Source organism: Pan troglodytes, chromosome 5 (assembly GCF_028858775.2).
Source record: "Pan troglodytes isolate AG18354 chromosome 5, NHGRI_mPanTro3-v2.0_pri, whole genome shotgun sequence".
NCBI lineage: Eukaryota > Metazoa > Chordata > Mammalia > Primates > Hominidae > Pan > Pan troglodytes.
The window spans coordinates 79322201-79394289 of NC_072403.2; positions in this window are offsets into that span (position 1 = coordinate 79322201).

The following is a 72089-nucleotide window of genomic DNA, read 5'->3' on the forward strand; positions in this document are numbered from 1 at the left end:
TTGTAGAAGCTAATAAAAAAAGGAGGGCTGGTCTGGGTGCCGTGGCTCACGCCTATAATTCCAGCACTATGGGAAGCTGAGGTGGGCGGATCACAAGGTCAGGAGATCGAGACCATCTTGGCTAACACGGTGAAACACTGTCTCTACTAAAAATACAAAAAATTAGCCAGGCGTGGTGGCGGGCGCCTGTAGTCCCAGCTACTTGGGAGGCTGAGGCAGGGGAATGGCGTGAACCCGGGAGGCGGAGCTTGCAGCGAGACAAGATCTCGCCACTGCACTCCAGCCTGGGCGAAAGAGCGAGACTCCATCTCAAAAAAAAAAAAAAAAAAAAAAAAAGACATTTCTTTATCTCTTTTATCAGGACATGTTTTCCCAAAGTTTGAAATTTCTCCTGTTCAGATTTCACTAACAATAAACCTATCCTCTGTCACTGCAGAATAGGCAATCGCTAGGCTGTTTGAGTTAGAACATATTTGAGATCCAATATGTCTTCCATGTCTTCAATAATTCTTCTACCAATTCTCCTCTATTTAGTCCCTTTCAATTACACACTTTTAAAGACACTGTTACCTAACATTGTTGAATTTTGTAGCACGAGGGTGTGTGCATATTTGTTGTACTTCTCTACTGCAGGCTACTGCAAGAAAAAAAGAAGCTTTAATTGTAAGTCAACTATCATTCATTCATCCATGGACCATCTTAAAGAATAACTTGGCATTCATCGTTTGCTGTGGTCACTTTTAAATTCTTTTTGCTCAATCTATTTGTAAGGAAAATGGATGTACTGTGGTAAAGAATAGGTCAAGGCAGACATCCGGTCTAGCAGGACTCTGCAAGTTTGGAGCACAGACGCACAACTCCACTCATTGTGTAACCATGCCACGTGAGGCACATTAGGTGATCACACACATGAGCTTGTGCTTGGCTCAGAGCCACTATTTTCTGTAAAGGTATAATTACCCTGCTAACACTGTACATACAGGTCGTGCCCAGGCTTGCACCCGGGCTTGCTTGCACTCAGAGAGAGAATAAAGCCATGTCTAAACTGTTTTCGATTCCTCGAGTGTTTTTCCACCTACCTGCCACTCACCCACCAACTCCCTTCGGGCCTCAGTTAGAACCTGACAATTGGTGTAACGAACAGGATCCCAGAGTGAGTGAGCCTTTGGTCCCCACTGATTCCAGGTTGGCCATGTGGCCGCAACAGGAGTTGTGGTACCTGCTGGCAGCTTTGCTGCTCCGATGGGCTCTGGTGGAAACCTGGGCGGTGGTGGATGGGTCACCCACAAGCATAGAGAAAGTATTGAGGCAGCTGGAAGTACAGAGCAGTGAAAAGGAATGAACCTTTGCTGGTAGAGTTGGATGGGCACTTTTGAGTGCGCTAAGAGAAGTACACACCCAGTCCCTGAGGGATGCAGTCCAGGTAAGGGCCCTCCAGGCACATGTGGGGTGCCTGGAGGTCCGATTACAGGTTACACAGCTCAGAAAAGAAGTTAGAAGCTTCCGTGAATGGGGATCTCCAGACGCAGGCGGGCCACCTAGAAGCTCAGCTACAGAGCTTGAAAAAGGAATTAGAGGATGCTGTGTATGCAGGCCTGGAAGCTCTGGGTGGGAATGAGGGGGTCTGTGCCATAAAGAAGGGGGTCTCCCACAAGAGAAAAGGGGGTCCCAATGAGTAACATGCTCACATATGTGATTTGATTTTGGCTGAGACTCACTGAGAGAAAATCGATAAACAGCCCGATGAAGTACTCCTAACTTTGTGGAGACAGTTGTCTACTGAGCAGCAATTCCAGAAAATGCCCAAGGGGAGAAAGACATTGCTGTGTGATCTGGTCCCGCCCAGGTGCTCTGGCTCAAAGACTATGTGCTGCAGCCAGGCGGGGGAGTAAAACCTTTTTCTGTTTGATGAGGGAACTGGCCGAGGTGCCTGGCTTTGGGGGGACACCAGACAAGTGGAGGCCGCATGTGAAATTAGCAACCTACTCGTCTCCCACCAACGTACAACAAGTTCTGGTGCTGGTAGACACCAGAACAGATGTATTCTGGGGGTGGACATTTTACACGACTTGGCAGCTGTGCCATCTATCTTGGAATTGATGGACTTCTTGATGACAGAATTGGGACAGTACCACTATGTGATGAACAGGGCTAATGCAATTTTTTTTTTTTTATTAGCGAGGCAGGAACTATTTGCCTTCATGAGAGAGCAACAATGGACTTTCAGAATGTTGCCACATGGCTATATGAGTAGCCCCACCGTATGTCATGGTCTTGTTTATAATCTTATGTTAACCTCTGATTTGCTTTCAGATTTAGAAGCAGCGATGCTAGTTTGCCTGACATTGGGATAGTGCAGCTGAGACCACCTTCCTGGCAGTCAAGTGGGCTATTCAGCAGGCACAAGCCCTATGGTTAGTTGACCAGGGCACTCATTTGAGCTGGATGTGCATGTGACCGCAGATGGTTTTGGTTGGGGCCTGTGGCAGCACACAGAGTGCTTGAGAATGCCAGTAGGCTTTTGGTGCCAACTGTGGAAGGGAGCTGAGCTCCAGTATTCTTTGACAGAGAAACAGCTAGCAGCTGTATATGCTGCTGTTCGGGCTTGTGAGAGTGTGACAGGATGGGCTGTAGTTGTCATGTGGACAACTTACCTGATAGCTGGATGCGTGCATTTTTGGGTAATGATCCTCCAGACTGGGATGGTGCACATTCACTTTAGCAATGTGGGGCACCTACTTGGAGCAGTGGTGTACACTCAACACAAGCCCCTTAGCAGCAGAGTTGCAGGAAGTCTTGGGACCTGTAGTCCTAATGCAAGATAAGGCCTTGGGGCATAAGGCCATGGTGTCTGAGGCACTCCCCTGCCCCCCATTCCTGATGGGCATGGTATGCAGATTGGTCTAGCCAGCGTACTGCTGTTGCTTGGACTGCTGTCGCAGTCCAGACTATTACTGACAACATATGGTTTGATACTGGTTGTGGACAAAGTAGTCAATGGGCTGAACTCAGAACAATATGAATAGTGATCATCAAGGAGGTGACACCTATGATAATCTGCACTGATAGCTGTGTTTATTGAGGCTAAACCTTGTGGTTAATCACTTAGAAATTACAAAAGTGACTAGTTGGTCACCGGCCCATGTGGGGCCAGGGCATGTGGCAAGAACTGTAAGGGGAAGGATGACCTCCTCTGACCAGGTATGGGGCTGAACAGTAACTGGTTGCTGCCTGCCCCAATGATCCTCAAGGTAGTGAAATAAAAACCTGGCTTAATGTACAAGGCCTATATGTCTGACCTTTGTGTCTGGGGTCTGTGTGCCCAGAACGTATGTATAAGGCCTATGTGTTATACCTGTGTGTCCAAGTCCTATGTCTCCCTTGGCCTAAGGGGTGAGGTGTTAAGGAAATGGATGTGCTGTGGTCAAGAATAGGTCGAGGCAGACATTCAGTCCAGCATGACTTAGCGAGTTTGGAACGCAGGTGCACAACTCCCCTCATTTTGTAAACCATGCCACGTGAGGCACATTAGGTGATCACCCACATGAGCTCATGCTTGACTCAGAGCCATTATTGTGTATAAATGGTGTGTAAAAAGGATGTGTATAAAAGCAACGTTACCCTGCTAATGCTGGACATATGGCTTGTGCCTGGGCTTGCTCAACTCCAAGCTCACTCACACCCAGAAAAAAAATAAGGCCGTGTAGAAACTGTCTACAATTCCTCTAGTGTTTTTCCAGCTACCCACCACTCACCCACCGACTCCCTTCGGACCTCAGTTTGAGCCTGACATTATTATACTGCTTTTATTCTGTTATAATCATAATAGTAAGATGTAGGTATGGAGTAGAAATAAACACATGCTGTTGTTGAGATGTGTTCAATGTGTCTTTAATTGGTATTGCTTAATGTCATGTGTTATAAGGCATATCTTTCCATAAGGCAGCTCTAGAAATCCTTATCAAAACAAACTTAGGATTAGAAGGATCATATGTATAACCCAATATGGCATTTCCTGTACTCTCATAGAGATATCATTAGGTAAAAAGATTTATGTTGCATCTAAGAACACAAGGCAGATGTCAGGTGCTGCCAATAACTGATATGAGCATATTCAGTTAGCAAGCCAGGACTCAGAAACAGCTTTTCCAGTTATCCAGTCTCTGTTCTACAGATAAATAGAATAATAGATTAATTCTATCAATTTTTTCCCACACCCCAGTGATTTGTGGAGAAAATTAAAGCATTTCAAAGTATTTTATTAAATTCAAATATTATCAGGAAAGTTAAAAGTTTGTTGTATCGATACTAATATGTAAGATAATTTTATTATACTATAAAAAAGATACATATTGGAAAGGTATTTTGGTGTGTATAAGTTTTAAAATAATAATTATCTAGACGGATTAATAAGATAATAGTGCAAATATAAGGATATAACTTGCCTTATAAGTACATAGAAATTTCCTAAAAGATTCTATGTCAGAAGCTTAAACCATAAGGTAAATGATCCATTTTTATTTAAGTGTATTTCCTATCTATTTTACTTTTTCATCTATTTTATCTATTTCTTCTGAATATATGTATGGAAAGATATATAAATTATATCAAAAATATATGTGAAAAATTATACATCTATTGTCAGAATTCTTTTGTTGGATCTTAAAACATGCATATAATTTCAACAAACGCAGAATAAAACACTTTTGGACAAAATTTCCCTGCTCGAATTACTCATATCTTCTCCAACTGAATTTACAAACTTGTAATATCAGTTTATCTTATACAACTCTCAAATCATACCCATGCATACTGCATTATACATCTCCATATTTGTTGGTTCTTTGACCCACTTTTCATTTTCTTTCCTTAGCTGCCCCCCTAATTGAAGGTAATTCCTAGCTATAGTTGAAAATTTTCAAATGTGATTAATATGGAACAATTGTTTAATTATGTATTAATCCTTGTTTTTTAAAAATTATTTGAACATTAGTCAATTAAGTTGACTTTTATGAGGACACATTAAAATTACTTAAATGATTTATTAATGAAAACACATTTTATATCTGTTTTTGTTCTTACATTCTAAAATACTTGTTCTCCACATAAAGCTTCACTGTACTCTAATTTTCTTGTACAGACACATAGTGGCCAAGGATAGTCAAATAATGAAGGCTGTACCTGAAGACAAGAGAATACTGCCATTCTTGGTGCACATTCAAGTTATCTGCTGGATGGAAAAATGTATTCTTGTTTTGCTTGACTTTGCCTCACCGTGGTCATACTGCCTTTCTTTTTTGCAAAAGGCTGTTTCTCCAATATTTCAACTACTTAATGTATGAATTCATTAAGTAGTTGATTTAGGAAAGCCTGCTAAATTTCAAACTTCCAGCTCACCCCATACATATATTAATACATCCATTGCCACACTAACATAATAAATTCCATTCTTATCACTTTCTTTGCTGAAAATAAATGTGTGTAAGACTTCTGTATCTGATCTACAGACTTCTTCATAAAGAATAAAAAACAATCAGTAAATATATTGTCACAACAGTCCATCAAATGTATTGTCGTTACTTTTTCTATTTAGCTATTTCTCTTTAAACTCTAAGTTCATGAAGACAGAGAGCATGTCAGACTTTCCCAGGATCTTGTACTCAGCATGAGGCACAGTGCGTACCACAGAGTAGTCTATGGATAAATATTTATTGAGTGACTGATTGGATGAGTACATACTTTGTCTCATAAAAATTCTATACCCTCAACTTTCTTATTCACTTTGCCCTTTATGAGTATGCATTTCTCACTGTGTACTACACAGTCCATTTTCTGATCAGATTATTTAGCTGAGAATAAAGCTAAAATATAAGATATTATTTGCCTTATTTTTCATTACAATTGAATTTCTGCTATGCTCACATTAAAAGATATAACCAACAATAGATAATTAGGTTATGCACTAAATCTAAGAGGCAGTACACAATATTGTGAAAATACAAAGATTTATAATCCTTGGTGAAGTTTCCATGAAAAGCTTAATTTAGCTAATGTGATACAATTTAAACAACAGAAGAATTATATGAAAAGTAAAATATTTAAACAACAGTTCAGTACAAACAGAAAAAGGATAAAAATATGAAATATAAGAAGTTGTGCAGAAATTTGGAAAAAACTATATTTTATTATTTGATAAATTAGAAAAGTCTATAGAGAAGAAGAACTATGATCTGTCTTAAAGAATGGCTGAGAATTGTTTAGGATCATGGGACAAATAACAACATCAACACACTGCATATTTGGAACTTGAATCCCTCATTTATTTACCTTAATGAAAGTTTTATCAGATAGAATAAATTGCAGATACAATTTGGATTTAGAAACTTTTATACTTGGAAAAGGCTTTCTACCTATGACTTTCTTCTATCTAGCACATATTACTATTTTTATAAGTTTCATTTTGAAAGTCATGTCTATATGGAAACTCCACAAAAAGCTTCATTTAACCTTTCTCTAAGTAACCATCACATTATTATTCTTTGTTTATGTTACATTGGTATTTGATTGAGCATCGAATATGCCTTTTTTGTTTTCTCTGCCTAAGTCCTGAACCAACTGAGAAAGAGATGTAAGGAATGAGACACATTCAGATCTACATATTAATTTTTTTGTTTAGGTGGTTGATGAATAACAGTGAAACTAAGGCCAGTTGTGACACTGAACACCGAAATTGAGAGACTTCTGACCTAGTCACATGTCCCGCTAAGCAACACAGTTTTCCTAATCTGAGAGTGAGCACTCACACAATTTATGACCTGGAGAAGCAGCCTCCAGTGGACCTTCTGTCTAGGAAGTCAAATCTTGAAAAAAAAAAAAGAAGAAAGAAAAAATTGAGTTACGTACACTTATTTTCTTTTTGAAATTTACCAATAACATAAATCAAATTTCTACTCAGAGTAAAAATAAGTAGGAGGACAAATGGGGCTGAGAGCGTTATGCCAATAGATAACTCTCCAAATAGAAGAGAACATTGTAAGTCGGGAGTAAAGAGTTTGGTAGTTTTTGTTTGTTTACTTGTTTGCTTGCTTTTGTTTCAAACTGAAACAGTATAAAGAGAGGGACATTTATTTTGATGTAAGAAAAATATGGATTCAGGTCTTCGCTCAACAGTTTTTTACTCAATATTTTATATTGGTATTCCCTAATAAATATTTTAAAATTGACCAACATTTCAGCTTTATTTTCTTCTATATAGTTTATTTGTATACTCTCTGTTGATTTCTTTTAAGCGTTCAGTTAATTTAAATATAAGTCAATGTTTTATTTTCAATCTTACGTGAAAATAAACCATAGTATGTCCCCCCCATTATGAACTAGGTTGAAATTGTTATTAGTGCTTGAATATATACCCTTCCTATTCTTTTTGTTCCAATTTCTCTTGCCCACATATGTCCTTTATATTTGATAAAAGACCCTTACATATGCTGTTTTGAAACAAATATTTCAGACACATAGTTAATAGTACTTTTTTGCTTCCCATTTGAAGCTAGATGTGTCTTGTTTTAGCTAATAAAATGCGATCGGAGGTGACGTGATCATTTATTTACCAAAACCGACAGCCAGTGAAAGACTCCCCATTAACCTTCCTCATGATGCAATAGTGGCGGAAACAGATGGTGGTAAGCCGCCATCAACATGGGCTTCTGTCCGATTAAGACAGTATACAGAGCTCTAAGCATCAATTTTGCATAGAGAGTATGAGCATAAATAAACTTTTACTGCTTTAAGTTATTGAGTATTTGCATCATTTTTTGTTGTGACACAACCGAGCTTATACTCATAGAGTATACAGGGTCCTTCATGATATGCCGCTGCTTATATTTTAGCTCTATCTCTTGAGCTCACTGTATTTCTCCATGTATTATACTACTTTATAACTCCATCATTTATTGATTCACTCAGCAAAATCATTGTGTATGTGTCCTAGATGCTGCAGTATACAAGGGTTTAAAAAGGCAATTACCATCCTCTTAGTGAGATAACTAATACACAGAGCAGTAAAATAGAAAGTCAACAAGAAGAATAGAGTGGATGTCTGCTAATTTTCTGTATCCTGCTCCATTCCTTCTCCTATTCACTATTCGCAGTCAGGTTGCCAAGTCTCCCTCCATCTCATTAAGGGTTTCTTGCTCTCTTAAAGCTTTTAACCTTCCCCACCTCCAAGCTCTGGGGGGTGAACACTATTGTATCAAGCCCTGCACCCTCCTTCATTCCCTTGAAAACAGTGATTGGTTTAAGGTGAGGCACAACAGCAAGTTCTTTGAAGGTTTCCTAGGAAAGTTGCTTCCATATATTTTCAAAAAAGAAAGTTTCTTCCATATAGTTTCAAAAAAGCTAATGGCACTGTATTACTCTTTCAAATTGGATAAATACATTGAAGCATAAAGACCTTGGGGTTACTAAAAACTCTCAGGTGGGGTGCATGGATATTGACATAAGATGAATTGGGCAAACAAAAAAACTGAGGGGGAAAGGAAAAAGAAACCATCATTTTGGTGTTGTGAATGGACAATTGGATCAAATGCTACTCTTCCTTGTGAAGATTTAGTTATGAAAAAAACTAATACTGTATGTGTGTATGTGCCTGTGTAAGCTTAATTGGATTTCCTTTTGTGTTTAAAAAATGAAAGGCCTCTCTAGAGATGTGACCTGTGTGGTGAGAGATTAGAATAAGTCAAGTATGTGAAGAACTGTGTGAAGTGAGAAGTGATATAAAAAGTCCCGAAAGCTACAAAAGGTTTGTCTTTAATAAGGGAGTAAAAAAGAATGTCAGAGGGACTGAACGACACTGAGTTAGAGTGGCAATAATAAGGGGCGAATTTAGAGAATTAGGCAGAATGATGTTAGCCTTATTGATCATGGAAAAAAGTGCGGATTTTATTTTAATAGCAATGAAACCCACTGAAGGGTTTCAGCAGGGAAATGAAAGGATCTGATTTACATTTTTAAAAGAGTACTACTCTGCACAAGGCTAAAAGGGTAAGAAAAAGGCAAAGCAGAAGGAAGAATTTTGTGTTAGTCTAGGGGAAGTAGATTTTAGACTAGTTGAGAATTTGCAGTAAGGAAGTTCAGCATCCCTGGAATGCCTTTACAGAAACTTCCCTATCAGGATAATTCCTATTTATCTTTTGAGTCTCAGCATTAAAGCACTGCTTAGAGCAGAGATTAAATTACAAAAAAAAAAAAAAAAGGAATAGATTTCAGGACAGTGTCAATCCTCACTGAGATCTTAGTCTCTAAATAGCCAATTTTTTTTTTTTTTGGTTAATACAAGAATATATTGTAATGAGAATTACAGAAGAAATCAGTAAATCTACATTTAGGATCATTATTTTTCACTAATAAAACCTTAGCTTTTAATAAAAGTAATATACATTCCTTCGTGATACACATGAGTTTTACAATTATTGTAGGAGTGACATACTTGAGTTAAGCTGGCTTAGGAGAAATAAGTGAAATTTTTAAAGGGGACACAACTTTGTATTAAAGCATCCATACTTTATTCATTTCCATGAGTCCACTCTGCGCCTAATGTGAGTCAATCTGAGAAAGAAAAAAAACGACACTATCACCTAGGTGATACCTGAGATAACAACTGATAAATCATAAGTAGGGACTAGATAGCATGGACTGATAGAAGGATAGATAACACAAGGTTAAAGAAAAATTATTTATGAAATCAAAGTATAAGAATAAATTAGGGAAGCTGAAATGCTCTCTGCCATTATGCAGTTGGATTAGTTTTTACCCAATGTGACCAAAATAATATTTAGCAAGGTTAAAAATATAAATAAGTAAAAAATGAAAACAACCTAATTATCTGATTCTATGTTTCTTGGGGAGATATTTATCCATATTTTTTTACAAAGGTCTAATTATATCTTAACAAATTTGAAGAAGTATATGACAGAAGGCAGGGCAGGTGAGGGGAGTGGGTTGGTGAGGAACAGGGTAATAATGTAATAAGTAAAGTGGGCAATCCCTAATCAGGCATGACAGTTGGGGTGGGGACTAGCCTTTTTCATAACAGACACACTGAGTTTAAAAAGAATTTTGTTCCCAGCAGCCTCCTTTATTTTTGCCCCTTACACACAAACAATAAATGGTTGAATTAAGTTCTATGTAAGATAATGAAGGACCATCCCTAATCTGAAAATCTGACATTTGAAATGCTGCAAAATTCAAATCATTTTCAGTGCTGGCATGATGTCACAAGTGGATGATGAGGATGATGTTAACACTGCAGAAAAAGTGCCTATAGCTTACATGGTGAAAATATGTGATGGGTTTATTAAAGAAGTAGATCAGTAGGCATTAATAACAGAGTAACAAATCATGTCACTTTATAAAAACAAAGAGAGACTTCTCAGACAAAACATTGTTCATAAGGCAGATAACTTGGCTGCAGTGCAAGTGTCTGTAAAAGAGTAGAGAAAAGATATGAAAAGAATATTGGTAAGCTAGAAATGTTCTTAAATGTAAGGCTAATAAATTGTGAGATGCATTTTGAGTGCAGAATTCAGAAAGATTGTTTTGTTATAGGGAGAGGTGGAAATGGAGCCTAAATGAGGAAAATATGGGGCATGACCCAAGTCAATGGTCAAGAAATCAAATGAAAGACATAGCTAAGATATGTTTTAAGAACTATTTTTTTCTTATTATTATTTAGGGGATGAATGACAGAGATGACTAAAATTTTTTGTTTGGATTGATATAGAGTGCAAATAATGAGTCTATTCTTCTACATGTTTCTTTACAGTTTTGTACTCCATAGATAAAGATATGGACTTTCATTTCTATCAGTTACTTAGACGGAGTCATCTAGATTTAGAAAAAGGGACAAAGAAATTCATTATAATGTTGCAACAAGTCAAGGCCATGGAGGGAATCATAGAGTTACGGAGGATCAGCTGACCAAAAAATAATTTTTGGATGATATTGAAGTAAAAAAGGAGTTCCAATATGGGAAGCTAGAAACTGAAAAGTAGGTAAATGAACATATGAAGGAAGAAGAACATTTTAAGAATGAGAGAACAAAGTGGACTAGAGTATGAGGAGAAGCCTATAGAAGTCAAAACATCTAAAAGAAAAGAAAGTTTGTAGAATTTGTCAAGAAGGAGATAAAGAGCATTAGGATAATAATTTAATAAAATGTTGAAGTATAATTGGGGCAAAGATTAAGGATGGAGAAAATAATGGGAAACACAGGAGTTTTACTAGAAGTGCATTTGAGTCTATCTATCTGTGTGATGCAGCAAAGTTAAGAACTTTCATATGTGTACCTGACATGGTATCCAAGCATTGGCTGAGCAATGAATATCTGACAAATTCAAAGGAAACATACTTAATATTGTTTTTAATTTTTCATCCAGATTCAAAGGTAATTTTTCATTTTCAGTTGGAGTTGTAAAAATTGCAGACACATGTTCTTCAAAGCATTGATGAAAAACTAAATTTTTTAAAAAAGTACCTTTCATTACAAATAGCCACAAAATAAAAACTCAAGGTAAGTAAAAAAAATACAAATACATCATTGTCAAAGAGGATCTTAATTTAGCAAGGAAACTCTATCTTCTAGAGTGTATTTCAATGAAACATGTCCCTAATTTCCATATTATAAAATTGCTCCCAGCTTTATCGAAGTATAATTAATAAATACAAATTATATACATTATAGATGTACAACTTGATAATCTGATATACATATACATCCTGAAGTGATTACCACAATGGAGCTGATTAATACATCCATCACTTCACATAGTTTTTATGTGTGTGTGTGTGTGTGTGTGTGTGTGTGTGTGTATGGAGAATACTTAAGATCTACAATGTTAGCAAATTTTAAATATACAATAAAGCATTTTTTACTATAATCACCATGCTGTGTATCTTAGATCCCTAGAACTTATTCATCTTATAACAGAAAGTTTGTGCCTTTTGACTAATATTTCCCCATTCTCTCCAAATCCTAGTTTCAACCACCGTTCTACTCTCTGCTTCTGTCAATTGCACTTTTTCTATACTTCAAGTATAAGGGAAATCATGATGTGTTTGTCCTTCTCTGTTTGGCTTATTTCAATTAGCATAATGTCCTGTTGATCGCCATTCATAGGTGAATACAATAATGTTAATTATCACCTGTCTCAAATTTAGCTATGGCAAGGAGACTCCCATAAGCCTTAATACTTCTACTTTTACTAAGATATTTTACAATTAATATTTTTAAAAAGAAAAAAAAAACAAGCAAAAACAGATTTCACCACATTATGTTTGTTAAATGGAATAATCTTGCTTCAATAAATATAGCTTGTTTTTAAATAGGGAACCCATTATGTAAATATCATATTTACTGAGGTTCAGAGGGCAAAATGTATTTTAAAACTGAAAGTTAATAGTTTTATGAGCAGGAAAAAATTTTTAATTTAACATTCACTTCATATGCTGACATTTATACATGTTTACTAATGATTTGAATGAACAAAGTAGTCATTATTTTACATTTTAAATATATTATAAAAATGTTACACTTAAATGATTACTGATTACATATTTAAAGGTAATTATATTTTACAAATTACATGAAATATAAGTATATTTTATTACTCTGAAGGGATAATAAAGTAAAACATATGTATAAAGAAACTAACAAAGATTTTAACTAATACTTGAAAAAATGAATATTCATATTGAGAGACAATATCTGTAATTACAGTTTATTTTTCTTATAATTTATTTTCTTTAACTGATCTTTTCAACATTACCCATTATTAAATGAAAAAATATAGTCTCGGAAGAATACAAATTAATTGCAGTGTCTTTTATTGTATTTTTATTGGTTTAGCATTTTACAGTGTATTTCATATGAATTTATGTTTAAAAATTGATATAGCAGGACAATTGTAGAATCAAATAAAACTTTTTGAGATAAATTATATTAACTTTTAAAAGAATAGAAAACAGACCACAAAGGCAAATGTTTTTATGAGTCTGCATAAGGACATTTGTTATATTTATTAGACTGATAAACTCACACATGTTTTCCTTCTCTGCTCACTCAAGCCATTTTTGAATCTGCTGGGAGTCTGCTCCGCTTTTCACAAAAGCCCAATAAAGACAGCAATAAAACTTTTTATACCCTCTTGCTGCATGTGTGGCAATATCAGCCTGAACATCCAAACCAAATTTTGGTTTGAGGCATCCATCTCATAGTCATCACTATGAGATTCTTTATGGCAGTTTTATGTGCAGTTTTATGTGTCTTTTGACCCCGTTGGCTGCTACGTAAGAATGGGCCTTGAGCCTGGAACACCATCTTACCAAAGATAAAGTATCCACATGGCAGGTACCAGGCTTATCGCCTGTATGGAAATATCTTTCTGTTTCTGATTCTGTGAGTGTTCCCTTTTTCTGCTTAAGCATATTCATCAATGGCTCTCAGGTACTCCCTCAGTCCTGGTCATAGTCCTTTCCCCACCCCAAAAGATGGGTGCACATTGGCACACTGCTCTGAGTTAGCTGCCAAGGAATACCCACTAGCCATCGGGAACCAACTCACACCGCTGCAGTTGATCTTGCTCCGTGTCTTCTCTATGTAAGGAAAGCATTGTTCCACCTGGTGCTGAACCGTGTCGTGTTTCCCCTGGTGACTCCAACACCAAGATGCAAAAGGCAAACGTGTTTGGAGTTTTCATCTGGGATTGAAAACAATGCCTGGTGTTCTGCTGGACAATACTTGGTTATAAAAGTATAACTTTATAATAATATTTACTTATTCACTCAGTTTTACAAGATTCTCATCATTAAAAAAAGCTCAAAAGAGAAATGTAGCCACCTAGCACAGAAATCTGAATGCAACTCAATTTAGTTTATTCTTATGGCCGCATGAATATGGTGACTGGATCAGGTTATTTTTTTAAGTTGATAAAACTTTCTGCTGAAACTATGTCAGGGAACATTTTATAGTAAATGCAATGCTTAATAAAAATCTACAGATTCTAACACTGGGAGCATTTAAACTTAGCATATTTGTCAACGTCATTTAATGCTTAATGTATTTCAAAACACATCAGAAATAAAATTCTGTTAGGACCTTCTCTGAGGAGAAATGCTTAGTTCATGTGAGGAGCTGCCCTTACAGCTTAGCTTTCACTCTGTAAACTGAATGCGCTTTTGTTTCTACCTCCATCTAAATGCCAGTCCTTTTTTAGGTCCAAAGCAGAATTTCAGAACAAGACCTAAAGAGGAGCAATAAGAGGCTAGTGAAGCTAAGGAGAACCAACGGCAATTATCCTTGGAGTTTTTTTTATTGTTTATATGAGAATAATTATTTGACCATTTAGAGTAATTAGATAGTCATCAGGGAGTCTCTCTACTCAGGACAAGTTAGTTAAGGTATAATTACAAGCATTATATTGTCTGGAGCTGTGTGACTCTGGGTAGGAGGTACTGCAATTCACATCTGTCACTCTGACACATCTGAATCCAGCCCATGCCAGGGAGCCAAGTCCCAGAACTCAACTCAGTTTGTTTGAATTCTCTCATAAAATTATAAATTTGGATCATATACAATTGCCATTTTGCAGATAAAAAAGTTAAAAATTAGCCTTTTAAGAAAATAGATCATTAATATCTTCCATTTTGATGGAATAAAAGTAATTAACATCTTTTAGGTGCCATCTGCTTCAATGGCATTATTATATTTTTAACTCTGCAGAGCAGGTCTGTGTTACTAGAATAATTTTTGTGTATTAATAAAGTATGTGTATAGCAAATAGTCCTATAAACAATAACTTTATTTTTATAAATCAAAATTCTCTCAATTTATTAAAATTTTTAATGTTCACAGGGAAATTTAGGGAGAGCGGATGTTTTTATAGATATTTATTTGTTTGAATTCTAAATACTCATAAGCAGCCAATTAATGCTAAATATAATTTCCTCAATGATGTTATTGAATATTTTTCTTGTTGGAACTATATATCAGAAAATTACTACTGGATTACATGTCTGTAAAATCACTTTTAGAGCAGCTATAAATATAGCATGGTGTCATAAGAAATAAGTGAATTCATATTTAGAAAATCTCAATATTTTGTGGCAGGTTAAAAAAAAATGAGATTTAAAATGCTGTCAAACTAACTTTAAAATTGCAGAATAATCATGCAATTTTGGGCTTGGAACCAGGCAGATATACATTTGAAGTAAAGTTTATCTTATGAATATCTTATCGTAGTCACAAAAATATTAGAAGGCACAACAAATAATAATTTACAACTATTGCAAACCTTTTAAAAGTGTTTCCTATTAGGTTATGTTCTTTAGGGAATGCTTTTAATGATTATAGGACTACATATAAAATATTAAAATTTTCTACATGTTGATATGTAGATAATAATTTCAATCAAATTACAATGACATTATGTTTGTATGTCTTCTTTTGAGAAGTATCTATTCATGTTATTTGCCCATTTTAATGGATTTATTTGATTTTTCTTGTTAAAGTCATACAATCAACAAATATTTTTAAATGCTCATTACTAATCATCAAAGAAATGCAAATTAAAACCATGATGAGATTCCATCTCACTAAAATCAGAATGGCTGTTACTAAAAAGTCAAAAAACAACAGATGCTGGTGAGGCTTTGCAGAAAAGGGAACACATACACTGTTGGAAGAAATGTAGATTAGTTCAGTCACTGTGGAAAGCAGGTTGGGGATTTCTCAAATAACTTAAAACAGAGCTAACATCTGACCCAGCAATCCCATTACTGGTATATACATAAAGGAAAATAAATCATTCTGCCAAAAAGACACAGGCATTTGTAGGTTTATTGTTGCAGTATTAGCAATAGTAAATACATGGAATCAGTCTTAGGTGCCTATCAATGGAAGGTTGGATCAAGAAAATGTGGTCATATGTACCATGTAATACTAAACAGCCATAAAATTGGAAATTATGTCTATTGCAGCAACATGGATGGAGCTGAAGGCCACAATCCTAAATTAACACAGGAACAGAAAACAAAATACTGCATGTTCTCACTTATAAGTGGGAGCTTAACATTGAGCACACATGTACCTAAACATGGGAACAATAGACACTGTGGACTACTAGAGGAGGGAAAGAGTCAGGCCTGGGTTGAAAAAATACCTGTTGGGTATTATGCTCCTTACTTTGGTGCAATATACCCATGTAGCAAACCTGCACATGTACCTTCTATATCTAAAATGAAAGTGAAAGTAAAAATCATAATAATAATACTAAAATGACATTACATGATAAATATGGGAAAAAACCAAGACTGGTCTTGAATTTACCCTTCCACGCTATTTGAAGGCAAGAGGGAGCCAGTAGTAAAACAGCTTCTCTATTTCACTCTCCACTTTTTTGTTTCTTTCTTTAAACTTTTATATATTTAAGGGGCACAAGTGCAGGTTTCTCACTCTTCACTCATCTTTACGGACATGTCTTTTTATATTTGACCTTGCCAATAAATAACCTACTTATTGTTAATGGAAAAATAAAAATCAGTTTAAGAAAATATCACCTGCACCCTTGATATATTTCTGTTTGGTGGCATATTGGTTTTAATACTTGCATCAAGCATTATCCCTTTTATAATTGTTTGGGCAAGTAAGGTTTATTTTTATGCTGTTTCTATGTATATGTGAACCACTCTAGTTAGTCAGACTCTGAGGTAGAAATACAGTGAGCATCAAGTAGAATTTACTTGATACTCCAAGATATTAACTGCAAAGAAATGAAATCAAATGTTCTTGCATTTGTATTCATGTAAATGTTCATTGCGGCTTTATTCTTAATAATTAAAAAGTAAAAACCATGCAAATATCTAATAACTGTTGAATTAATAAATAGATTGTGGTATATCCATACAATAAAATAGCATTAACATTTAAAGAACTGTTGCTATACACACAACATGGAGGAATTTCAATGTAAGTATGCTGAGAGAAAAATTTCAAAAAAAGTGTGCATAGCATGTATTTCTATTTAATAAAATTCAATCTGATTACCTTAATGAGTTTGGTAGAAGAAAAATTCTACAACCTGAAAACTCCTATGTATAGTGATAGTATACCAATGGTTGCCTGTAGAGAGGGTATGAGAATAGGGGCAAGAGGGGCGGGAGAAAGGGATTACAAAAGAGCTTGAGAAAACTTTTTGAGGTAATGGTTATAATCATTATCTTGATTGTGGTGACAGTTTGAGTACATAGATAATGTATAGATATGATGATAAATTAAAATATATAAATATATTTAATGTGTGTGAAGCATGAATTTATATGCAGCTTATTGAATGTCAGTCATGCCTCAATAAAGTCATTATGTAAACATTAAATCTATAATAAGATCATTTTCCCTATCTCATTAGCAAAGTTGTATAGCATGCTAACCAATTGATGAGGTCTTGGGAAAATAAAGCCATAATATTTTTGTAACTGTGTGTATTCTTACAAAACCTATAGAGTTCAAATTTGCTATATATTTCACATATATAAATTTCCACTTACAGTATTTGTCTAACAGTAAATTACAGTAACAGGATATTAAAATGAGACTCTTTCTCAGGCTTGACTGAGTTTTCAAAGAACAAGAACACTACATTTCTCACCAGGTAACCCCATATTCTCAAACTAAATCTACCAGTATAGGGAAATCCATGGGATGATAAAAATCTGTTGAGCCAACATTAACCTCACTCACCTTGTGAACACAAGAGTTGAGGTAGAAAGGTTCAGACAGGACTGTCAAGTTGGTGTTTGTGCGTGGTGAAAAGAGCTGATGGTTTTCTTTTCGTCTTAAGTAAGTTGAGTGGGAAGTCAAGGGAACCACATAAACCATACTGACATGTGTCCACTTCCATTGTGGGCGTGAAGGATGTGATGTATATATCTGTGAGACAAAAGTTCTGAGGTATGAGTTAATGTCTGGCTAGATGTTTTGCAATAGAAAGGTAACTAGCTCTTAAAGGGACAAGATGCACTTTATCTTAGAGCAGAGCTAGGACTTACAGGAATTTCTGTGACCCTAGGAAAGACTAGCGTAAAAAGGAACCTGAAAAGCAATAGAGGAAGAAAGAAAACCAGCATTGGAAAGTCTTCCCATTAAGGAAAATTTCCATTAATATTTTCATATACATGACCCATGTTATAGATTTATAGGAACTCACTATGAAGTAAATATTTAGCATTTCTGTAGGCTTGTAATTAGAGAAACATGGTGCGGTTTTGAGTCACAAAAAGGAACATAATGACTTTCATTTATCTGAGGCAACGTACTTAAATAGGAATACACCTACTCAAAACCACGCAAATATAACCATAGACACACGGAATACACGCAGGGCAATCCAAGAAAAACCACCTAAAATCAGAGAGCTGACTCTCTTTTTTATTTCCTCAAACTCATTTTTTTTTTTTTTTCTAAAATGGAGTCTCCCACTATCGCCCAGGCTACAATGCAGTGGCAAGATCTCGGCTCACAGCAACCTCCACCTCCCTGGTTCAAGCGATTCTCCTTCCTCAGCCTCCCGAGTAGCTGAAATTACAGGCGTGCGCTGCCACTCCTGGCTAATTTTTGTATTTTTAATAGAGACAGGGTTTCACTATGGTGGCCAGGATGGTCTCAAATTCCTGACCTCAAGTGATCTGTCGCCTCGGCCTCTCAAAGTGCTGAAATTACAGGCATGAGCCACTGCACCCGACCTCCTCAAACTCATTTTTAAAGAAATCCTTTTATTTTTACTTCCTTCCAGTTTCTTTCAGTTTGTTCTCTATCAAAGGATATATGCTGATGCTATAATCTTCGTAAATAGGCAAATAAGCAAACCTGATTTTTCACCTCAAGAATGAAGTAATGCTTTCATTTGTTATTTGGCAAAAATCTTTAGAAAAAGCAACTTTCTTTCTTGTCAAGTTTTAACTGTTTTTTTAAATTTTTCCAAATTACTCATTGGGGCCAATGGCTGGTGCTATTCTCTACATCATAGGTGGCTTTGATTTCCTCTTTCTCTTGTTCTGTTTATTTGTGATGCTAACATGAAAGATATCACAATCACAGTTTTAGTTGTCTACAGGATATAAGAGGGACACTCAATGAGTCGATGTAGTTTAGAGTTTAGGGATATATAAAATTGTAGCAAATTCATGTTTCTTATTATTTGGGTAGCAAGAAGTTAGAGGATAACTGCATTCTCTCTTTATGTATTCTAACAATTCACTAAGAATCATTCTTGACATACCTTGTGATTTAATTAACACCATGTTCAAAGCATGTGAAGGCTGAACATGACAGCTATTTACAATGTACTTGTGGGATACCCAAAACTATTTTTTTGTTCCCTAATAACATCTTCAACATCCTCCTTGTTTATTGTCCTTATTGCAATTCATGTAGATGATTTCCATTGATTTCTCAGGAAAATGCAAGCGTTAGTCGAACTGATATTCTTGTATATTTGTTGGAATAAGGAAAATTTTCTTAACTTGAACCTATCTGCTTCATATATACCAGTAAGTACTTAAACTGTCCACCTTGATGATGCTATCTTCTGGCTTTTCAATCCTGGTACAAATTTCATTTTATTTCCACTTAATTTTAGCCATCTCAATGGGATTAAAGTAGTGAGATGTCAAGGCAGGGTCTCAAATTTTCATTTTGTAAGTCTTCTAGCTGTCTCCTCTGAACATTTTTCAAACACTAAAATATCTATAAAAGGAAAACTCAAAAAATTGATAAAACCATGTAAGACTAAAGAACATCACTAATATTTACTCTCTGGGTAGAACACAGGCAAAAATCTGGAGTACTGGTTTTAAATTAAACATTTTAAAGTTAGTTGACACAATTTAGCCTCTGAAAAACAAATCATATTTAAATGAATGTGTTTATATATAATATATGATATATGTATTATAAATATGTGTGTATATATGTATATATGAGAGACAGAGTGAGAGAGCCTCTATCTTATTTGATAATAATCTATTTCCCGATTTAAAAAGCATATTTAAATATAAGCCTAGTTTATATATTTAATTATGTTAAGTAAAGCTCTAGGAAAATGCTACTAATATAGAGTAGCAATAATATTTTAATTACTAATAAAATAATTGATATCAAGATATCTTTAATAAAATTAATGAAGGTTTATAGACTATGAAGCAAAAGCCAAAACAAATGAAGAACTCCATAAAGATAAGAACTAATAAGATTTGTTCATTGAACAGTCATCAAAATTAATTGAGTGCTTACTAGATTTCATAATGGTGTTTTATTGACCCAATATTGGATAACATACTACTCTAAAATCAGACATACTTTCTGTGTGAGAGCATGTATGATAAATAAATAGAAATACAACTTAGGGGAATAAAGAAATATGGTAAAACAAAACACAAAAGTATTGAAAGATATACTTGAAATATTGAGGTGATAATTCATAAAACATCTATATTCATCCAAAAATATATTTAAGAACTTTTGGAGAGCAATATTTATACTACTTAAATTTTACACGTATAAAAGATTGGAAAAACAAACTCTCAATACTAAATGCTTACAACATTTAATTTCATGGGATATTGTTACAAAAGTGTTAAGTGAAAATATCAGAAAACCAAATACCTTACAACACATATGTCAATTTTGTTAAATTAAGGAAGTATAACAATAAGTTAATTCTTGTTACCTATGATTGGCGATTTGATAGATTAGTGTCTGCAAATATTTTTATTTTACAATTAGTGTCTGCAAATATTTTTATTTTGAAATTTCTAAAATAAATACATTTTAAAAATTTAACTAAATAGACAGGTAATATGTGAATGCTTTATTTATCATATGAGAATCTATGTGAATAAAGCACTGAAACTAAGATTATATTGTAATCTCCTTAGGTCTCATTATTTGTTTTAAATCATCAGTTCCAGAAAATGATATAATAGTGTGGGTGGGTCGGGGAAGATGTGCTAGTCCTTTCTCACGCTGCTATAAAGATACTATCTGACACTGGGAAATTTATAAAAGAAAGGGGTTTAATTGACTCATAATTCCACGTAGTTGGGGAGGCCTCAGGAAACTTTCAGTCATAGTGGAAGTGGGAGAAGCATACACCTTCTTTACAAGGCAGCAGGAGAGAGGGTTGCGGGGAAGTGCCACACTTTTAAACCATTGGTTCTCTTGAGAATTCACTCACTATCATGAAAACAGCATGGCAAAAACTGTTCCTATCATCCAATCACCTCCCACCAGGTCCCTCCCTTGACTTGTGGGGATTACAATTTGAGACGAGATTTAGGTGGGGACACAGCCAAACCAACCATAACAGGAGGGTATACAGAACATGTTCATGCATAAGTTTTTTGGGGTATATAAGTCTATTTTATTTATGAATTAATATGCTCTATATTTTAATGGTCCATTAAAGTGTTTTTTTTAGCTACTTGATGTTTATATTTAAAGGGGGCTGAGTAATGAATTGCTGTATAATTGGAAGGAGGTTTGAAATTGTTCTCAAAAGTAGCTCCTGATTCTCACAGAAGCCAAAGCACATATGTTTTATAGTTAACCAGGTAACTCTCTAAACCTAGACCTAAGAGATGCATAGCAGAAAGCAAAATTAAATGTTTTATATACACAAAACATACATTATCTATTCATCATTTATTTACTATCTGTGTATATATTGAGTACTGTCTGTGTATCAATCTACTGTGTATCTGTCTCTGGTTTAGAAGATTTAATATCGTATTTGTGCTTTAAGATTTTTGCAAGAAAAAGGTAAAAGAATGAGAACCTGGTATTAGGGTGTATACTCTGATATTGGCTAAGCTTTATATTGCTCTGTTCATCCATCTATAAAATAGGAACCATGATATGTTCTATTTGCAGCACTAGAATGTTAATGAAGTTTAGTGAATCAATATATCGGTCAAGTGCTCTGGGGAAACAATTTGGTTGTAAAGAATCACTGCAGAATACAACTTAGAGATATATGATGTAGAACAGGCCTTATCGAGAATAGAGTATGTTTCAATGAGCTTGTAAATTGCCCCATTAGGTACTAGATTTTTACTTTTTCCAGTTTATTGACACTAAATAATCTTCAAAAGTGGACAGGGGACATTTGTCAATGTCTATTTGTATCTTGCAGTTGCAACTAAATAAGCATAGTGAATGCATCAACTGGGCATTTCGTATGTGTTAGCCCATGTGATGGTATATAGGATACTGGGAAGAGTTGGGCCATTTGTGATGAATTCAATTTAATTTATTCCACACAAATGGACTATGAATAGCTGAAGGTACCCTACCTCCCATACCCCAACCCACAGAGTAAGCCTGAATCAACTGTTTTCAAAATATGATGTAACAATTACTCTTCATATGTTTTATGTGAATGTGACAATTTGTAATAGATGAAAGCAACTATGCCTTATAAACACCATTGTTTTCTCCTTTAATGGGCAAGGATTTTTTTAAGCATTTTGATATCTTTATTCTCCTCCTGCAAGCTGTAATTAGTCTCTACAAAACTTTATTGGAATTGTTTCAAGGTTTTGGTAACTTTTTTAAAATTTTATGAACCATTTGCTGATCATAGAACAACAATTTGTAAATGACTTTCTTAAAATGAGCAAGTCAAATGAGTAAATAAGAAAATCTCTAATATTTCTGGCCAGGTGCAGTGGGTCACATCTGTAATCCCAGCAAATTGTGAGGCTGAGGCAGGACAATTACTTGAGCCCAGGAGTTCGAGACCAGCCTGGACAACATAGTGAGACCCCCATCTCTCCAAAAAAAATAAAATAGCCAGGCGAGGTGATGTTTGCTCCCATAGTCCTAGCTCTTCTAGAAGTTAACGTAGGAGGATCACTTAAGCCCAGGAACTCCAAAATTCTGGACTGTAGTGAGCTGTGATTGCACCACTGCTCTCGAGCCTGGGCAAGAGAGCAAGACCCTGTCTCAAAAAAAAAAAAAAAAGAATGAAAAAATAAAATGAAATACCAATATTTATTTTTGAAAAAATCATTTAAGTTCAGGGTACAAGTATACCTTTGTTACATATTTAAACTTGTGTCATGGGGGATTGTTGTACAGATTATTTCATCAGCCAGGTATAAAACCTAGTACCAATTAGTTGTTTTTTTCTGATCCTCTCCTTTCTTCTACCATCCAGCCTCCAATAGGCCCCAGTGCGTGTTGTTCCCCTCTATGTGTTCTCATCATTTAGATCCCACTTATAAGTGAGAAGATGTGATATTTGGTTTTCTGTTCCTTTCTTATTTTTCTAAGGATAATGACTTCTATTAGTGTGGTTAGAGCAATCAATTTTTTATAAAAAGGCAACTTAGGCTTCTCTCCTGTGCTACTTTAGTATTTTTTTTATTAATGAGTAGTCCATAAGCAGATTTATCAGAATATGCTTTTTGCAGGTTCATTACTGTCACGTACTTAATGACTAGATATCTAGACATATAAGATATTTCATCTTACCTTGAAAGACCTTCCTTAAGAAAAGTCAACCTTATTCCCCAGTTTGCGCTGAAGATTATGCCTTAGTAGGCATATAACTGAAAGAGTCCAATCTGACTTCTCCTGCCAGAATTCTTTTCTGGAGCTGGACTCTTGTTTTATAACAGGAGTTGGTGGTTGATAGTCCCTTTGCTGACAGGAGATAAAATATGAGACCAAAAGCTTTGCCACTTCTGAGTACACTCAGATAACATATATCCATCTTTCCCCAAGGAAACAAGCACTGGCAGCTGATATGATCTGATCTTCTGCTTTATTCCTGTAAAGAGATAAAACAATCCTAACATTTCTGCATGAACTAACAAGCTTTCTCTCTGCCTTTCACATCCCATTGCCTGACTTAATGGTCATAAACTGGAATACTGTCAGTTAGTTTGTGTAATTCTACACTATTTATCTTTAGAACTTGACATTTTACATAAATATATCTATTTATGTTACAAATAAATATTTCAGTAAAATATTTTCTGATTTTAAGAATGTGTATCATATCACTTAAATTGCACATACCATTACTCGTAGTTCAAATCCATATAATTAAATGCAAAGTCCTGATGGCTGTCATGATGCATACCTGCTAAATTCCAGGAATTTGGCATATCAAAACTATTTTTAAGATCCAGGCTGATAGAGACATAATGCTTATATGCTGATGCATTTGTTACTTGAAAATGTGTTAATTAGATGGCAGAACCACGAGTAAATCAAAACTCTGGATTGCAATCATTTAAGTAAGGGTCAGCAATGGGTCTAAATATTTCATTTTTGCATTTTTTTCTGTTAATAATTCAGCTGGAATTAATATTATGCAAGAATTCTTTTACAAGTAGCAATGTAGTTTAGTTTATATTATCCTCTTGAGCATTTTACTCCCAAGTAACCTACTGATCATAGTCACCTTGTGGAACTGATTTCCAGATAATATATTGTATAGAAATAACTGTCTTCGCCAGTAGAAAACTGAAAATATCTTATTATAATTTATTAATCTCCATTTATGAAATAAGTGGCATCACATAAACCATAGCAGAAAAAAAATTTTAACCCTTCAATGGTAATTTCTAGATGCTATACTTAGGCTTTTTAATCACTCTTGCTTGATTTGGCTATGTTAAACATACAATTTTTTTAAAAGTCTTGCTTGTTATAATGTATATACAGTTAAGTTTACCTCTTTCAGATATGATATTCTATGAATTTTGGAAAACAGTTAAAGTCATACAATTGCCATCACAATCAAAATACAAATTAGTTCCAACACTCCAAAGTTTGCTAGTGACCCTTCATAGTAAATCCGATGACTTGAACTCTGACCTGGTGATCACTGATCTACTTTCTCTCCCTGCAGTTTCACTGTTCTAGAAGACCATACAAATAAAATTAAAAACATACAGCCTTTGTAGTTTGTCTGTCTTAAAAGAGCATAATGCATTTGTGATGCATCCAAATATCAGTAGTTTTTTCCTTTGAATTGCTGAGTGGTATCTCAATGTATGTATGCATACCCATTGGTTTATCCATTTACTTGTTCAAGAGAATTTGAAATGTCACAAGTCTTTGGTATTTATTAATAAAACCACTATAAATGTCCAAATATAAGATTGTGCATGGACATACACATCATACATATTTGGTTAATACTTACAAGAGTCATATTGCTAAAGTGTAAAGACATATTTAATTTTTTATTCAAAACAAAGCCCAATCTTTACTTCATACCTTAAACATGAGATACAAGACAAATAGAACATATAAATGAAAGAAAATATACAAAAATATTTTATGATCTTTGAATTGGAAGAATTCCTAAATATAACTGTCACTGGAGAAACCACAAATAATGGATTTACAGGTATGATATTTAACTTTTTAATAAATTGACAAACTACTTTCCAAAGTGGTTATACCATGTCAGTTTTTACCAGCAATGATAAGAGCTACAATTGTTTCTCATTCTAAACAGCAGTTGGCATTTTAGGTTTTCTGGATTTTTTTTGGAGTTGTTGTTTAATTTAATGACTCTAATAAGTATGTAAAAGTAAATTAACGAGGATTTAATGAACATTTTTATAGGGATCAATAATGGTGAGCATTAGTTCCTGTGCTTATATGCCATCTATATATCTTCTTTGGTGAAATGTCTATTCAAATGGTTTGCAACCTTTAAATTTTTTTTAATTCTCATAACTGAGTTGTAAACATATCTGTATGTATGTGTACAGTTATTCTTATCATATACAAATTACAATATAAAGAACTGTTTTGTGTGCATTTTCTTCTTGTCTCTGGTTTCTTTTTTCATATGCTTCACCATAGTTTAAAGAGCAGAACTTTTAAATGTTGAAATCTAAACTATCATTTTTTGTTTGTTTTATGATTCATGCTTATTTCATTTTATCTAAGAAATATTTATCTATCCCAAGATCACATATATTCTCTCTCATATTTTTTCTAAACATTTTGTGGGTTTAAGTTTTACATTCAGATCTATCATCTACTTTGAATGAATTTTGGTGCGCGTATATTAAGAAGTTACGTATTCAGGCTATTATTTTGGGGGAGGAGGACATATGGATATACAAATATTTTACTACTACTGCTGAAAAGCCAACTTTTCTCCTTTTAATACATTTTATCCTTGTTCTAGCTCCTTTGTTGAAAGTGAATTGAACTTATATATGTAAGTCTGTTTCTGGACTCTGTTCTGTACTATTAAACTACATGCTTATACTTTCTGAAATACAATTTTGTTCACTGTAGCTATGAAGTGTGTCATAAAATCATGTGGTCTGTAAGGGTAGACTAGGGCTATCTATTCCTACAACAAAAAATCCTGCTAGAATTTCGAATGGGATTATATATCTGTAAATCAATTTGGAGAAAATTGTTATCTAACAATATTAAATTTTGTGATACATGAAACCGGTGTATCTCTAGCATTTACTTAGTTCATTTTTGATGTTTTTTTCTCATCAATGTTTTAGAATTTCTAGCATGAAAATTCTGTACATATTTTGTTATAATTATACGTAAGTATTCCATATAGTTAGTACTATTATAAATGGTAATTATACTTTTAATTGAAAAATATTTGAAAAAATAAAACATATTTTGTATATGAATGTTGTATCTTGAAACTCTATAAATACAATTTTTATTAATAGATTTTTTATAGATGTTTCCAGGGATTTCTATACAGACAACCATATCTTCTGAGAATAAAGGTGGGTTTACGTCCTATTGTACCATCTGTATGCTTTCTATTTCTTTTATTCTTTTTTTGCTTTGGCACTGTGTAAAAACTCTATACAATGTTAAACAGATGTGATAAAGTGGATATACCTGACTTTTTCTGGCTTGATTTTTCAAGCAATATATTGTATCGAAATAACTGCTCTCCCCAGTAGAAAAACCGGAAATATCTTATAATTTGAAAATCTATGTGTATGTAACACATGGTATCACATAAACCTTAACAGAACCCCTCAATGCTAATTTCTAGATACTATAATTTACCTTTTTAATCATTCTTGCTTGATTTGGCTATGTTGTACATACTATTTTTTTTAAGTCAGGCTTGTTTTAATGTATATACTTCTTGCTGTTAGTTGAATAGCGTTTATCATTTTATCATTAAGCATGATAGAATAACATAAGATGCAGGATTATCTTAGATATCCTTTACCAGATTGTGACACTTCACTTTGATTCTTAATTTGCCTAGAGAATCTTTTTATATGTACGTTAAATTTTGTCAAATGCTTCCTTTGCATCTGTTAAGATAATTATATGTGTTTCTTTAGTCGGTTGATATGGTTAAATAGTTTCCTTTTTGAATGTTTAACCATACATTTCCAGAATGAAGCCCACTTAATCTTAATTATCATGTATCATATTTTTAGTATATTAGTGAATTTAACTTTCTAATATTTCATTGTGTATGGCTGAACATACATTCATAAAAAAATGGTATTACATATAGTTCTCTCTTTCTCTCTCTCTCTGTCTCGCTGTCTCTTTCTCTCTGATTTTTGTACCAGAGTGATGCTGGCCTCAAAAAATGAGTGTTCTCTCCTCTTCTGCTTTCTGCAACAGTTTGTGTGTAATTGTTTCAATTTATTCCTTGAGTATTTGACTGAATTCACCACTGAAGCCAATTGGCCATAAAGTTTTCTTTGTGGGAATATTGTAAACTAACAATTCAGTTTTTAAAATAAATATATTACTATTAAGATTATTTATTTTTCAGTGAGATTTGCTCATTTTGTCTTTCAAGGGATCTGTTCACTTTTTTGAAGTTGTCTAATTTATTGGTGTAAAGTTAGGCATAAATATTTCTCCTTCTTTTAATATTCATAATGTTTATAGTGATGTCCTCTCTTTACCACCGATGCTGGTAATTTGTCTTCTTTTTTCTTCCTTATCAATCTAGTTATACGTTTATCAGTATTAATGTTTTTATGTATAAGTTTTTGGTTGCATTGCTTTTCTCTATTGTTTTTCTGTTTTCAAATTCATTGATTTCACTCTTAGATTTATTTCTTTCCTTTTGTTTTTTTGGGTTTAATTTGCTCTATTTTTCTAGTTTCTTAAAATTTTAGCTATTGATTCACAACCTTCTTTCTATTCTAATATAAGCTTTTAATGTTATAAATTTCATTTTAAGTGTTGTTTTACTTGTGGAGCCGCAACTTTGGGTATGTTGAGCTTTCATTTTAATGCAAGCTATTTTCTAATTTTCACAGTGAGTCCATTCTTGACTCAAAGGCTATTTAGAGATTTCTTTTGAGAGACATAGTGCATTCTCTTTCATTCTGGGCCTACCTACCTAATTATTCCTCAGCTTCAGTAGTGCAGTTTTCTCAGCATTACTGTCCCCCTTTGTCATGAAAGATAAATTCTGCCTTGTAACAATGGTGAGTCTTGTGCAAGTGAAATTTCCTGCCACTCTCCAAGAGGGAGGAGACCTCTAATGGTAATAGATAGGCTCTCAAGGGGTCAGTACTGTTTCCTACTCCATCCTAGGTTTAGAGGATTATTCCTTCCTATTCTCGCAACAAAATGCGTCTTTACCTGAGCCGTGGGTGTGACATGTGCCCTTTATTCGGTTGATTAAGGGCTTAGAGCCATTAGAGAAGATTCTGAACATGGAATTAGGGATTCATGCCTTTTCATCATTAATTTCTGCCTTGTCTCAATTGCCGACGTATCATCTTTCTAATGTGTCTCCTCGGCACTCTGCAGAGGTCATGGAAAAGAACCTCGTAGTGACTGGACTCTTGTGTCTGTTCCCTGCCATACCCCTAGAGGACTTTCATACTAGCCCACAATCTGCTTATACCAGTTTGTTAAAATGTTAACTAATTTTTATTTACCTGCTTGTATGGCAGTGGAATATCCTCCTATATTCATCAAAAGTATGACAGTGTGCATGTGTCATCTCTCTTTGAGAAGAGAGAGCTCTCTCTTTTTATTTTTTTAAAAGCTTAATTAGAATGAAACCACAGCTCTTTGATGGTTTGAAGAAAACTTATGCTTTTGTCATTTATTCAAGCTATACTGATTGTTAAGGAGAGAGTGATGCTCTGTCTAAAATTTTACATGCTAGGCAGAAGATACTATTATCATTATTATCATCAACTTTCAAATTTACATGGCACATAATCGAAATTAACAATTTGTGATATGGCTATCTTTTCTTTATTTTTCCAAATGCTAAGAATTATTGTGAACTCAATATGAAATTTAAATAAAGAACAACTAGATTATTATTTCAACTTCAAATAATATTCTAACTCTGGTTAATATTTCTTACTTATTCATCAAAATTGTGAAGATTTATTGAACCAGAAAATATTATTTAATACATTAAAATTATTAAATTAGTTAAAATTTTATATTTTAAATATTGTCCATTTGATTTTCTTTCTTTTCATTTATGCAATAAATCTTAATGTATTAACAAAAATATTACTTCTAAATACAGAAAGAATAATTAAAGGATTTTTTTATTATTATTATACTTTCAGTTTTAGGGTACATGTGCACGATATGCAGGTTGGTTACATATGTATACATGTGCCATGTTGGTTTGCTGCACCCATTAACTCGTCATTTTGCATTAGGTATATCTCCTAATGTTATCCCTCCCCACTCCCCCCACCCCACAACAGTCCCCAGAGTGTGATGTTCCCCTTCCTGTGTCCATGTGTTCTCATTGTTCAATTCCCACCTATGAGTGAGAACATGCGGTGTTTGGTTTTTTGTCCTTGCGATAGTTTGCTGAGAATGATGGTTTCCAATTTCATCCATGTCCCTACAAAGGACATGAACTCATCATTTTTGATGGCTGCATAGTATTCCATGGTGTATATGTGCCACATTTTCTTAATCCAGTCTATCATTGTTGGATGTTTGGGTTGGTTCCAAGTCTTTGCTATTGTGAATAGTGCCGCAATAAACATACGTGTTCATGTGTCTTTATAGCAGCATGATTTATAATCCTTTGGTTATATACCCAGTAATGGGATGGCTGGGTCAAGTGGTATTTCTAGTTCTAGATCCCTGAGGGATCGCCACACCGACCTCCACAATGGTTGAACTAGTTTACAGTCCCACCAACAGTGTAAAAGTGTTCCTATTTCTCCACATCCTCTCCAGCACCTGTTGTTTCCTGACTTTTTAATGATCGCCATTCTAACTGGTGTGAGATGATGGTATCTCATAGTGGTTTTGATTTGCATTTCTCTGATGGCCAGTGCCCTTGGAAATAATGCCGTATATCTACAACTATCTGATCTTTGACAAACCTGACAAAAAGAAGAAATGGGGAAAGGATTCCCTATTTAATAAATGGTGCTGGGAAAACAGGCTAGCCATATGTAGAAAGCTGAAATTAAAGGATTATTTATAACATATTGCATAATAAATTGTTTCACATTGAGAGGGTATTGAAAAAACAACAGATACTTCTAACTAAAAAATAGGACCTGTTTTTATTACTAGTAATTATGGTCTGTGAACCACAATCCATAGATTAAACCCCTGACTTTATTTTGCACAGCTTTCAGCTGGAAATGATTTTTGCATTTACAATATTATAAGACTAAAAAACAAAACAAAGAAGAACATGAAGCAAAGACTGTACGTAGCCCTTTACAAAACAATTGCCGACCCCTTATATAAAAAGAAATACTTCTCTGAGCTATATAGTTGTTAATGTTATTACTCAAAATTTATAACATGTATGAACATTAACAAGCATTTTCAGGATATCTAGCATAAAGGTTAGGAGGGCAAGAACTGGATTAAAATTGTCTGAATAAAAATCTTTCTACCATTTATTTGTTGATTGGTTTTCTAAAATGGTTTAGCTGTCATTTGCTATAATTTTCTCATCTGCGCAATGAGGTGAACAATATTTAATTGTAAAAATTAATGAATTATTGTAGATAAAGCATTTGGCATTAATTCTTAGCAATATTAAGTGTTAAATATGTATTTAATAAATTAAGGGAGAAAACAAATTTTAAATTTTAGCAATGACATAAATGTGCAGCATAGAAAAATTAATCACAAAAATAGAGATAAAAAGAACCATATATTAATAGTATATATTTAAGAAAACATATCAATTACTTATATACTGCTTTACCACTTTTGCAATAATGAAAATTACATGATGCCAGAGATTCTTATCACATATTTTTACTTCCAAGTGTAGTGCCCAACAAACAGAAGATGTTTAATATACTTGTGTTTTTAAATAAAATTATAGAAATTTGATAGTCATATATAAATAGTAATAGAAATATACACATATATGAATATTAATATATATATATACATACATAAATATACATGTATATGTAAAATGAAACTTTGATAAATAGATTAAATAAAAGACATTCAGTATTAGGAGTGTTTTAAACCTGAAAAGGTGAGTTAAATAGAAAAAGAAATAGTATAACTATGCCTGGCAGGAAAAAAAAGTCCATAGATCACCACATCATGCATTATGGCTTAGGTACTGACTTTTAGTAGTTCTGGCATAGGAAACAATAAGGATGCAAGTGTGAAATAAGACTGATAATGTCAGTAGTGTAGACTATGTAGTTTTATGAGACATATTAAATATGTTTGGTCTTGATCAATACTTAGTGATAAGTCGATGGGGAAATTTCGTTGGTCAAAAAGATGTGTCACTTCGGGAGGAGATACCTGAAAATTGTATACATCACTATATATATATATATATATATATATATATATATATATATATACTTTGAAATTTGTCAGATTAATTTTTATGGAACTAATATCAATTTTGAAATCACTTCCAAATTGTATTGTGTTTGGGTCATAAAAATAGATGACTTCATATATCTGAGAAAATTCATTATCTAAAACTCATGTTCTCTGATAACAATAATAAAGTTTAGAAAACTGATTAGCAAGTAAGATATTGAAATCTAATTTTCTAGCATGCATTTTGTTCTGGAGACAATTTAGATGATTGAGTTATATGTTTCATAGAACTAGTTCCTTACCTTTGCTGGAAATAAAGTCTTTTACCCTTTGGAGATTAGAGGTCTATGATTTTAAATTTTTTATTATGGTCAAGATAGATCTGGTTTATAGGAATAAAGGATAAACATTTAATTCTTTGCGGGGGAAAAATCAGTGAGCTTCCGTCAATAAACCTTTGTGAGGGACCTAGATGAGAACTTAAATGAGAGAAGTATGTGGTAATTGCTTTTAATGTGTGCCAAATTGAGGAGTAGGCACATTAACTAAAACTATGTTTTTGGAAAAAGGCCACTGAGTAGAAAGGAGGCTATGGTTAATAGTCAACGGCAACAGTAACTGAACAGGTTCCCCGGAAGACTCTGCATATTAGCCTATTCCCTTTGCTAGTCCCTGAGACTGCCTGTGACATTCTCATGTTTCATTTCTGGGGTTTGTAAAATAAAAAGAAATCATTCTGGAACTAAAATTCAGGAGAACATTTTCTATACAACATTGCAGTCAGTCTGAACTAAAAAGTCAATTTGCTTTTGCAATTTCATTTACTAAATGTTAAAAGAAAATTGTCTGCAATTAGAAGCGTTTTTATTCCTCAAGAGAAAACACTATTGAATACATGTGATAAAAGCATTAATGTAACCTGTCTCTTGAATTTGATTAGGGTTTGATATTTTTGTCCACTTTGGGAGATTATTTTAGCCTGCTATGATTTTGGCATGTAAAGGTAAATAATTTCAGAACATTTTCTTCCCTTTTCCTTCTGTTTCCCCTTTTCTTCACATCCTCCTTCCCTGTTCCCTTTCTTCCTTTTCTCTCTTCTTTTCTTTTTTTTGTTTTGCATGCTCATGCAAACATCTAATATCTTGTTAGTTTCAAATGTCTTATGTGACAGCAGGATTAATACAGATAGGTGGAATAAGAATGAGCCTCAGACATTTTTTTTTTTACTGTGTCTGGCCTAGTTTTTCAATGTCATGTCAAATAGTATTTTGTGGTCGTTCAATAGAATGATGAAAATTTGATGAAACTTTAAAGTGGTAATGTTTATCAAACATAAAAGATGAGATAAAGACATGTACAAATACATTTACCAAAAAGGTAATTTAAAAATAGAAAGTCAGAAAATACAGCCACTGTGGAAAAAAGTATGGAGGTTCCTAAACAAATAAAAAATGGAAGTGCCATTTGATCCAATAATTCCACTATGGGGTATATATCTAAAAGAAAGGAAATCACCAGATTCCTTTCAGGTCAGTTCTGCTGGTGCTGGCCTTGAGCTCATGGTGATAGTGGTGCAACCTTGAAACTGACCAAATCCATTTCATTTTAAGGACGATCAAAATACTAGGAAGCTTTTGTACAAACCCCAAAATGTAAATAAAATATACTGTGGAGGCAGATAATACCTAACTTGTTTATTATATATTGCAATTAAATCCTGTTTATAGAATGCAAATATTATAGCAGAAAATGCCCAAAATTATTTAAGAATTTTACGATAAGTTACTATCACCTGTTGTCTTCGTCTGTTCTCACGCTGCTATGAAGAAATAACCAAGTCTGGGTAATTTATAAAGGAAAGAAGTTTAATTGACTCACAGTTCAGTATGGCCCGGGAGGCCTCAGGAAGCTTCCAATCATGGCAGAAGGCAAAGGGGAAGCAAGGCACCTTCTTCATAGGGCAGCAGGATGTAGTGAGTGCAGGCAAGGGAAATGCCAGATGTTTATAAAACCATCAGATCTCCTGAGACTCGCTCACTCTCAGGAGAACAGCATGGGGGAAACCACCCCCGTGATCTGATGACACGCCCTTGTCATATGGGGATTATGGTGATTACAATTCAATATGAGATTTTGGGTGGGGACACAGCCAAACCATAATATCTGACATGTATCTTTTAATTTTCCACAGGTAATTTTATACACAAAGAGTAGTTATTGTTTAAGATAAGTCTCTTCCTTTAATTCAATATTAAGAAATCTGTTGTGATTCCTGTCTGTGTTTATTTCCCTTTGAGAGAGAGGGAGGAAGAAGGAAGATTGGAAGGGATGGGGCTGGGGACAGAAGCAATGATTTGCTGATAAACTGACTAAAATAAAAGCAATCTAATTTGTAAAAAAGAAAAAAATAAAATCAGTATATCAAAGAGAGAGTATCTGAGCTCTCATGTTTATTGAAGAACTATTAACAATAGCCAAGATATGAAATCAACTTAGGTACCCATCAACAAATGAATGGAAAAGTTTCGTATACACACACACACACACACACACACACACACACAATATTATTCTACCACTTAAAAGAATGAAATCTTGTTATTTGCAACAACATAGTTGAAATTGGAGGACATTAATTTAAATGAAATAAGCCAGGTACAGAAAGAGAAATATTACATGTTCTCACTCATTTGTGGTAGCTAAAAAAAAATTTTATTTCATGAAGGTAGTGAATAGAATGGCGGTTACTAGAGGCTGGGAAGGATAATGGGGAGGGAATAATGGGATAAAGGATAATTAGAAGGAATAAGATCTAGTGTCTGGTAGCACAGTAGGGTCAATTTAATTAAAAACAATTTATCACATATTTCAAAATATCTTGAAAAATCAACACAAAGTAATGATACATGCTTGAAAGATGGATATCCCAATTACCCAGATTTGATCATTACATAGTGGATGCTTGTATCAAAATACACATGTACCCCACAAATATTTACGATTATTATGTGTTCATACAAGTTAAAAATAATAAAATAAAAAAAATAAAGATAGAAGAAAAGAAAAATAAAGGAAAGAAGGAAGGAGGGAAAAGAAAGAAAAAACACAATCCATGCAATAGCTGGGAGAATGAGGTGTTTATTAGCAGTCAAACATTTTGGTTTGTTTATTTGGTGAAGTGATTCACAATGTTAATAATCTTAAAATTAAAAATACTAACAAAATTTAAAATATTAGTTTATTTGGAAAATGTGAATCTAATAATGAGTGAAAGTAATTTATAATTTTCATTAATAAATTATTTTCCACTTTCTGTTAATTAATGTTGTATGGATCAGAGTCTAGATTTTTACTATCTAATGCCAATCAAATTTTCTACTGACAAGCTCTAGTAATTCCTCCTATAAGTAATAGAAATATTATTGCTGTATATTGAGTAAGTAGTAAGTAAGTAGTCTCATGGACAATGCTGTCTTTGAAGTGCTTTAGCTGATGATTCTCATTCAGTTCATCTAATTGAAAATTACAGCTTTTTATTTCATATATTGCTATATAGTTTGGGCAGAGATTTTTCAGCCATATCCTTGTAACTTTTTTTCATCGTTTCTATTTTAGGGAAAAATTCTCTGAATTACTTAGTTAATAGTTCACAGATATGAAACTAGCCCATACTGCTTGTAAACCAGATGCTATTCCCACTTTATTGTCTTATAGGTCACAACAGTTGAGCACCATTTCGTGAGAACATTCTCAGAAGATAATACAATTCATTTTTCTCTATGTATTTGAAATCCCTACTTGTAGTTAGATAATACATATTTTGAAAATTGTTTAGCAATGACAAGCTCGGATGGAGTGGCTTAGGTTGAAGGTAGGTACTGAAACTTCTCTTGTCATATAGTATTAAGAGTAATAATTATTGCTCACAATATCAGTATATGTAGAACAAGCTACACTCATAACTGCTTGTTTAATATCTTTTTTCTGTTACTCAATTAACAAATTTTTTTAAAATTTTTTAACATGAAAGAAAGTTTATTAAGATGGTAAAGAAATAAAAGAATGGCTACCCCATAGACGGAGCAGCCAATAAATAATATTTCTTAAATAAACAGAGAAAATATTTTTTAAAAAGGAATTAATAAACAAAATGTCTAAATAAAGAATAAAAATATAAATAATAAAAACAATATCCCAGATATTTAAGCAAAGTCCATTATTAATAAGACATGATTTAAACTACACTTAAAATAGTCTATCATAATAAGACTGAAGTTTATTATATAGGAAATACTTTAAGTTCTATTTATGATTCCTGCACTTTGGGAGTTTTGGTCTAAAAATTTCAGCTAGAGAGTGATTTGTCTCTCAATTATCAATTTGTACATATGACAGAGCATGAGGATGTTAATGATTGCACAACATGAATTAATTGGTTTCTATGATTTCTAAGATTTGAGACTTCCCAAGTATTCTGACCCAGAACTCAAAAGATGAAGCCCTGTGTTTAGTAATTCTAACTTTGAAGAGTCTCCTAACGTTGAAGAAAAATTAGCTTTGGTTTTATAAATTGCACATTTGTTTATTTACAGACTACCTTAAAAAAGATAATGAAAATTTGACTATCTACTGAATTTAACTCACTCAACTCTTATTGAAAATAATGAGTCTTTAACAAGTTTATGACATTTTAAGCCCATTGTAAATTCAAAAATCATGAAAAATTGATGAGAGTCCTCAGATAATAAAATATAATTTTTAAGATTTTTCATAAATTAAACTGTATCACCAATAATTTATCAACTATCATGAATAATTATAATTATATTCATATTATAAGTTCATATGCTTCTAAATACTTGATTTTAACTTCCCAATTACATCTATAGCCTGAAGTACTGACATTTGATAGCATTTTCTATAAAGTTACACAAAATATGTTTCAGTTGCACAAGAGATTATTGAATAGTGAATGTTTAGAAATACAATATTCACAAATAATAAGTGTCAAAAATATAACATTGATAATAGAATATTTGAAACAATTACCTTAAAGTATACTCACTGCATTTTGATGAGAAATAACATTTTTTAAAGAAATAAGGGTAATGATGTTAACTTATATTTAAACTCTGGTTAGCGTATGAAAAGGAGTATTGGTATTTCTTCAGAAATATCAGAAGAAAAACAAACAAATTTATAGATTATGAGTGAATAGAGCTTGAAGAGAACTATGAGATATTCAACAAATATGTAACCTTTTCTCTTTGTTTGCAAGAAATAAGGAGTATATTCATTGCAATAATAAAGTTGTGTCTAACTCCACCCCCAAAACTCACACATACATGCATAAATACATCTCATTTACTTAGTGACCTGGCAAATGAAGGTGATTATAGGGGAAGAGCCCATTTAAGGTGTTTGAATGCATCAGAGGGCAAACTGTAGAGATAGAGCATAATAATAATTTATAATAATTATTATAATTAGGAATAATAAGGAATAATAATAAATTCCTTTTGTTTCACCATGTTTTCAAGATTCACTCACATATGAGTTCCCACTCATTTGTATGCTGAAAAAAAATTTTTAAAAAGTAACAGTCAATGTATCTCTTCCCAAAATTCATTCATTAGCACCATGCAATAAATTTTGAGATCTGTGTGCTCTATCTTTAATTGATAAGGTTATATTTTTTATCAATGAACATTTGCTTTCTTATTTTTACATAACTACAGAAGACAGATTATACTTTCAATTTTAAGTAATTTAATAGCAACATAGTTTGGGATGAACTAATTTTCTCCTTAAGTATAAACATCCTGACTGCCTAGAGAAACTCTGTATAAGCATGTACATTTATGTTTTCCAATTGCATTTTCCATCTTTAATTCATGTTCATATTGTACATGAATTAAAATTATATTTCTACATAGATAATGAATTTATTCGATTTTTCAAGAAAGATTTTCTTCAAACTATGTATTTTTTATGGATTTCCAAAATTTGAGACCATATTAAAATATTTGAATGCATTTTAACATTTTCTAGCAAATCAGTGTTTTAGATTTTATAAAAATTCAGAATGATTATTAAATTATGAAAAAGATATAAATATAGTAACATAATAGGAATTATAGTTTGATTAAATAAATTTTGAAGGGGAAATTAAAACCTATTTCCATGAATGCCAGGAATGCTTCATGAATAAATGCAGTCCTTCGTTTTAAAAGCAGAAACAAAAAGGATAGTTACATTTATTTTATTTTAAATAATGATTAATATGGTGAAACAAATTACATTATTTTTAATAGAATCACAGTGGTCTTGGACAATCCAACTACAAACCCTAAATGGATCCAGAGACACAACACTGAAGAGATAGTATGTGTTCTCTTTCTTCCCCCTTCAAATTCTACCAAAATGCAACTACCACAGTCCGACTCAGCTAATACTGAGGGTCTATATATATTTGATGTTTCTTTTGTGAATTTCAAATTAAAAAATCAATATTCCTCTGTTATTTCATTTCAGAGGCTTGATAGAGATAATGTGGTAATATACAGTTGAATAGAAAATACTCTATATGTGTCAAATAGACTCAGGATTTCAGCACTAGAATAGCTTTGGGCATTCCTTTTGTGTTGCTTCTCAAAAAATGCCTGCCTCTTGTAGTCCTCTTAGCTATATCACACAGTTATATTTAATCAACACTTGTTAGTGTGGCAATACAGAATGCACTAGTTGGGGTAGGGTTCTGTGTTCTTTTCTGTAATTCAGTTTTATTCATGCATTATGAACACTATCTTAGGAATGTGGCCTTCACAAGTGCCACCGACCCGCCAACAAGTAATGCTATGACAAATACTTATTCTAGCTCTTGCCCCATGGGAAGAGCTTCAAAGTTTTTCTTATTTTTCCTTCACCAGCTGCAGTGGGTTTCCCACTACATATTCAGGTGGTGGATTTTGTATCTTTGCTCCTGCTAACTAAAGCTTTTGTAACACATGCAAGGTAGAGAATTTCAATGACATTTTTTCCCTTTCCCATGCCACCACGCTGCAATGGAATTTGACTAGTGCCCTCTGGGATACGATTTTAATGACCTTTTCCCCACAAAGAGTGTGTGTGCGTGTGTGTGTGTGTGTGTGTGTGTGTCTGTGTGTCTGTGTGTATTTCTGTAGTGAAGGTAGTAGAGATGAGTTGGGACAAAGTTTGACAGTGGCTGCCATCCCCATTTCCCTATCATCAGCAGAGAGTGGGATATGCTTTCACTGTATTCTTTACACTATAAACTTTTTAAAAATTTGTGTATTCCCAGAGGAGTAGACAGCAAGTGTGTGGGTAACTCTCTATATCTGTGGTCCTTAGGGACTTCACACAGGCCAGTCCATATTCAGTCCTCAGCATCCCTTTAAATTTCTCCAGTTTTATTTCCCTTTCTGCTTATGCGGTGTTGAGCAGCAGCATCCCCAGGTAGACATATGTTCAGATCCCATTTCTCCCTGAAAACATCTGTCACTATAAAATTTTGGTTTGATACTTTGTCCTGTGACCCCAATTTTGTAATGTGTTCATGCGAAGTTATTTTACAGTCACTCAATTTATTTATTTTTCCTATTTTCTGGATTAGAATGAAACTTTACATAGCACTCAGGACTCTTGTGCTAAAACTAGAAGTCTACTTGATGATTTTAAAATTATACTTCCATAATTATGTCTTCTATGAAATAAAGATATTTTCTGTACATTTTATTATGTTTAATCAGTGACTCAATTCCAATATTTTTCTATTCATATTGTTTATTTTGGTTTTAAGTCAATTTGTTCCTGTCTAATGACAGACAAATTTTATTTTGATATACTATATTTTGTAGAACGTATTTGTCACAATATCATAGGCTCTGGCGGATGTTATATTCTGAAGAGAATTTAATTTTTCGATGTGGTTGTCAGAGCATGACCTGATCACCGAAACTTTGTCTTGGAATGAGCTGTTTGAAGTTGAGTTGCAGGCAAGTATGTGTGCTCATATATTTTATCATTGCTAGTGCAAAACCTCAATAATATTTCACTTTTAGGTTCCTACCTGGGGTGTATGGGAGAGATCTCATACCTGCATTGGCCCTATACTCATTTATTCTCTCCCAAATCGTGTGAAGATAAAGAAAAACTCACTGGAAGAATAGCCACGTGCCAACTCTTTCAATTAATCTTGTAGTTTCAAAGCCCCTATATCTAATATTGTTAAATTTCCTGATGGAGTAAACACGAGAAAAAGCTGGACTCATCTCAGTATCCTTCCTTTTTCTTCAAACCTTGGATACTAGATGTCATGCGCTCTTGGCATTTCCCAGATGCTTTCTTAGAGATTTTTTTTAATCTTGATGTTGACAGTGCAAGGATGTTTCCACTAAGAAGTGCTTTGCCATTGCTCTAAGCAATGTTTAAAGTTGGATATAGAAATGTTTGATGCTATTGTTTCATTTATTTTTAAGCCTCTTCTCAAACATCACATTCTTTTTTTCATTTTACAAAACTTTTTTTACATACACAGTGAATCTTTTATTTTGGGGGCTCATTGTAAATATTTCTATGATACAACTTAATAAACTACTTTAGGTTAAATTGTTTGCATGTCTTGTGTTCTACTGATTATAAAGCTTATAGAGGAATTAGAATTATCATTAGATACAGAATTCATCACTTTGCACAACTCTGTTAGGCACAAATAAATTACCACAATTTAGTTAAATAACACCGGCCCCCAAAACACAGTTCAAATTTCCTTTATAGTGGTGTATATTTTTACAGATCTATTGAGGCATAATGGACAAATAAAACTTGTATACATTTAAGGTATATAAAGTAATGTTTTGATATACATATATATTGTGAAATAATTACCATGATCAAGCTTATTAACACATCCATCACCACACGTAGTAACGTTTTTGTGTGTGTACTGAGAATACTTAAAATCTACTCTAGTACCAAATTTCAAGTACTGCACTCCCAAGGTATCTGCAGGGAATTGTTTTCAGGATTCCAGGGATACCAAAATCTGCAAATGCTCAAGTCCCACACTTGGCCCTGCAGAACTTGCAGACACAGAAATCCTAACATAAATACTGCATTGTCCATCTGTACCTGGTGGAATCAGTGGATGTGGAACTTGTGTACATGGAGTGACAACTGTATTCAATACAATATTAACTATAGCCATTGTGCTGTACATTAGGTTGTCAGAACTTATTCATCTTGTAACTGGAAATTTGCTCCCTTTTACCAATCTGTTTCTATTTACCCACCCACCAACTTTTTCTGGGTCACTACTCTTCTCTTCTGTGGCTCTCTGAGTTCAACATTTTCAGAATCTACACGTAATTAAGATCATGGAGTATTTGTCTACTATGTCTGTCTTATTCCACATAGCATAGTGTCCTTCATATTCATTTATGTTTTCACAAAAGGCAAAGTTTCCTTACTTTTAAAGGTTGAATAATATTTCATTATATAAATTTTGTATCTGTTAAACCGTTGACAGACACATAGATTGTTTCCATATCTTAGTTATAAAAAATAATGCTGCAATGAATATGGGGTTATAGATAATTCTTTAAGATATTGATAATATTTTGTTTGCATATATATCTATAAGTAGTAGTATTGGATCATATGGTAGTTATATTTTTAAATTTTTATAGAAATAATAGTTTCCAATAATAAAATTTTATGGCAATAAATGCCTACATGAAGAAAGGGAAAAATCAACATAGGAACATAATTTTACAATTTGTAAAACAATAATAAACCAGGGTCAAAGTTAGCAGAAGAAAACAACAATGAATGTTAGAGAAGAAATGAATAACAAGAGACTTGAGGCTGGGTGCAGTGGTTAATGACTGTAATCCCAGCATTTTGGAAGGCCAAGGTGGGCGGTTCACGAGGTCACGAGTTCTAGACCAGCCTGGACAACATGGTGAAACCCCATCTCTACTAAAAATAAAAAAAAAAAAAAATAGAGAGAGACTAGAAAAACAAGATAAAAGATTAACAAAACTTACAGTTTGGGTTATGGAAAGATAAATAAAATTAACAAACCTTTAGGTAGGCTAACAAAAAGAGAGAAGTCTTTTAAATAAGTAAAACGTGAAATGAAAGATAATGTGTTAAAACTGGTAGCGCAGAAACACAAAGAATTGTGAGAGACTATTATAAAAGATTGTACACCAATGAACTGGATAACCTTGAAGAAATGAATAAATTCCTGGAAACATACAATCTGCGAAGACCAAATCGTGAAGAAATAGAAAATTTGAACACATCAATAATGAGAAAGGAGACTGAGCCAGTAATGAAAATCTCTCATCAAAAAGAAGGCCAGCCCTGATGGCTTCACTGATGAATTCTACCAAAAATTTAAAGAATGATTACAATAGATCATTTCTCAATTTTTCTAAAAATATGAAGAGGAGTGAACACTTCTGAGCTCACTTCATGAGGCCAGTGTTATCCTGACACCAAAGCCAGGAAGAACACTACAAGGAAACAAAATCACAGGCTAATATCTTTAATGAACATATACAAAAATCCTCAACAAAATACGCACAAACCAAATTCAGCAGGACCTTAGAAAGATCATATACCATGATTAAATGTGGTGTATCCCTTGGATGGAAGGATGGTTCAACATATGTAAATCAGTAAGTATGATACATCACATTAACAGAATGAAGAATCAAAATTATATGATCATAATATGTTATCTATGATTAATCCCATAAAACATGGACTTTGTTGCTAGACCTTAAGTCTAAATATCACTACGTAAATAACATATGTCTCTCATTATCCATGATTATTTATGTTCTATCCATTTTTTTTTGAAGAATGATCACTGTAAGTCTAACATTCAGTTCATATACCTACAGCAAAGCACGTAGTTGCATTGACTCTCTGACTCCTAGTGATAAACTTATGTGACACTTTATAGAAATGGGGTAGCAAAAGAAGAAGCTGACCAACAAAGATGAAAGTATAGCAAAGAAACAAATGTGACAATTCTGGTAGTGAAATTGAATGTGATTAGAAGATTTGTAAATGGCAACAACAAAGCAAATATAGGAATTGACCCTGGCCTTCATGAAGTTAAGATATAGACTGAGTTGAAAAATTATTATAAATATAAAACACAGGACAAAGGTGCTTCAACTTCTGAAAACTACATTAGGAACAGAAACCCATTTATGGTTGAAATGAAATATTTATTTCTATTTTGGATTAAATATTTCCATTAAAAGAGGAAATACAATTCCAATCTCTTTGTAAAAATCTTGCCCAAAACATTGGGGTTAGCTACCACACTGAAAGAATATGGTAATTACAAAGAGACTGTGGAAAATCTTTACTATGAATAAAAATTGATCTCATAATGTTGGAAGATGGAATGCACTGCACTGATTAATTTTAAGGTATCTGGTGAAGTTACCACTCCAGATAAAGATATTGATGTAAAATTTGCAATCACCTTCCAAGGATTTGTTAAGACAGCTGTTTGTGACTAAAGGATGACAATTTCTCAGAGGAAGTGACAAGGGACAAATATTTACATTAAAGGAACTCTCAGATATATTGCCTGATGTAGACACTGCAAAGGACAAAATGCTGAGAGCTAATATAAATGTAGAGAAGACTCCAATTCACCAGCCAAGGCATAGAAACGAATCTCTCTCTCTATAGAAACTTACGCAATTAAAAGAAGACAAACAATGTTTAAACTATTTTTGTTTAAACAAATAAATATTGCTTAAATAATGTTTAAGCCTAAACATTATTCTGAGCCTAACATTTTTCTAAGCCTAACATTTTTCTGAGGACTCGGGAAAAATGTTTACAAACAAATAAAATATTTAATTCTAAATGTTTATTTTTAAATTATTGTGTAATACATATTAGTTTTACTTTATTTTTTCATTGTCTTATAAATTCAAAAGTAATATAATTGTTAACGTTTTCAAAATTTTTAAAGTTTACAGAAAAATAAATTTTTTCAATTGATTATTAATATCACTTGCACAGTTTTAGCTTTTTATACTGCATTACTGTGCAAAGGAGAAAAGCAAACCATGTTATTAGTAATATTGCCTAAAGAATTAAATGAATAAACAAATGCATTACTATTACCTTTCTAGCTATCAAAAAATAGTAAAAGTATGATATTTGATCTCAAAGGAATTTTAGTGTTGAGTACATACACATTTTTTTTTCTTCTCGGTGTTACAAATTCTTTGGAAATGTGAACAATTTTTCTGTTGCTAAACTTGTCTTGAGATGACATACCTGATGTGAAAGATGTGAAATACAACTCCCTCCCATTTTTCAAAATAATTTGAAGCTAAAACTTTAAATATAAATTTTTACGTCTTAAATATAATAACATACATAATAATAAAGTACAAAAATTAATTATGCTAAAATAACGTAGAGATTTAAAAATATTTATACCTGATGATGCTTTAATGTGTATGGTTTATACATATATACATCCATTACATATACATATAATTAAGAAGTCTTCAAAATTTTATTATCTTTATTTGAGTCCTCCCAATAATAAATCATTGAACAAAGAATAATTTAGGATGTAGAAATGATGTTTGGTTCCTAGAGTATACTATAATCACCCTGCCAGATTACTGCTTGCTTTACCATGTACTGATGAAAGTATCTCTTTCTATTGTTATTTTTTTAGTTCAGGAAATTATTACGAGATATAATATTTTCAAAATTGATTTGAATTTTTGAATGATTTTTAGTTTTAGTAAAGAATAATTTCCTAAGGAAGAAAGTTGTGAAATCAAGACAGATCATGATTAAATAAAGTTCAATTTTGAGAAGACTGATATATAATTTAATGAGAAAGTTTAAATGTTTACATAGAACATTTCTATTTTCTGGAAGAAATAACTTTGTTTCTAAGATAAAAATAAGGAAATATGTATTTTAGAAAATTAGATATGAAACTATTACTAATTATAAAATAGTTTGTAAACACATTAATAACATGGCATATTGCTCACTCCTGCTTCTATGTCAAAGTGAACAGAAACAGACTTTAAATGAGGGTGGAGAAGGAGGACAGATATGTGGGTGATGGAAAAACAAAGCAGGTTTTTATTTCCTTTTGCTTATTTGCTTTGACATGGTAAGTAAGTTAACTGGCATTTTAGAATCTCTGTTCATTAGGAATATATTTCTAAGTTTTATCTCCAATCTTCAATAAAATAGCAGTATTACAGGATTTAATGGTTATTTTAAAAACATATATACACAGATACAATAGAGAAATGAAACAACTTGAGTGGTTGTCAAGATACGCTATTTTTCTGAGGACTCTGATTTTATCAGTTCTCCAGAATGCATAAGCACAAAAATCTCAAGGAGAAAAAGACATTTTATCCACATCAAGCTACAGAGTTGAACATTGAGGGGGCAACATTTGTAATAAAATGACTCACTTCACAATATAACATTTTGGCTACAGTGATTTTAACACATATTCTTCATTTATGACCTATGACACCTAACAGTCCTTCCTGGATAAACGCCTATGCACTGGAAGAGCCTTCTGTCCTCTGCAGGCCTCTGCACATCCAGCCTTTTTGTTTTTTCACAGCCTGCTTTGTGATTTCACTTTATACTGAAAAAAAAAATTTTTTTTTTGAAAAGAAAACAACAGACAAACACGAATCAAGGCTTACAAACAAACAAAAGAAGTAACAACAACAAACTCTCTGCCTTCTGCTGCTTGAAGCAAATTCAGGGGTCTATTACTGAGTGTATCCGTACTAAATTAGGCTTTCCCCTGCTTTAGTACAATGGTACACAGTCTGAGTTGAAAATAAAGGTTACTCCTAATTTAGACAACGTTATATTTTGAATCTCAACATCATTTGCATTTCTTCATTGTACATAGGTTACTCCTATACCAGTAATAAAGTAGAAGGGTTCATATTTAAGAAGAATAACTTCATGTTTTGCAGTTATAATACATTTCAATAAAATAGAGAACAAAATAATTTTTCAAGGACATGGGTGCTTGAGAGATTGCAAAACACTTGAGTTCACCAAAAAATCTAAACACTTCTGCATGAAATTCTAAGCTATAAAATCTGATCCTGCTCTTTTTTTCCTGTTATCTGACAGAGAGATCTCGACTACTATTATTGCTCAACCGTGTGATGGTTGCTTTCTCTTAGCATGGGTTCCTTTCCCAAATCTATCCCAAACTTCTCATGCATTTTGGTACAACGTGGTAATGTGTCTGCATGCTAGTAATGTGCTATTTCCTGACATTTGTGGTAGCTAAATACAGAAATATTTATCTTATTAAAATGCATAGCTCTCTACATTCATTTTGTGCATTTGCTTATATTCAAATTTTAAAAATACATTAACATTGTCATAAAATTTGCTTGTATTTAGTAGTATCATGCTAAAAATGGTCTAGAATAGAAATAATTACTTAAATGAACTTTGAATGATTGAAAGGTTTTACAAACTCTATTTACAATGTAAGGCTACTGATTGGAGGATCTTGACTTGTGCTCACATTGTGCACAATAAAAATATTAATGATTTTATTTTGTAGATAGGATAATATGAGGTGTGTTATCTTCGATAGTTGCTGGTAAATAATCCTCAGTATATAAGTGGAAAGAATGTTAAATATGCATTGATATATGAACTTTAACTATGGACTATTTTATTGATTTTGCATTTCTTTCAAGTACATTTTTATATACCCATTTCTTGTAGCAATAAAATTTGTATACTGTTTCTCTAATTTTTAGTAATCTACACTATTTCCTTCAATAAAATAAGTGGTATTTACATAATTTAAAAGATTAAAATTAAAGCTTATGTTTTTTAAAATAAGAAGTGATGTACACTGTGCTATAATGCCTTTTATACATTGTTTAAAAGCCTCACATTTTTGTATTTTCTTAAAAATATATTTTATTTTAGTTTGTCTTTATGGCAAGATAGTGAGATATGGAACTAAACTTTATATTATTTCTTTTCTAGAATGCACTGCACCTATCACTGGTAGTTTTAAAATCTATTTTTGTACAGTCTTGTAAGATAGACTCTAGGGTCTGAGTACTTTGTAAAGAATGTACTGTGAGTGAACAAAACAAAACAAACCACTCAAACAACCAAAAAAACCCTGGTGTTTTTATCACCAAATGATTTTATTTTTAAATAATATTTTAAATCAATTAAATGCATTTGAACCCCTTCCATTCACTATTACAGTGTACTCATATTTCTAACGTTGACTTGAGGTGTCACTAAGAAAGCTCTGATGTCATATTTAGATTTTCCCGTTACTTTTCTACTTTTTATTTCATAAAGTTTAAAGTTACATGTTTGCATGTTAATCTACTAGAATATGCAACATAAATATTAGGCAATAATCAGAAAAACAGGCCAAAGAAATTCTCTTCTTAATCTGATATAGTTTGGCTGTGCCCCCAGCTAAATCTCATCTTGAATTCCCATGTGTTGTGAGAGAGACCTGGTGGGAGGTAATTGAATCATGGGGTCAGGCCTTTCCAGTGTCATTCTCATGATAGTAAGTCTCATGAGATCTGATGATTAGTATAAGGGGGAATTTTCCTGCACAAGCTCTCTTCTCTCGTCTGCTGCCATGTGAGCCATGCCTTTCACCTTCTGCCATGATTCTGAGAATTCCCCAGCCACATGGAACTGTGAGTTCTCCATTCAACCTCTTTCCTTGGTAAATTGTCCAGTCTCAGGGATGTCTTTATCAGCAGCAAAAAAAACAGACTAATACACTAAATTTGTACCAGTAGAGCGGGGCACTGCTGAAAAGACAACTGAAAATGGGGAAGCATCTTTGGAACTGGGTAACAGGCAGAGGTTGGAACAGTTTGGAAGGCTCAGTAGAAGACAGGAAAATGTGGGAAAATTTGGAACTCCTTAGAGACTTATTGAATGGCTCTGACAAAAATGCTGATAATGATATGAACAATGAAATGCAGGTTGAGGTGGTCTCAGATGGAGATGAGGAACTTGTTGAGAACTGGAGCAAGGGTGACTCTTGTTATGTCTTAGCAAAGAGACTTGCGGCATTTTGCCCCTGCCCTAGAGATTTGTGGAACTTTAAACTGGAGAGAGATTATTTAGGGTATCTGGTGGAAGAAATGTCTAAGCAGCAAAGCATTCAAGATGTAACTTGGGTGCTATTAAAGACATTCAGTTTTACAAGGGGAGCAGAGTATAAAAGTTAAGAAAATTTGCAGCCTGACAATGCAATAGAAAATAAAATCCCATTTTCTGAGGAGAAATTGAAGCCAGCTGCAGAAATTTGACTCAGTAATGAGGAGCCAAATATTATTCTCCAAAATAATGGGGAAAATGTCTCCAGGGTATGTCAGAGGTTTTCAGGCAGCTCCTCCCATCACAGACCTGGAGGTCTAGGAGGAATAAATGATTTCGTGGGCCAGGCCAGGTTCCCAGTGCTATGTGCAGTATAGGGACTTGGTGCTCTTGTCCCAGCTGCTCCAGTTGTGACTAAACAAGGGCCAAGGTATAGCTCAGACTGTGGCTTCAGAGTGTGCAAGCCCTAAGCTTTAGCAGCTTCTCCATGGTGTTGAGCCTGTAGATGCATTAGACAGCATAGACATGCATAGACAGCCCCACAGTATGACACTAGAAAACCATTATTTTATGACATCACATAGGAAAATATTTTAAAATCTAGGGAAGAAGAGAAAAAAATATTATCATGTAGTTCTGTAAAGCCTCATAAATCTGAGCAAGGCTGAAGCTACTAACAAAGGATAAGTGATTGAGGTCTCTCATTACAGCCTTTACATCTCTGCAGTCTTGAATTTTGGTGATGTTCCTTCATTGTTCTTTTCCTCCCATTTTCCATTCCTCCTATTTTCCATCCTTCCCATTTTCCACTCCCTGAAAGTGCTTAATATAAAATAAAAAAAACTTGTTAATGACATCAACTGTTTTACATTAGACTATTCAGATCTATTTTTATGACTACAAAAAGTAGTTTAAAGAGGAGCTTGCTAAAAAAGAAAAATGCTATGAACAAAACAGTGAGAAAATTAACATGCAGTTTAAATTAGGTTGTAAAAAACCTATATTTTTTCCTTAATGATGTGAACAATTCCAACATATGTAATAGTTTATAATTTGGATCTACTAATGGAGAAGACTCTTTTTCCTGTATTGCTTAGTATGTATGTCCCTAAAGTGATTGCTCACAATGAACATTCACATTTTTAAACTTTATTAAGTAATCCTTTAGAACATCAGTTTAATTTTCTCTCTTAGATTATTTAAAATAATTTTTGGTATGCATTATCTGATAATGTATTGGGGTTGGGAAATACATATATTTCTGCATATATTAAGGCACAAGGGTAGTAAACAGTTTAGAGATTGATTTGTAAGGTATTATTTTACCATTACTTAAAAACATGCTACTATAGGCTGGGTGCAGCGGCTCATGCCTGTAATCTCAGCACTTTGGGAGGCCAAGGCAGGTGGATCACCTGAGGTTGGGAGCTCGAGACCAGCCTGACCAACATGGAAAAACCCTGTCTCTACTAAAAATACAAAATTAGCTGAGTGTGGGGGTGCATGCCTGTAATCCCAGGTACTTGGGAGGCTGAGACAGAAGAATTGCTTGAACCCAGGAAGCAGAGGTTGTGGTGAGCCGAGATAGTGCCATTGCATTCTAGGAGCAAAACTTTGTCTCAAAAATAAATAAATAAACAAACATGCTACTATATATGTATAATTGAATGTTTAGTTAGTTAAAAAAAAAAAAAGTTCCTTTAGGATATCAAGGAAGATTCCGAAGCTAAATGATGCAACTCAGTTGGTGTCAACCTCTAATTAACAACATGCTGAAGTATTTACTATATTTCAATCTTTTTGCTTTCCATTGTTATGTGCTTTCTTATTTAATTATCACAATTCCGTAATAATACCCAATTCAGTAAATTGGGTTTTATTATTCAGTAAAGTCGGTATTATTAGAGATTTTAAAGGTTTTAGAAATCTAAATATTAAAGAGGTCCTATGCCTTACCTTGCAATTTTGCCCATGCAAAACAGTGGTGCTAGAATGTCAACTCAAATCTAACTTTAAATCTATTTTGTATGTTTAGTTTCTCTTATTATAAAACTTGTACAACTGAAATGGGAAATCATAACATAAAGCATTAAAAAATTCTGGAAATTGTGGGTAAAATTCCTAACTAAAATTCATTTTGTGCATACTGTGTGTTTAGGTTTTAGTTCATTTAATTCTCGCAGCAAAGCATGGTGTATATATTACTCACTCAAGTTTGAGATTAAAAAAATGATGATTTGAAGAGGTCAATTTAACTTAGTCTATCATCATAAATCATGGGAAGGAATGGATACACCTGTGAGCTTCTTTAATTTTAACACATATAATCTTTAGTTCAACATATGAAGACATAACGCAGGTTGCTGAAACCTTGACTACATAATAGTTTCCAAAATTTCCGAGAATAGTTTTCGCAGAACAAGGATAAGTGTTGGGAAAAAGTGAAATATTATATTTGGAGGAAACTGTTGGTTTCCATTTTTGGATAAAAAGTAGAGAAGAAAAACTGATTAGATATAGTAACATCTATTCAAACAATGTACCTATTAAGTGTATTACAGTAATATAAATACCTGATTTTTAAAAAGAATGACTCCTTTATAGTTTCAAAATGTCATTCATTGAAGATACATTGAACTATGAGGCACCTAAAAGCATGGATGTGTTCGAAGACTGCTTGAAAAAGAAAATAATTTTGAGAAAATAAATGTTCTTTCATAGAGGCCAATGCAAATAAACTGTCTTTTTTTGTCCACAATTTATTTGATTTGTTACCAGGATATAGAGGGTTTTTAAGATTTCCATTAGTATTGTATTAATTTTAATTTATATTATTTAGATATAAATGTAATTAAATTCAAGAGGCTTTACATTTTACTTTCTGGATCCCGTTAATTGGAAGACAAACAATCTCTTCATTAAGTTTGCAAAGATACCAAAATCCTCCTAGTTTTACCAAAAGTAAACTTCAGTGATACAAAGTCTTAGCAGCACATTGTAATTTAAAGAAGGATTTATGGCTGCATTCATTTATACATTATGGAATAAAATGTCCACAAAGGGACATTTTGATGTGGATTCATAGTCACTCTTAAGTTCTTGCTGTTGTGGGTATTAAAGAGTTTAAAAAAGTATGCTTTAAAGTAAAAAATGATAGATTTGAAATTGAAATCAAATGCATAACATGAAAGCAAATATTGTGAGTGGCTGTTTTAAAAGCTGTGTTTTTGATTGTCTAGTTCAGTTATTAAGATGAATAAATAAAAGTAGCCTTCTTCATTGAGTAATGCTACATTTTTATCAGATACTAATATTTTCCCTATAAAAATTCAAACTGAAAAGTCACATTGAACTTGGCACTTTCCCCCATTGGAAGCTGCATTAAAATAATAGTAAATAATTAAATAATGTATAAAATCACAATGAAAATTTGCTGAGGAATTTTTATATATTTCTAGAACATGGTAAGAATATAAACAAATATTCTTAATGAAACATAGCCTAAAAATACAGAGCTTTTCCAGGGCTTTTAATTGTGTTGGAAGCGGAACTGTTCAGGATGACCACAGAGACAGAGTTTTTTAGTATTAGGGGCACAGGTATAGCATCTTGGTTCTTTTTATAGCCATTTAAAATTCTGTATATGAAAAGGAATTAGGCTCTCATTTTTTTCTATTTCCTCTTCTGTATTTTTATGCTCAGAGACACTAATAAGTTGATATTCAGAGGCATAAAACTGGTGGAATATTCTACAGAAAAGTAGAACAAAAATATTATAAGGAGTAGTACAGCTTATGTGGATTACAGAGCAATTAAATATCCCCAATAATAATGTAAAATTCATTCAATCACCCACTAACATGTAGCTGGTCAGTTAACATTCTGTGTCCATGCAAGCAGAGCTCTCAATCTTGGTATTATGAATATGACTAAATACCAAAAATTGCAATGTGTTGACAAAAACCTGAAAATCATTAAAGAAGAGGACAAAATTATCTTACCCTGGAACAAAATGAGATAATTAAGGCTAATGAAGGTAACATACAAATAAAATAAATTCATAGGGAGATACCATCTCTACAAACATTTTTAAAATTTGCCAGGTGTGATGGTGAACATGTGTAGTCCCAGCTACTCAGGAAGGTGAAGTATGGAGACAGGTTGAGCCCTGGAAGTTGAAGTTGCAGTGAGCTATGATCATGCTACTGTATTCCAGTCTGGGTGACAGTGAGACTCTGTTTATAAATAAATAGGACTCTCACAAATACCTTCCAAAATATTTTAAAAGATTTTGTAGGCAAAAAAAAAAAACAAAAACAAAAAACCCCAAGAACTAATGGCCACATAAAATAAGACTGCAAATTAAAATTAATTTTCAAAATTAATTTATTTTAAGGTTTCGAGTTAAAATTAATCTTCCTAAACATACAACAAATATTAAAGTGAGACAGTTAAGAGGTAAAAAAAATAGGCATATAGCATGAATATCTAACATAGTGCACCCTTAAATGGGAAAGAGAGCAAAGGAAAGAAAAAAGTAACAAGTGTAATGAAAGAAAATGGGTCAGAGCCAATGAGAGCTTGAGTCTTTAAGGTGCTTAGCATGATTCTTTTACATAAGAATAAAAAAGCCTCAAGGAATGGTGAGTATAAATAAAAATAACCGTAACTAGATATATGACTAAAAATAAAAATTTAGAATGCCAAGAAAAATAAGATGTTATTAAAGGGAAAAAATAAAAGTGTAACTATAAAGAAATAGAAATCATATAATATTTCATAACCTGTATGCATAATATTTTCAGAGTTATGAAAAATAATTGTACTAAGCCAGACTTCTACATGCAGCCAAACTATGTTTAACATATATTGTCAATGATACACCAATAACCCCAGTACCTTTAGTGACATGCACTCTATACTTACAGTTGTCAGTATCTGCATACAAACTTTACTGAGTGCTCTCACTCCTGTAACCAGCTGCCTGCACATGACAGGCCATACAGGCTAAGGAATTAAAATCCTCCACAACCAGTGACTCTTGAGGGCTGGAATACAAATACCTCTTTATCTCAGCTCTCTTTAGGGATAATTCTGAGGCATATATTTTACACTATTCCCCAGAGATTCTAGAGGGATTGAGCTCCAGCTGCTCACTGAATAGCTGGGTTAGTAGCACACTTCAATTTACTACTTCTCTTCCATCTAACATATCCCAAATTCTTTATAGCTGTCCCCTGCACATCCCTCACAGAATTACTTGCACTCAAGTTCTTTTCTTTGGATATGTTTCTAAGAGAACCCAAATAAACTTATGCATCAAATATAAAGGTAGAATGCAGACATATCAGTCAGAGGCACATAGAAAGTTTAAGTCCCAAAGACCCTTTCTTTGGTATGTATCTACTTACTTGACTTTTTTCTAAGAATTTCACTTTTAATAACATTTTGTTCATCATTGATGCATTTTTTTGTTTCCAGTACTTTGTCAACAAACATGAATTTGTACATATTTTGTGCTACGCATTTAGCTATGTGAGAAAAAGGACAGGAAAGTTACTTGTTCTAATGAAGCTAACTTCCTAGTGGGAAAAACAATTGCTATATGAAGAAGCGAATAAGCAATATAACATAATTGTAATCTGAAAATACCATAAAATAAAGCCGGATGCTGAAAAAAAAATTCCAGGAGCAAATAAAGTTGAACAAGTGAAGTTATATAGGGAAATCTATGGTCATGAAATTTGTAGCCAGTCTACAGAATAATAAGTCCAGATTGACACCAATATGTAGAACTAATCAGTAAATATGACTATGGCAAACAAAAGGATTCAGAAGACTAGGGTGCATGAGAGAAATCTTAGGCAAATTGGAGAATAATCAAAGAAGGTGGCACAGAAAACAAAGAAAGAAATTAAAAATACAAGGGGAAAGAAGACAAAAAAATTCAAGAATAGTAAAATCCTAATATAAGGGTAACTAAGAACATGACACATTCCTGAGAAAATATAGATTAGAGCTCAATGAACTTTCATACTAAGAATACTAGCCTTTGATGTGTATAGGGCCATGAACCTGGGAGTTCTTTAAAGGAGATTATTTCATAATGAGATGCATGACCCTGCTTTCAGTACTATTTATATAGTATAATCATGTTGATTTCACATTTCAGAATGAACCTATAGACAAAACATTATCAATATTACTGTTACTTATAAAACAGAATATACACAATAACATGGATAATATAAAAGTGAAATTTGACAGAGGCAAAATGAGGGTTGGGTAGAAGAATTGGTAAAAGTACTGAGACCTCATGTTTGCTTAATAGGTGATTAGAGGGACACTCTGTATTAGGAGGAGCAAGAAATTACAGAAGTGTCCAGTGGGGTATATGAAGACATTGCTATAACCTTATTAGGAAAAGAAAAGGAGGGAAATTATTGTCATTTTTAAATGAGGCAAGCATTCCTTATCAAAATAATTTCATAAAGACATAATTATTTTGTCATGTAATATTAAAAAAAGAAGTCATTACCAGAAAACTAGAATTACAAAAAGCTAAGGAAGTAATCTTTTGTATACTGACCTGAAGAATAAAGGTCAAATAATTCTTAGTTTTTATTTTCAAGGCCTTTTCTATTTTATTTCCTGTGCATCAATATCTTGCCTTAGAACGACAAAAGTCATATGAACAAAGTTAGGGTTAACATAACTGATTCTTTGTTTTTAAAATACAATGAGTGAGAGAATTTAATCATCATTACTGTCCCTGAAATATTGTACTAGTTTTCTATATTTCCTTAAGAGAGAGAGTGCAGGAGGCCAGTAGGTTGACCTTTGGTGCTGCACCTGAGTCAGCTTCAAGTAAGCCAATGTAATGTTGAGACATTCAGTAATTTAAAAAATAGCCCTTTTTGTTTGTAATAATTTTAGATATAGTGAACAGTTGTACACATACTACAGCAAGTTCTCATACACATTCCCCTAGTATTCCCTAGCATTAACATCTTATATAATGAAGACACATTTGTTAATACTAAGCAATTAACACAACTATAATAGTATTAACATTAAGCTTTTATATTATTTCATAAACCTTTTACTAACGTCTGTTTTATGTCTCAAGAAACAAATCAGGATACTACAATACATTTAATTACCTTTTGGAGAAGAAGAAGTTAAAATCAGGTAAGCTTCTTATCAAAAGGGGCTGGAGTGTCAGGAGTGTTATAAGAAAATTGAGCCCCAATAAGACAGTAAAGTTACTGAGGTGAATGTTTTGTTTGCCTGTAGGTGATAATCATAGACTCAATCGAAATCTTTAGGACTTTCTTCTAATAATATATTGAGCAACTAAAAATGTGGGACAGTACAACCAGTCTGTACTCAAAGTGGATTCATTAATAAAACCTCTATAGATAACCAGTCACATTCTTCCTCAGAAAGAATGACCAGATCTTGAGCCTCTCCTACCTTGGTTACTCTAAGATAGCTTAGAGGGATGAACCACTGTTGCCATTTCTGTTATTCTCATACTCAGCCAAATAACCCAAATTTTTAAAAATGCTTTTAAGTTTCTAGTACACCAAATGCTCATTTCCAACGAAACTTAAGGCTGGGTTGGTACGAATGAAAATAGTCTCTTGTTACTTATTAAATGAGCCTTAAAGTCATTCTGTAATACATGCCATAATAGTGTTCACTTAGTTCACATTTTAGTTAAAATCAATTAGAAGCCCTTATATGTTATGTCCATTTAAAAAAATTGATAAACTGTATTAGAGAAGTTTTTGGCTTACAGCGAAATTGAGCAGAAACTCTGATTTCCCCACCACACACACGCAACTTCCCTCACTATCAACTTCTCCCATCAGAGTGGCACCTTTGCTATAATTGTTTAACCTACATAACCTGCATAATCTACCACTCAAAGTCCATAATTCACATTAGGATTCACTCTTGGTGTTGTGCATTCTATGAGTTTTAACAAAGGTATAGTAATTTGTATTTGTCATTGGTAGTATTGCATTAAATAGTTTCACTGATCTAAAAACCTTCCTTGCTCTGTTAATCCCATTTACTTCCCTAATCCCTGAAAACCACTGATCTTTTCGCAGACAACATACCTTTACCTTTTCCAGGATGTTATAAAGTTGGAACCATACAGTATGTAGCCTTTTCAGATTGGCTTCTTTTACTTAGTAATATACATTTAAGTTTTCTTCGTGTCATTTCATAGCTCGATATCATAACTCATTTCTTTTTAGCACTGAATATTTCATTGGATATAGCACAGTTTATTTGTTGATTCACCTTCTGAAGAATATGTTGTTTGATTCCAGGTCTTGGAAATCACAAGTGAAAATGCTATAAATATTCACCTGCAAGTCTTGGTGTGAACATACGTTTTGAACTCATTTGGGTAAATGACAAAGAGTGCAATGGCTGAATTGCATGGTAAGACTGTGTTTAGTTTTCTAAGAAACTGCCACATTGTCTTCCAAAGTGAAAATATACTGTTTTGCATTCCCCCCAGCAGTGAATGAGAATTTTTGTTGCTCTACATCTTTGCCAGCGTTTGGTGCTTTCTGTGTTTTGAATTTTGATTATTCTAATGGATGTGTTTTGGTATCTCATTGTTGTTTAAATATGCATTTCCTTGATGGCATATGATAAGCGTCTTTCCATATGCTTACATGCAATTTGCATTGTTTTCAGTAAGATGTCACTTCAGGATTTTGCGCCCCCCCCCCCATACATAATTAGGTTTTTCATTTTCTTATTTTTGAGTTTTACAAATTAGGTGTACATTTTGTAAAATAGCCTTTATTATATTTATTAAACAATAGTCCTTAACATCAGAAAATAATCTGCAAATATTTTCTACCAGTTTGTGACATCTCCTCATTCTTTTGGCATTGTTTTTCACAGAACAAGAATTTTTCATTATAATCAAGCCTCATTAATCAATTGTTTCTTTCATGTATCATAACTTTGGTTTTTCATCTGAAAAGTGATATCCATACTCATTTATCTAGGTTTTCTTATATGTTATATATTAGGAGTTTTATAGTTTCACATTCTACATTTACTCCTATAATTCATTTCAATTTACCTTTTGTAAAAGATAGAAGGTCTGTGTCTTTTATTTATTTATTACTTTTTGCACGTGGATGTCCAGGTTTTTAAATCATTATTGGTTAATATGACTATTTTTTTTTCATTTATTACATTTCCTTTTTTGTCAGTGATTAGTTGACTATATTTATGTGGGTTTATTTCTAGATCCTCTATTCTTTTTAATCAATCTGTCCATTATTTTGCTACCACACTGTCTTGATAATTGCAAACTTGTAGTAAGTCTTGAAGTTTGTTGGTGTCAGTCCTCTCACTATCTTGTTCTGCTTCAATACTGAGATAATTATTTGAGTATTTTGCATCTCCATGACAACATTAGAGTAAGTTTGTTGACACAGGTATCCACAAAATAACCTTATTGAGGTTTTTAAAGGGATTGCATTCAGTCTATAGATTAATTTGGGAAGACCTTAAATCTTAAGAATATTGAGCCTTTCTGTCAATGGACATGAAATTCCTCTTCATTAATTTAATTATTTATCAGAGTTTTGTAATTTTCCTCATATAAAGTTGCGTGTATTTTGTTATATTTCTACCTAAGTGTTAAATGTTGGGGTGGTACAAAAGTAAATGGTATTTCATTTTTAACCTCAAATTCCACATGATTATTGCTAGTATATAGAAAATTGATTGCCTATGGTACATTAACATTGTATCCTGTAACCTTGTTATAATTGCTATTAGTTCCAGGAGTCTATTTGTCAAATATTTTTAATTTTCTACATAGACAACTATGCCATCTGTAAACAAAGACAGTTTTATTTATTCATTGCCAATATGAATATGTTTTTCTCTTAAAAATGCATTGTTTTAAATTTCTTTTAAAATGTAAAATTTCAGGAGGTACCCTTGCAGGTTTGTTACATGAATATATTGCATAAGGGTGAAGTTTTGGCTTCTAGTGTATACAGCACAAATAATTAACATTGTCCTTGATTTTTTCAACCTTCCTTCTATTCTCTCCTTTCCTGATTTTGGAGTTTCCAGTGTTTATTATTTTTATATGCATGTCCATGTGTACCTTTGTTTAGTTTACTAATAAGTGAGAATGTTTGGTATTTAATTATCTGTTTCTGAGTTATTTCACTTAGCATAATGGCCTCCAGCCCATCCATGTTGCTGCAAAGACATGATTTCATTCTCTTTTATGGCTGCACAGTATTTCATGGTATATATGTTTTATTTTTCCAAACATCTGTAGATGGACAAAGGCTGATTCCATCACTTTGCTATTGTGAATAGTACTTTGATAAACACATAAATGCATATGTCTTTTTGATGTTAACATTTACTTTTCCCAGTAATGGGATTATTATGTTGAATGTAAGTTCTATTTTTTGTTCTTTAAGCAATCTCCATAATGTTTTTGATAGAGCTTGTACTAATTTTCATTCCCACCAACAATGCACAAGCATTCCCTTTTCCCCAAGCTTCCCCAACATCTATTGTTTATTTGCTTTTTAATAATAGCCACTCTGACTGGTGTGAGATGTTGTCTCATTGTGGTTTTAATTCACTTTTCTTGGGTGATTAGAGATGTTGAGAACTTTTTCAGAGGTTAGTTGGCCGCTTGCATGTCTTTTTTAGATACATGTCTGTTCATGTCATTTGCCCATTTTTAAATAGGGTTATTTAGTTTTTCTTGTTGACTTTGAGTTTCTTGTAAATTCTATATATTACTACTGTGTCAGAGGCATAGTTTACAAAATTTTCTTCTATTCTTTAGGTTGCTTGTTTATTGATTATTCTTTTGCTGTGCAGAGATTCTTAGTTTAATTAAGATCCATTTGTATATTTTTTTGTTGCATTTGCTTTTTAGGTCTTACTCATAAATTATTTGCATAGAAGAGTTTTGCCTATGCTTTCTTCTAGGACTTTCATAGTTTCTTTGATCTCCAGATTTTCAGGGGGACTAATTTAAGTAATACTAAAACTCTGGTGTCCTCCACAGCTGGTTCTGCAGGAATTACTCTTTCTCTATTGCAATTCCCCTGACTTGACAAATTGGCTCTGTCTAGGCAGTGGCCAAGGTGAACCCACTGGGTGACTGAAAATTTGGTGGTTCATCTGGGATTGCCCTTATGGCTACCTGCCCGAAGTTTGGTAGTCCCCGTCTGGCAATGGATCCAGAGGCCAGCACAAGTGGCTGCCTCATTCTCTTGGACTAGGGGCTGACTCTGGCACTATCTCTACTGGTGGGGTGCTGCTGACCCATGATGCATTGATTTAATTGCAATAGAGAAATAGTTACTGAAAAGACATCTTTAAACTGGTCTAGTGTGTATTCTAGACACTGCCAACACCTGCCTCCTTCTCCCAGTTGGTTTGGCTCCTTAAAGGATCATTATTTGGCTCCTTGGGGATCTCGATTCGGCTCATTTGAGGTCTTCGTTCAGCTCTTTTAGTGTGGTCTCAGTTTGCCCTAATTAGTAGGAAGAGTCTTGGTTTTGGAGACTTCACTTCAACTGGGAAGATTTTTAAGGAGATTTCTCAGACAGAATAGGAGGTTAGTTTGGAATAAGTACTCTTGAAATTTTTGGTTAGGTATCTTGGTTTGGAAGGTCTTCTGTCCATCTTGTCTTCGTTGTATGTGTTTGTATGTGTGGAGGGGATCTGAAGGAATTGCTGATGGAGATCCAGTAGGCCTAACTCCTAGAACCCTGTATAAGTGTGTTCACATTCAATGAGTCCTGAAAAAAGCTCAACAGCCTGACTAGAGTGTTTGCTCTTCATCTTGCCCAGAGACAACCTATTGAATTCCCATTTGGAAGTCATCCTTCCCCACCTTGAGTGGATTAAAGATGGCAGGGACGAACAGGAGAAAGTTTGAGCCTTGCCTGGTTGATACTGGGTGTTGAATAAAGTGAGTAGCATCTGTTTGGTTATGTGTATTTTACTGAGCTGGGATGAAAAATGTTAATTCGGTGCACCATGCAGCCAGCTGAGCAGCATCTTGCAAAATTGATAAGCTTTTGCCTATGGTTCCATAATACAGAAAATCATTATTTTCTTTTATTGTATGGCTTGACCCCCACAGCTATGGCATAGTGAGTGGGGTCATGAAAAGCCACTCTATCCTTCTGGAAGCTGCAGAACAAGGGAATTCAGAAACCTTGTGTGCCGGCAAAATGAGTAATAATTTTTTACCAGTCAGGTTTCTGGCCTCTCTCCCACTTTGTGTAAATCGTAAACATCACTGTTTGTCTCCTCTGCAAGGGTTTGATCAATTGAAAAAAGGATTTGTGAGACTAGTCTTGAGCTGTAGATAATCTGGTGTACTTTGTGGTATAAATTTGTCTTTCTGTGTCTTTTTGTAATGGAAAGTGGTACAACAGGATAAAATGTGGGCTTAGGACCCCTATAAGCCTGTTGTTCAAGCTAGTTCGGTAGATTTGTCAGTTACAAACTTTGCTGTGGGTCCCTGAAATTAATACTAGATGAGGTTTCCCTTTCATCTTGTTTAATGCTCTTGTGAGCTTGACCTTGCAACAGTGTGGCGGTACTTTCTCTTGGTCCCTGCCATCCAGAGGACAGAAATGTTGTGGTTCATATCATAGTTAGCTCTAAAAAATATCTTGAGCAGATAAAAACTGTTGCAAGCTCGAAACTGGCTGTTCTAGGTTCATTCTGGGAATCATAATGAAACCTGACCAATGCTGTAGCTCAAAAGCTAAGGCTTTGTCTTTTCACAATGGTGGCTCAGGTTCAATTTTCCACCTAGGGAATGAATACTTTCTGTGTATTCAACCTTTGCCATTTGTTGATTCTCTTCCCCTCCATAAACAACTTATGACTTCCCTTCTTAAATTTTCCTTTCTCTGAGCTACCATGGTAGACTTTAAATCTTGTAAAAACTGCTTACCACTTCTTTGAAAACACTTTGTGTACTGTGGTTAAGTCATAACTTTTGTTAAGGCTTATGGGTTTCACCTGGCAGATTACTTCTGGTAAAGTTCAAAGGCCAAAAATACTGGTTGTTTGGCCTGGCTACAGTCAGGTAATAAGAGACTTAAAAAATATATATATAAATACATATATATATAAAATATATATAAATATATATATAATATATATAATGTATATATTATATGTATAATGTATATGTATAATATATGTAATGTGTATATATTATATATAAATATATATATTTGTATATATATAAAATACATACATAAAATATATATATATATAAATATATATATTTTAAAGAGCCCTATTGTTAAAAGTCAGCTTAATTAAAAAATAGATATCCAAGCTACACACACACACACACCCGCACACATACGCGCACACACACACACACACGACATTTGTGCTTTTTCTCTTGTTTAATCTTGTTTTATTGAGAAAAGATTTTTGTTTGTTTTCTCCGTCAGTTAATTATTTTCTCAGTTTATCTTCTTGCAACTCTCAATGCCCACATGAAAGGACCTGAGATAATTTCTAACAGCCTGGAACTCCTTGGGAAAAACAGGAGGCATCACAGACCTCATTTTAGGAAAAACCTGTTTTCCTCATGAAACCCCAGGAATTGAAGGAGGACATATTCCTTTCCAAATCTAAGGCTCTGTTCTGTTTTACATTATGTTACCTGACATTTTTTACTTTTGGGGATATCAGAGAATACTTTGCATTATGAAAGAGCTTTAGCCTTAATGTGTAATAACTAGGTAGGAAATATATTTTAAGGTATGGCTAATTGCAGTTATGTAGGGATACTTGGCGCTTTGCATGCTGGCATGCTCTTGGGCCACCTGAGAGGTATGGAAACATCCTCAACCCCAAGTGAGAGATCAGACTCCCATGGTGAATGGGCTGATTACAAAATGGGCTGACTGGCTTTGGATTGCCTTGCAATGAAATGGGCAGTAAAAGCATCGTGCTGTAGCATTTCTTTCTTTTGGGAGATCTAGGATGTAATATAATAATGGAACCTCTAATTTTGAGGATCTGTTTTTGCCTTCCGGATGTGCCTGCTTATTACGCCCTAGAAACTGCATACTCTCCTGGCCCTGTTCCTCCAAAGTCTCCACCCTGAAGCCAGTAATCCAATTAAGAATCTGGCAAGTAAAAAAATCTTACAACTACTGGATCTTCTGTCTCTCTGTATTTATATATATGTGTGTGTGTATGTGTGTGTGTGTGTGTGATGTTTATATTAGAGTTCTAATTCACTGGTTTAAAGAAAAATAAGTGTTTAACTCAAATATTTTTTTCAGAAAAATAGGACCTTTAATGACTTTTAGTTCATGTGACTTTAGTAATCTCTTGGAAATCAAGACAATTTTAAAGATTATTGGTAAAATTATGATGTCTTCAAAATTTAGACAGCTGGCCTAAATTAGGCAGGTCAGATATTAGGTTTGCTAAATGCTTTAAGGTCATCAACTGCTTCTTTGACAATTTTGTTCGAATTACCTACTTTAAAGCCATTAGATTCTAGATAAGGCCTGGGGACATACGGAGTTAGCTGTGTCCCCTAATTATGCTGGAAACAGTCAGACCTTATTTGGACTTCTGTCTAATGTCCTAAGCTTCACACCTAGTACATAATTAAAATACCTTTCAATATTGGGTTTTCACCAAAAATGAAAGTTGCTGAAATGTAACAGTGTAACATGTACTTGAAACTACTGGAAAAACAGTTTTACACGCAAGGTTGCAAGGTCTAGAAGGAAAGTAGAATGCGGTTTTGGTGGGAGATTATAAGAAGGCATGGAAATATGTTTTTTTTTTCAACAGAATGTAATTTTATCTTGTTCAGACGGTTTTAAAGATTGTCTTAACTAAAAGAGTAATGGACAATGCTAAAAGATTAAGATTGTTGAACAGGGTTTGTGAAGGATTCATCTTGTGAGGAAGGTGATGTGGGTATGAGGAATTTAGCTAAGATGTGAAGGGGATTATTTAGATTTTTTCCATAGGTTGAACATCAAACAAAAGCACACTGATGCAGGGCCAAAATCTCGGCCCATGGGTCCAAATAATGGGGTTTTCTTAAAAAATTGATCTGCTGTTTAACAGAAGATTGCAAAGGGTCCTAAAAGTTTATGAAAATCTTACATTATGGTCAAACTAATTAAAACGGAATGAATTTACAAAGGTTAATTAAAAACTAGCCTTAGCATTAAAGATGCACTAACACAAATATTAAATTTGATTTTCTTTTTTGAAAAACACTTTTATGTTATTTTGATAAACAATAAAAGGTTTTCATTTGCCTTTTGAGTAAACTACAAAAAACAAGGAGGGAAAGAGAAGAGACAGATTCAACTGGCTTCATGCTGCCTTCCCTGGGTCGTGTTATTCGGAAAGCTAAGTCGCCTATCACAGTAAAGGTTTTTTCCTTTTTAGAATTTTTGAGTTATCATTTTGGCTGAATGAATGACATATGGTAACCTGAGATTCTATTTTGTGATATACAGTATTATTTATTTATTTATTTATTTATTTTGAGATGGAGTCTCACTCTGTCACCAGGCTGAGTGCAGTGGCGCAATCTCGGCTCACTGCAACCTCTGCCTCCCAGGTTCAAGTGATTCTCCTGCCTCAGCCTCCCAAGTAGCTGGGATTACAGGCGCATGCCACCATGCCCAACAAATTTTTATATTTTTAGTAGAGACGGGGTTTCACCATGTTGGCCAGGATGGTCTCGATCTCTTGACCTTGTGATCCACCCTCTTCTGCCTCCCAAAGTGCTGGGATTACAGGCGTGAGCCACTGCGCCCTGTAAATGTCTAGTATTTTAAACCTTTCATATTTGACAAACCTTTTAAGATCAAATTCTAAGTTAAGTTTTTAAAAAAATTAGGTCTCCTAAAGTCCAAAAAAGACACACATTTGGCTTTTTTGACATATTAAAATCATGCAGAAAACAGTGTCAAATATAAAATTGTGTTTAACTTTCATTGGGTTATATTGATATAAATATGTTATTAGTTTGTGTTACAAGATTTTACAAGTTTCCTATAAATTCTGATATGTCGCAGTATAGCCTATCAGTAATAATTATAATTGTTATGGTAAATTGTTATGTGTCACAGAGATGATCATATTTCCTTGTTGTTTGCAACTATGACTGTCCTGAGATTTTGTCATCCACAGACAATTGTTATCCTGTTTTCATTCTTTTCAAAAGGCAGTTTATAATCAGCAATAGGACTCTGATGGGTCCTATTGAATTCAGGCCTCTTATAACTTTAGACACTCTGTGATTGAAATATAGGAAAGAAACAAACTTCTAGGACTCTCACAGAGAGCTGATTTGTTAAAGATTGCTAATCCTTTTGTTTTACAGAGTCAAAGAAACATTTCTTTTAAACTATTTACAACTCTTAGCAAGTGAGTAAAGTATACTCCTGGGAGCAAAATTTGGAACATATTGCTTTCTCTCCACCTGATTTCTCTAGAATTTAGAAAGTATTGTGAGTATTGTCAAGTTATGTCAGTATAGTAATTTGCATAAAAGCAGTAAGAGTCTGTTTTCTTTCATAAAAGGACACGATCAGAGAAACTGGTTATTTTATGAAGGCTGTGACTGGAATGGCATGCTTTCTTTAAGGAATCAGTGTTGACTTACTGAGTCAATAAAAGCTCCTCAGGAAGCTGGGCTTATACCTTGTCTACACATTTCCTGTACATGGTTCCTGACCTGTGGTAAGTTAAGAATGTCACTTTCTGACAGGCCCAGGAACCCCTGGTACCTAGAAAGGAGGAAAATTTTCTTGGCACCTAGAGAGGACAAAAATTCATCAAACTCATACATGTATTTGCAGGCATAGGTAAGTCCATGGCTGGGCTTTAAGTCTTTAAAAAGTAAATCTGAGATTTTTTTATAGAACAAAGTTTCAGCAATGCTATTTTTTTAAACTCCTATATGGCAAATAATTATTCCTACTGCATTTTATGCAAAAAAAATCAGGCCTATTATAATAAGAATAAAACTTGTTTTGCAAGTAAACTTAACCTACTATGATTTATCGTTAATAAAATGGGGATGGAAGAGAGAAAAAAATATGTTTTTTTAAAACACTGCAATACACCTGTTGTTCTTGAGGAGAGTTTTTCAGCAATTTGGACAAAATCTTAAATTCATTGTGGGGAGAAGTCCCCAAACTAATACTTTTTTTTTTTTAAACTGGGAATTTCACTTTTTATCCTATTTTTATCCTATTTATTTATTTTATCCTATTGTTTATCCTATGCTATCCATTTTTATCCTATTTATTATTTTATCCTATTGTTTATCCTATGCTATCCATTTTTTATCCTATTTATTTATTTTATCCTATTGTATCCATTATTTACCTTATAATATGCCATCTATTTAAATGCTGCACCTAAGCTATAGATGAGAATACTAACACCTTTGTTATGAAAGTCTTGGAACCCCAGTCTGGCTTGCTTGAATATGTTCAGACAGCTCAGACAGCTGCAAAGTGATTCTACTCCTCTCACCTTGGGGTCAACATCTACCCCACTACCACCCCATCAGCAGGAAGGTGTTAGATCTGTTGTCAACCTTTTTCTATCTTTATTAGCCCTCACCTTAAGATTAAAATGTTATAAAATGCAAAGGAAGGAATTAAAACCACCTTTGCAAACATTATAACTAAAGTAATTATGACAGTGAAAGAGATCAGACCTAGCCGATTCCATTTTGCTTCTAACCTTTAAGCTTTCCTTGTCCATTCCTAGGTGTTCCTTTTGGAGGAACATAGTTTATGGTGTCACTTTGAAGCAAAGACAATAATACCTGTTTCCCAAAACACACCCCCTTCTTGCCTGGGGACCAGTTTGCCGTTGTAGGACTAACAAATTAGCTCCAAGACTTTAAATTACAATTTAGGGGCCATGCAGCCTCTGACTGCAAGAGTCTGAAACTCTCCAAAATGAGCATGGAAAAACATCATCATTGTAAAACCTAAAATCAGTGCTTGAGATATTTAGCAAACCTTGTGTTCCAATGTACCACCTGACACCACCCAGACCAGTAATGTGGCACAATCAGTTCCATGATTCCAGTCAGGAACAGAAGACAGCAAGAAAAACTCACTTGGACCCCTGTGATTTCATCTCCAACCCAACCAGTCAGCACTCCCCACTTCCCGAGCACCTGCCTGCAAAATTATCCTTAAAAACTCTGATCCCTGAATTCTCAGGGAGAGTAATTTGAGCTATAATAAAACTCTGCTCTCCTACACAGCTGTCTCTGAGTAAATTTCTCTTTCTCTATTGCAATTTCCTTTCCTTTTAAATAGGCTCTTTCTAGGCTGTGGGCAAGGTGAACCCATTGGGTGATTACAGAATTCCACATGGGCTCAAGCAATACTTCTGCAAAATTTCCAGGCAGTTCCTTGTGTTAGCCTGGAGTCTTGTGAGTGTTGAGGGCACCTCTATAACTAGAATTATAAATTTTCATAATAGAAATGTGAAACTGTGGGCGTCTCACTCCATTCTTTTATCAGGAAGCTTCTCCCAGTGCCACATCAGTCCCAGTTCAGCAGGCTACCGAACTTCACTTTCTTTGCTTTCCATAAATCTTGTTGATTCTCTAATAAATTCCAGTGTGCTCTCTTACATGATCTATTTGAAGTGTAACTATTTACTTGCTATTTTGATTCCTCTCCATGAAAGCAGCACTCACTAGCTGCTAGTCAGCCATCTGAAACCAGAAGCATTTTGTATTTTAATGTCTTATTATGTATTTTTTAGTATAATGTTGAAAAACAGTAGTGAGGGGAGCATACTTGCCATGTTCCTGATATTAGTAGGTAAGTTTAGAATTTTTAACCAATAATATTTTTATCTGGCATTGTTTTGTAGTTATTCTTTATCAAGTTGATGAAGTTACTCTCTATTACTTGTTTTCTAAAATATTTTTATCATGAACTAGTGGTGGACTTTGTCAAATGCATTTAGTTGATCTGTTGATAGGATGATGTTTTTTCTTCTTTAGCCTGTTGATATAACAAATTGCATGAATTGATATTCAAGTGTTGAAACAGCTTTGCATAAGTTGGATAAATCTCACTTCATGTGGTATATAATTTTTTATACATTGTTAGATTCAATTCGCTAATATTTCCCTGAGGATTTTTACCTCTATGTTTTAAAAATATTGTTTTGTAGTTTTGTTTTCTTGTCATCTTTTTTCTGATTTTTGTATTTGTGTAATATGGACCTCATAGAATGAGTTAACAGGTATTTTGTCTTCTCTGTTTTCTGGGAGAGATTGTGGAGAATTGGCATAATTTATTATTTAATATTTTGGTGACATTTAATAGTGAACACATGTAAGTCTTGTATTTTCTGTTCTGAAAGGTTACTAATTATAAATTCAAATTTTTTAATATTTATGGGCCTATTGAGATTATCTATTTCTTCTCGCGTGAGTTTTAAAATATGGTATCTTTCTATGACTTGGTCTATTTCATCTAAGTTATCAAACTTGTGGGCATAGTGTTCACAGCATTTATTTTTAATGTGTCTGTGATCTTTAATGATACTCCCTCTTGCACTTCCAATATTAGTAATTTGTGTTCTGTCTCTTTTGTCTTGTTCTGGCAAGAGGCTTATTGATTTTATTTATGTTTTCAAGGAACTAGCTTTTAGTTACTTTGATTTTCTCAATTGATTTGTTTAAAACTTCATTGACTTCTGCTCTTATTTTTATTATTTTTGTCTGCTTAGTTTGGATTTAACTTTCTTTTCACGTTTGCTAAGGTAGGAACCTAGATTATTGCTTTTGAAGCTTTCTTCTTTCCTAATGCATACATTCAATGCCATAATTTGCCTTAAACACTGCTTTCACTGTATCCCTCAGATTTTCATAAGTTGTGGTTTTCTTTATAATATTTTAAAATTTATTTTGAGTTTTTTTGGACCCATATTACTTACAAGTATGTTTTTAAATCTCCAAGTATTTGGGTATTTTTTCAGCTGTGTTTTTGTTTAATTCCATCATACTCTGAAAGCAGACATTGTATGATTTCTAATCTTTCAAATTGTTCAGGTGTGTTTATGGCTTGGAATATGATGTATCTTGGTGAATGTTCCACATAAGCTTCAGAAGTATGTGTTCTGTTGTTGGATGAAGTGTTGGATAGATATCAGTTATCTCCATTTGGTGACGTTTAGGCAAACAATGTGCCTACTCATTTTCTGCTTGCTGGATTTGTTCATTTCTGATAGAGAGATGTTACAGTTTCCAATTGTAATGATGGATTGTTTTATTTCTTCTAATGATTATATTAGTTTTTAATCTCACATATTCTAATGGTTTGTTGGTGATTGTGTACACGTTAAAGATAGTCATGTATTCTTGCAGAATTTATATTTTTGTCATAATGTAATGTCTCACTGTATTACTGATAACTTTTGTTACTCTGGTCTGCTCTATCTAAATGTTTAATAGAAAATTATAAAATGCTATAAATATTAAACTTTGTTTTTAAATGGTGCATATAGAACCCTGATTTTTAAGTTATCAACCATATTTGTTTGTTTTCTGTTTGTTGTCCTTGTTCTTTGTCTTGTTTCTGCTTTGTCTTACCCACTTTTTTTGTCTTGTGGTTTTTAATTGAGCATTTTATATGATTTTTTTCTTTCTTTGAATATCAATTACACTTCTCATTACTTCCTTTAATTTTTGCCCTAAATTTTTTTTTTTTTTTGAGACGGAGTCTTGCTCTGTCGCCCAGGCTGGAGTGCAGTGGCACAATCTCGGCTCACTGCAAGCTCCGCCTCCCGGGTTCACGCCATTCTCCTGCCTCAGCATCCGGGGTAGCTGGGACTACAGGCGCCCGCCACCACGCCCGGCTAAGTTTTTGTATTTTTAGTAGAGACGGGGTTTCACCGTGTTAGACAGGATGGTCTCGATCTCTTGACCTCGTGATCCGCCCGCCTCGGCCTCCCAAAGTGCTGGGATTACAGGTGTGCGCCACGGCGCCCGGCCTAAAATTTTTAATATAGATTCACAAGTAATCCAAATCTACTTCAAAAAATACTATACAAATTCATAGGTAGCGTTAAGTACCTTAAAACAAATATTCCCAATTGTTTCCACTTATCATTTATATAGTTGTTATCATTTATTTTACTTATAAATAAGAATATATAAGTAGTGGATGTATTTGTATATTTATAGACAGATAGATATGAATATATTTGTAAGCATGTGTAATTGAAAATATTATTGCTCTTATTATTTTAACAAACATTAGATTAGTTGAGAATAAGAAAAATAAATGTATTTTCTTTTTGATTACTTATGACTGATGATCTTTTTTGAATATACATTTATGTATCTGATCAACACCTTTTTTTCCCTAAAAAAGTTTTATTTTTTTTTTTAACATTTCTTGCAAGATAGGTCTTTTGGCAAAAAAATGTCCTCAATTCTTCTCTATTCTAACTTGCTGTTCTCTTTTCTAAGTGTAGGATAATTTTGCAGGGTGTGGAATTCTAAGTTGACATTTTTGTTCTTTCAAAACTTCAAATATTTTACTTTTCTCTCTTCTTGATGGTATGATTTCTGATAAATTAGAAACAATTTTTATCCTTGCTCCTCTATAGTTAGTGACCCCTCTTCTACTCAGCCTTTTTTAAATTATACTTTAAGTTTTAGGGTACATGTGCACAACGTGCAGGTTTGTTACATATGTATACATGTGCCATGCTGGTGCACTGCATCCCTCAACTCGTCATTTAACATTAGGTATATCTCCTAATGCTATCCCTGCCCCCTCCCCCACCCCACAACAGGCCCCAGTGTGTGATGTCCCCCTTCCTGTGTCCATGTGTTCTCATTGTTCAATTCCCACCTATGAGTGAGAACATGTGGTGTTTGGTTTTTTGTCCTTGCGATAGTTCGCTGACAATGATGGTTTCCAGATTCATCCATGTCCCTACAAAGGACATGAACTCATCATTTTTTATGGCTGCATAGTATTCCATGGTGTATATGTGCCACATTTTCTTTATCCAGTCTATCATTGATGGACATTTGGGTTGGTTCCAAGTCTTTGCTACTGTGAATAGTGCGACAATAAACATACGTGTGCATGTGTCTTTATAGCAGCATGATTTATAGTCCTTTGGGTATATACCCAGTAATGGGATGGCTGGGTCAAATGGTATTTCTAGTTCTAGATCCCTGAGGAATCGCCACACTGTCTTCCACAATTGTTGAACTAGTTTACAGTCCCACCAACAGTGTAAAAGTGTTCCTATTTCTCCACATCCTCTCCAGCACCTGTTGTTTCCTGACTTTTTAATGATCGTCATTCCAGCTGGTGTAAGATGGTGTCTCATTGTGGATTTGATTTGCATTTCTCTGATGACCAGTTATGATGAGCATTTTTTCATGTGTCTTTTGGCTGCATAAATGTCTTCTTTTAAGAAGTGTTATCGTGAAAGTGGCCATACCGCCCATGGTAATTTATAGATTCAACGCCATACTCAGCCTTTTTAAAGACTGTTTTCCTTTATCTTTGATTTTCTGGAGCTTAAATATTAGAGGCCTAAGTATAGGTTTTGTTTGTTTGTTGTTTTTTGTGATTGGCAAGGGTATTGTATATACCCTCCCTTATTATCTCTGAACTTCCTAAAACTGCAGTTTTGTGTCTGACATTAATTTAGGAAAATCATCAGATATTATCAGTCATTATTGGTTCAAATATTGCTTCTGTTCATTTCTTTTTATCTGGTATTTTTATAAATATACCTACATAGATTATACCTTATATAATTTGTTGTCATACCTACTGTCTCAGAGGGCCCATCAAAAATTCTTCTTTTCTATTACAGAGTTTTTGATCTCTAGCATTTCATTTTGATCCTTAGAATTTTTATTTTTCTGCTTACATTATCCATCCATTTTAAAAAATGCTGTTTACCTTTGCAAATGCAGAATAATTTAACAGAAATTCACAATCAAACGATACAATGAAATTGTATAATATCATACTTTTCCAGCTAAGTAATATAAATTACAAGACAAGAGAATAAAGCTTTAAATGTTTTTTAAGAAAACAACAAATGAAAGTTTTATAATCAACATATTTTGACAAGACGGGCAAAAATTAAAGATACATTTAGATAAGTAAGAAATGAGGAAATAATCATTCAAAAGGCCCAATTATTAATAAAGAGTTTAAATATATACAAAATTTTGGGTAAGGATAATACATATTGATGTTAAATAAAATAATATCTTACAAAATTATAAAATAAACAGAACATTGTTAAAATGAATGAAGTAGTTGTATATAAATAGGAAGGTGGTTAAAATTAATGTTCTATTACTATTGTATTTTTCTAAAGATGATGAACACACTTCTAAAATAAAAGAAAGAAGTTACATAATTTAAAAGCTACTAGAGGGAATAAAGGAATAAAAAAGACTAATCTAAAAGTGTAATAGTTGGAATAAATGGGACTCTATGTTTAATAGAGGTATGTATGTGCACACTTATGCAAGTGCATGTGTATATGTATAACTACAACAAGATTGCAGATAAAATTGTTCAACATGTATCCTTGAGAAAGTATATAAAATGTTAAAGTCCATGACATTGAAGATGAAGAGGCAATAAACTTATGGACTTTGAACAAACACACAAACTACTAATATTTTTGTGGCACCTGAGGTAGAGGGACAGAGTTCTAGGTGGCAAGAAGTAACCATTGTAAGAGTCCCAGTTCCCCCAAAGCCTGTGTGGATGCCCTGACTGCTGAGAGAATGAATAACAAGACACTCCAGTGACTATTTTCAGTATATATGTGTGCTTTGACACACTAGTTACAAAAAGCTAGACTAGTATTATTTATAAATTAATTAATATTATGTAAGAAGAAACTGAGGATGGTGTTATTTATAGAGAATATGCAC